This window comes from Bombina bombina, chromosome 2 (assembly GCF_027579735.1).
Source record: "Bombina bombina isolate aBomBom1 chromosome 2, aBomBom1.pri, whole genome shotgun sequence".
NCBI classification, from domain to species: domain Eukaryota; kingdom Metazoa; phylum Chordata; class Amphibia; order Anura; family Bombinatoridae; genus Bombina; species Bombina bombina.
The window spans coordinates 640716035-640788123 of record NC_069500.1 but is presented as its reverse complement, the minus strand read 5'-3'; positions in this window follow the sequence as shown (position 1 = coordinate 640788123).

The window sequence follows — 72089 nt, the reverse complement described above, 5'->3', positions numbered from 1 at the left end:
CTAATATTCACATGTATGTGTCTTTCTGTTTTGAACATTGTAACAAACAGTTAAACAAAATGGGAGGTTTGGATCCTCCAATAGGAGGATACCATTCCATTTAAATGTCCTGCACAGCAGGTAGTTTTTAAGTTTATGACTACGGTCCCAGAGACTGAAACCGGTCAAACTTTTATTCCCATTTTTTAACTTTTATAAGGAGCACTCGTCTATCTTATGGAATCAAAATAAAGTTTGTCATTTTATTACACAGCTCTGGTGTCATTTTCTAGCTAAACACCAAGGAATAGACTTTTTCTTTTTTTGATTTTATATCGTTGAGTACTGGGACTCAATTCTGCCTTTTATTCCTATGGTTTATATTGGACTGCTGGCTTATACCATACCCCCAGTTTGGAGGGAGGAGCACCAGGGTTTGTGCAGCTAGCTACGAGACCTCTATACAAACTACCTAAGAACAGGCTGAGACGGCCCCCTATCTCCTGAGTAAGCGCTGCAGCTATCGCGAGAGATCTGAGGTGAGAAGCCGCGATCGGCGGCACTAACTACGGAACGCAAGTATTGCAAGCCGTTCCTTGTCTTTACAACAGGAAGGAGGAACCGCGAACAGCGCTACTCACCAGAGGGACGCCAAGGATCCGGAGCAGCGGCGGTGAATTCAAGTACGGTACATGACATATCTCTTTCTACTTGTGGCTCTATTTTGATAGCTGATGGCAGCCTATAATGTGCTTATTTATGTGTGCTATGCTCAAGTTTGACACAGCTTTTCGCAAGTATTGCTACTGTTTCAATAAGGTGAACTAAGTTTAAGCACACATAGACTCTCATTTCACACTGCCAGCTATCCTTGAACTACACTAAGTTTGATAGTTTATCTTTATCTTCATACCGCTTGATGTCTGTCTACAGCGTTTTATAAAACTGAATTTGGTACTGGTTATAATTAGTCTCTTTTGGTCTCTATTGCTAGCTGCTGGTTGCATAGGTAACGACCCTGGTTATAGCTCCCAGCACCTCATTGAATTGTCTAAGAACTTTTGGTCCACTATTTTTTGCTTCTTCATTTATATGTGTAATTTCCCTGATGTGGATCCAATCTAATACTGGACTTTGGGGTACAGTTTAATAGCTGAATCAAGTAAATATTTCCATTAGCTTTTTGACACAGAGCTGTTAGTGTGTATCATTACCCATGACAGATATGGCTTGTAGTAATTCCTTTTATTCACTGAAAGACACAGATGATGACAATTTGGATTTATTGGAGTTAGCAGATGTCTTTGAACAAGATGTACCTAATACCCAACTTGGAGATTTTTTTATTGACATGGAATATTTGAAGATTAAAGAACAAAAATTAAAATGGGACAAATGGATTTTATCCAAATATCTCAATTTGAAAATGATCCCACGTGGCTTGAGAATCAATGAATTTCCCACTTATGATATTAAAGACACTATCTTCATAGACAAGTGGATTCAAGCCCTTACAGACTGTTCACTCAAATTAATTACACTCCTAATAGAGTATAAGGATATGCTGTTAAATGATGTAAAAATTAAGATTCTGGATTTGCAGGTTGAAATGAGTAAGTATCAACAGCATGAAAGTTATCCCAAATATGATGATATTCTATAGGAAACTATGTCTGAATCTAGAAAGCTGATCATTCAGACAAAACACTCTAAGTTTATTAGAGACCAGAAGGATTACAATAAGGGAGTAGTCTATATCTGGCGAAAACGTGAGAGAGATAGAGCATGGTCTAATAGGCAGAGTGTGAGCCAGAAAGATCAGATTACCAATAATAAAGAGAAAAATAAGAGACAAGGTAATTGGAGACAGAGAACACATGTGGCAGAAACTACAAAAAAAGGTGGTGTTCTCAGATACAGAGCCTGATTTAACAGAAGAGGATAGATTTGCCTCAAGTTTTGAGGCAGATGAGTATTCAAGCTCTGAACCTGAGGACAACAGTTTTTCACAAGCCCAGATGAGAGATGAGGGAGGAACAGTTGAGGTACAACCAATAAAGGGTATTTTAAAAGATCACCAGAGTAAAGGGGCAGTACCCAAAAGAGGCAGACGCATGGGGACGTGGTAGATCTCATTACCACATAGACACCAGGAGCCGACAGGGGCAGAATACTAATACTCCTGAAGCTCAGGTTTTTCACTGGGCCCCCAGACAACCACGGGGGGGGGGAGGGGGATTGTAGATATACCGCCACAAGAGTTGAGCAATCATTGCTACCCAGTGAGGGGCAACAGGAGTACCTTGAGACAGAAGTACCAATAAAGGAGACTACTGTAATTAATCTCTCCACATATGTACTAACACCAGTTGAGAATAAAGTGTTGAATTTTGGCCTGGGTTTTGTTCCCTCACAGGACTTTGATTTGTTTCAGACAATCTTAGATGTGAATAGACTCGTGAGGGATTTAACACTTAGAAAATGTTTCCCCAATACTGACATTAGGGATTCAGATGTACAACGACAGGCCAGTGTAATCAATCAAGATAATATGACATTTCAGGATGTCTGTACCTTGACTGATTTGGAGGATCTCTCTTATGATAATGAGGTCACTAAAAACTATGAAATTGAAACTGTGAGGATGAGGTCCAGGTCTAATTTCTACCCTATTCAGGCTAGAGGGAAGAGCCTAGAAGTATTCCACAAAAGAGTGGTAGAGGATTTGACTGAATTATCCAAACAAGAACATAAAAGTCCCTCTAACCTAACTAGGAAAAGAAAGAGAGGCAATAACATCACTCCAAAACAATGAGAGTATAGTGATAAGGCAGTCGGATAAGGGGGGGAGTGTGGTGGTACTGGACAGGAGTATGTATGAGGGCGAAGCCCACAGGCAACTCAGAGATCCAGAGGCATACACTCCCCTAAATAAAGATCCAACTATGAACTATCAAACATTACTCAGGGACCTTCTGGATGATGGTTTGGAGATGGGCATTTTAGATAAAAGAACATATGATTGTTTGATGGTGGAAAATCCAGTGATGCCCATCTTCCACCATCTCCCGAAGGTCCACAAGAGCCTTGATGATGTTAGGGGTCGCCCTATAGTGGCAGGTATCGGCTCCTTGACAGAACCACTATCTAGGTGGGTCGATCAATTCTTACAGCCTCTGGTAAAAAAACTACCCAGCTATTTGAGAGATACAACACACACTCTATCCATAATGGAGGAAGTGGTGTGGGAGGAGGGATATAGTTGGTTGACCATAGATGTGGTCTCCCTATATTCCTCCATACCTCATGAGTTTGGGCTGGAGGCTGTCAGATTCTACCTTAAAAGATATACAGGTCTTATTGACGAACATCAAGAGTATATATTAAGGGTCATTGAATTTCTCTTAAAGTACAACTTTTTTAAGTTTGCTAATGATTTCTATCTCCAATAGCGTGGAACCGTGATGGGGGCAAAATTTGCCCCATCCTACGCCAATATTTTTATGGGGTGGTGGGAGCGGTTCCACGCCTTTGGAGATGGAAACACGTATTCCCGAAATGTCATTAGGTACATGAGATTCATTGATGACATCCTTATAATTTGGTCTGGAGGTCCAATACTAGCAAAAGATTTTGTGGAGTATCTAAACTTCAATTCTGTTGAGCTGAGGTTCACCTACGAATGGCACAAAACTAGTATTAACTACTTGGATGTCACATTGACCTCAGATTGTCTGAACAGAAGGGTTGTCTCCTCTCTCTTCCGTAAACCAATATCTGGAAATTCCATTTTACATGCCCAAAGTAATCATCCTGGGCATGTTTTTAAAGGAATAGCAAAGGGACAATTTTTGCGTGTGAAACGCAATTGTACCCTTGATGAGGATTTCAGGAGGAAGAGTGAGAAGCTTAAAGGGCCATAATACCCAAATGTTTAAACACTTGAAAGTGATGCAGTATAGCTGTAAAAAGCTGACTAGAAAATATCAACTGAACATCTCTATGTAAAAAAGAAAGATATTTTACCTCAAAAGTTCCTCAGTAGCCACCTCCCATTGTAAAGGATTTCTAAGCAGCATTTTAGTGTGTTTGTCCTGGGACATCTGAAGGGACTAGCATCGTGCACTCTCATATTATTTCACCAATCAGTTAAAGGAAGCTTACTATGAAATCTCATGAGAGTTAAGTCAAATCTCATGAGATCACAGTAAGAGTTCATGACCTCAGCACTGCTGATGCTGATTGGCTGCTGTTCATTTCTTCATTTTTAAAAAAAATTTTTACCTGCAGCTGGCTGCAGCTGAGTATAACTTTTTACACAGAACTTACTCTGCTGACCTGAGGAGATTGAGAGGTAAAATATCTTCCTTTTTTACATAGAGATGCTCAGGTGATATTTTCCTGTCAGCTTTTTACAGTTATACTGCATCAGTTTCAAGTGATTTAGCATATGAGTATTATGTCCCTTTAACAAAAGACTAAGAGCTAGAAATTACCCAAAGAAGGTTGTAAACAGAGCTTTCAGAGAAGTGCAAAAGATTGAGAGGAGTAATCTACTTGTACCAAGAAATAGAGAAGGCCTCACTGACAAACAGGGTGCCCATCAGAAGCCTCTATTCGTGACGGCGTACTCTAATCAATACTACCAAGTCTGCAATGTCATACGTAAGAACTTGTCAATCCTGAGAGGGGATAGACAATTGAGGAGTACCATAAGTGAAGGTTGCCAATTTGTCTATAAACGTAATATGACATTGGGCAACATTCTCTCTCCAAGCCTTCTAAGGACCAAACAGAGAGAGAGTTCATGGTTACACTTTAAAGGTACCTACAGGTGCGGCAAACGCTCCTGTAGGTCCTGTGAGTATATCCATGTCTCTAGAAATTTTGTTTCTGCAACTACTGGAGAAACATTTGAAACAAGGGGCTGCATTAAGTGTAAGAGCAAATACGTGGTCTATCTGGTTGAATGTGTCTCTTGTAATAGACAGTATGTTGGCAGAACTACGAGAGAGGTGGGCACAAGGGTAAAAGAACATCTGGCCCACATCAGTAAGGAAAGAGCAGTTTCTGCCCTGTCAAGACATTTTTTGGAGGAACATAATGGCGAAGTTGGCTCCTTCAGGTGGCAGGCTATTGAATTGATCCAAAAAACCTCTAGGGGGGGGATAAATTCCAGATTTTGGCACGACAAGAAATTTACTGGATACACAAATTGGGTAGCCTGCTGCCTGTTGGATTCAACTCCGAGTTCGACATTATAAATTATTGGAATAGGTGAAATTACTGGTCTTAATGTCTAAAACATTATATGGTCTAATATAACATTATCATCTTTGTAAACAGTACCAAGAATTGTACAATAGAACTATCTACCCCTTGGTTGCGCCCTTAAAATAACCAAGAATTGTACAATAGAACTATCTTACCCCTTGGTTGCGCCCTTAAAATAAAATAAAATAGATCATGATTAAGATGTTTATTATATAGTATAGTTTTATCTATGCCTGGTCCTTGATTTTAGGTGAATATTTAATCAATATCAGGAAGCATATAGATAAACTTGCTAATGGGCATATTCTATTAACTATAGATAGCCAAGTTGTAATCTGGTGCTGGGTTAACCATTTAGGTATATTTCTTAGATATGTGTATTTCTTGTATACATGGCAGTATTAATATATATGTAAGATGAAATCTACAAGAGAATAGATCATGTTTTGTATTTGGTTTTGCACAAGAAAAATGTTATGTTCTGCTTTAAACTTCTAATATTCACATGTATGTGTCTTTCTGTTTTGAACATTGTAACAAACAGTTAAACAAAATGGGAGGTTTGGATCCTCCAATAGGAGGATACCATTCCATTTAAATGTCCTGCACAGCAGGTAGTTTTTAATTTTATGACTACGGTCCCAGAGACCGAAACCGGTCAAACTTTTATTCCCATTTTTTAACTTTTATAAGGAGCACTCGTCTATCTTATGGAATCAAAATAAAGTTTTTCATTTTATTACACAGCTCTGGTGTCATTTTCTAGCTAAACACCAAGGAATAGACTTTTTCTTTTTTTGATTTTGTTTAAAAACTTAGAAGCTGTTACAAACTGCTATTTGTAACTGGCCCTTTAAATGGAAAATTGCCCTGCTTCCTTGGATTTTGGAGAAGCCTATTTGCCAGCCTCCTTCCTCATGACTATGGCCCCTGGAAGATTGTGCCCCTGAGAGTATATTAACTTTTATTGGGTGTGTATGGCCCTTTAAGAACCGTCTGGGGACATATTGTGACTTTGGTGAACAATGTCCCTTTAAGACTATGTCCCCAGACCTGTGAAATGACTTGTCCCTGGCTTTCTCCCACTTGGTTCATTTTCATTGTGTGCGATTAAGAGTTAATTTTGTTCAATTCTAAATACAAGTTTGCTGGGATCAGCTCTAATTAGGTTTAGTGATAAACCTTACCATTGTCTAATCAGACTGCTAGTGATAAGGTGGACTGCATTGTTTTATTTTGTGTAACTTGTTATCTGCTGAAGTAATGTTGTGGCCTGTCAAAGGGAGTGTCTCTCTATCTAATATCAAATGTGTGATGGGGGATTTTATGCCTCCCCCTGAGAGTGTCCTGTTTGCATGTAACCTCAATAAAAAGCAGGCTGTGTGCTCCAGCACATCAGACCTATTCTGAGCCTCTAACTTGCAGCTTTGACTCATGTTTGTAGGGTACAGCTTATATCACTACAGGGATTGCTGACTACGGTGCTGATGATTCTTTGGTGAGCCCTAGGAGCATCCTTTTCTACGGTCCGACTTCCAGCCAGCCTGGAGGCAACCGTAACATTTGGCGGCAGCGGTGGGATAGCGTCCTAGCGCAAGGAGCAGCACCCCAACAGCACTGGTATCGTAGGAAAGTTATTGAGGGCAACGCTAGCCACTGTGCAGCGTCCCTACCTACAGCAGCATGGAGCTGACAAGACACTGGTCAGAACCCTGTGAAGAGCACCTCAACCTGATCCGTCGCTATGAGGGCGCTGATTTCGTTCCAGAGGTAAAGAGGCGGCTAGTCCGATATGGTCCAGACCCTGCGCAGGAGGTAGTCAGTCGAATCATCCGAAAATTGGCTACTGAGAACGAAGTGCCACAAGCCTTTGAGCGCCAACTGTGGAGTTTGGGGGTATGGACACCTGCTCTCCAGCGAGAAAATGAGTTACAGGGGGCAGAGACAGTTGGTCCTGTCCCCCAGCAGCAGAGGAATATGCAGGGAATTGGGAGCCCAGACTCCATTCCCCAGCGGCAGGCTGAGTTACAGGGGGCAGAGACAGTTGGTCCTGTCCCCCAGCAGCAGAGTGAATTGCAGGGAATTGGGAGCCCAGACTTCATTCCCCAGCGGCAGGCTGAGTTACAGGGGGCAGAGATAGTTGGTCCTGTCCCCCAGCAGCAGAGGAATATGCAGGGAATTGGGAGCCCAGACTCCATTCCCCAGCGGCAGGCTGAGTTACAGGGGGCAGAGACAGTTGGTCCTGTCCCCCAGCAGCAGAGGAATATGCAGGGAATTGGGAGCCCAGACTCCATTCCCCAGCGGCAGGCTGAGTTACAGGGGGCAGTGAATTGTGAGGAGACTACTTTGCTGCTAATGTTTATTTGTGGGTGGGTTACGAGACTAACTTAGGCACTGACCGACAGAAGGTCAGGTGCCTGGTTAGTCTCCCTCCAAAAGGGGAGATATGTTACAAACTGCTATTTGTAACTGGCCCTTTAAATGGAAAATTGCCCTGCTTCCCTGGATTTTGGAGAAGCCTATTTGCCAGCCTCCTTCCTCATGACTATGGCCCCTGGAAGATTGTGCCCCTGAGAGTATATTAACTTTTATTGGGTGTGTATGGCCCTTTAAGAACCGTCTGGGGACATATTGTGACTTTGGTGAACAATGCCCCTTTAAGACTATGTCCCCAGACCTGTGAAATGACCCTGGCTTTCTCCCACTTGGTTCAGTTTCATTGTGTGCCATTAAGAGTTAATTTTGTTCAATTCTAAATACAAGTTTGCTGGGATCAGCTTTAATTAGGTTTAGTGATAAACCTTACCATTGTCTAATCAGACTGCTAGTGATAAGGTGGACTGCATTGTTTTATTGTGTGTAACTTGTTATCTGCTGAAGTAATGTTGTGGCCTGTCAAAGGGAGTGTCTCTCTATCTAATATCAAATGTGTGATGGGGGATTTTATGCCTCCCCCTGAGAGTGTCCTGTTTGCATGTAACCTCAATTAAAAGCAGGCTGTGTGCTCCAGCACATCAGACCTATTCTGAGCCTCTAACTTGCAGCTTTGACTGATGTTTGTAGGGTACAGCTTATATCACTACAGGAATTGCTGACTACGGTGCTGATGATTCTTTGGTGAGCGCTAGGAGCATCCTTTTCTACGGTCCAACTTCCAGACAGCCTGGAGGCAACCGTAACAGAAGTTGTCAGTTTGGCTCTGTTGAAAAGGTAGCTGAAAAGCCCACTGCAAGTGGCAAATAAGACACTCCCCCCCTCCCCCTTCTTTTGCATATGAAAAGACCCTTTACACAAACAGCAGCAAGCTGGAGAAGGTAGCTGACAGTATTCACAGAAAACTTTGGGGCTTGGTTAGGAGTCTGAAAATCAGAGCAATGTTATTTAAAAATAAGCAAAACCATACATTTATTTTTTTTAAAAACTTTATGGGCTATATAAATAGATCATCTACAAAACATTTATGCAAAGAAAAAATGAGTGTATAATGTCCCTTTAACAGCTTTGCTGTGGTGCTCTTTGCCTTCTCCTTCTGGCCAGGAGTGATATTCCCAACAGTAATTGATGATCCCATGGAATCACCATATCCGTAAAGAAAAATATTTATCAGGTAAGTATACATTTTGTTTTTAATATAGCAGATTATTCACTATAGAGACTGAGGGTTATTTATTGCCTATGCTGGCTATACACAGCTAATTTTGCTTTTATTTACTTATCATGACACTGTTAATGTTTTGCATGTCATTTATTTTATATATTTGTCTGTTAAGTACTGTTCAGCGCTCTTGGGCTTCTATTCATTGCAACTTTGAATTGCTTTCATAAAGGTGGTGAGAGTCCATGATCCATTACTCCTTGGAATTATACTCCCTGCCACTAGGAGGAGGCAAAGAGCCCGTAAAACCTCTCCCATCTTTCTGTAAACTAGCCTTCTCAGAAGATAGTTGAAGAAGGGAGATGCTCCAAGTTTTTGTGAGAAGGGTGCTCAGACCAATGTTGAGGCTGTTTGCCCTCAGAGCTACTGTTTGGACAGAGAGATCTCTTTGGAGTATGGGTAATGGTACAAGAACACTCTATGGGAGTTAATCACAGACCCGCCACAGGTGGCTTGGGGACCGGTCGCTAGCAGCCTCCTATTATACTCTTATATTTAGATCCTCTACTGTCACACGTACAGCACTGGAATGGATTTCTACTGGAAGCAGTTATTGCAGGTAAGTGTAGGGGTTTATTAGGTATATTTATGTAAGAACTGTAGGCACCTATTTAAGCCTGTATGCTATTAGTAGGTACTCAATTTTGGCTAGATCATAGCTTGGTGATTATTATATAAAGCATTTTTAAAAGGTTTGGGTATGTAGGTACCTTAATTCACACTATTTCTTTCATACAGGTGGTGAGAGTCCATGATCTATTACTCCTGGGAATTACTCTTCTTTACCACTAGGAGATTCCCAAACCCCAAGAGCTCTATAAAACACCTCCCACCTCACACATACCTCAGTCCTTACTTTGCCTCTGCTGGAGGTGGTTGAAGAATGAAGATGTGCATTTGATTCTTCAGAGAGTAATGTTTTCACTCTATATTGAGGCCCAGTATGTGGGGTATGGTTTATAATTCGTTTTTTTCACCTCATGGGAAATGTTTTAATAAACCCTCCATAATTGGTCACAAGAACTTGTCTTTTGCCTCCATGTATGCATCTACCACCTACTCCTATTCCATAACCTCTGCTAATATGTTTCCGTACTGGTTTAGCTGTCTGCTGCTTGTTTGCTAGTAAACAAGTTTCTATTGGTGAGTATAATTTTGTTAGCATTTATAAACTTGCTATGTTATGGGCACTTTTTAAGTTTGTATATCTATATTTGCTAATATATATGGGACAGATCCTTTACACTATTCCCTTGCTGTTTTTCATGCACTGTTGTTGTTGTTTTCTTTCATGTAATTGGCAAGAGTCCATGAGCTAGTGACGTATGGGATATACAATCCTACCAGGAGGGGCAAAGTTTCCCAAACCTCAAAATGCCTATAAATACACCCCTCACCACACCCACAATTCAGTTTTACAAACTTTGCCTCATATGGAGGTGGTGAAGTAAGTTTGTGCTAAGATTTCTACGTTGATATGCGCTTCTCAGCATTTTTTGAAGCCCGGTTCCTCTCAGAGTACAGTGAATGTCAGAGGGATGTGTAGGGAGTATCACCTATTGAATGCATTGGTTTTCCTCACGGGTATCTATTTCATAGGTTCTCTGTTATCGGTCGTAGAGATTCATCTCCTACCTCCCTTTTCAGATCGACGATATACTCTCATATTCCATTACCTCTACTGATAACGGTTTCAGTGCTGGTTTAGCTATCTGCTATATGTGGATGGGTGTCTTTTGGTAAGAATGTTTTCATTACTTAAGACAGTCTCAGCTATGGTTTGGCACTTTATGTATTTATATAAAGTTCTAAATATATGTATTGTACTTATATTTGTCATGATTCAGGTTTTCAGTATATTTCTCTTGTAAGGTGTATCCAGTCCACGGGTTCATCCATTACTTGTGGGATATTCTCCTTCCCAACAGGAAGTTGCAAGAGGACACCCACAGCAGAGCTGTCTATATAGCTCCTCCCCTAACCCCCACCTCCAGTCATTCTCTTGCAACTCTCGACAAGATAGGAAGTATCAAGAGATATGTGGTGACTTAGTGTAGTTTTACCTTCAATCAAGAGTTTATTTTTAAACGGTACCGGCGTTGTACTGTTTTTCTCTCAGTGGTTTGTAACTAAGGTCCATTGCTGTTCTCACACATAACTGAAGAGTATGGGAAAACTTCAGTTGGGGGAACGGCCTGCAGATTACCTGCTTTGAGGTATGTTCAGTATTTTTATTTCTAGAGAGATGATAAGTTCTAGAAAATGCTGACAGAGCCTTGTGTATTTGAGGTAAGCTAGATGCAGTGTTTTAACGACGACTGGGATCATGCTTACAAAACAGGGTAATATTTATGTTAATACTCATATTACTTAGGGTCAAAACGTTTACATGTTTCATAAATAGGACGTTTTTTTCTCTGAGGGAGATAAGTCTTTATTTAGGGCCTAGTTTTCCACATGGCTAGTCAGATACTCCTAGTAGTATTTTCTTAAGGCCAGTACATGGTGGGAGGGGCCTATTTCCGCGCTCTAGATGCGCAGTTTCCTTCAGACTGAGACATCCAGCTTCCCTAGAGGAGTCCTCTGGCATCTGAGGGCCACTATAGAGGGTTTATGTCTTCCCTAAATCGTATTTGAGGACAGGTAGGAGCCTCAGCAGAGCTGTGGCAAGGTGCTTAACTGTATTTTAACGGTGCTTGATGTTTTTTAAATCCGGTTTGGAGCCTAAGGGGTTAATCATCCATTTGCAAGTGGGTGCAATGTTGCTTTAGTCCCTTACACACACTGTAAAAATTTCAAAGACTTCACTATATTTTTACACTGTTTTGCAGTTTAAGTGCTAGTTTTTTTCTCTTAAAGGCACAGTAACGTTTTTATTTAATTGCTGTTTCACATTTATTAAAGTGTTTTCCAAGCTTGCTTGTCTCATTACTAGTCTGTTAAATATGTCTGACATAGAGGAAACTCCTTGTTCAATATGTTTGGAAGCCATTGTGGAACCCCCTCTTAGAATGTGTACCAAATGTACTGAAATTTCTATAAACTATAAAGACCATATTATGGCGCTTAAAGATTTATCTCCAGGGGATTCTCTGACTGAAAAAAAGGGAGATTATGCCATCTAGCTCTCCCCATGTGTCAGAACCTATAACTCCCGCTCAAGTGACACCAAGTACATCTACAAATTTTTATTCATCAAGGTTTTATTCTCCAGCCTCTTGCATGCATTGCCCCAGTCACTGCTGCAGCGGCTTTTTGGTTCGAGTCTCTTGAGGAGGCTCTACAGGTGGAGACCCCGTTAGATGAGATTTTAGACAGGATTAAAGCTCTTAAATTAGCTAATTCCTTTATCTCTGATGCCGTTTTTCATTTAACCAAGCTAATGGCTAAGAATTCAGGTTTTGCCATTCTGGCGCGTAGGGCGCTATGGCTTAAGTCCTGGTCAGCAGACGTTACTTCAAAGTCTAAGCTTCTTAACATCCCCTTCAAGGGACAGACCCTATTCGGGCCTGGTCTGAAGGAGATCATTTCTGATATTACTGGAGGAAAAGGTCACGCCCTTCTTCAGGATAGGTCCAATAAGTTAAGGACCAAACAGAATAATTTTCGTTCCTTTCGAAACTTCAAGAGTGGCGCAGCTTCAGCTTCCTCTAATGCAAAACAAGAGGGAAATTTCGCCCAGTCCAAACCAGTCTGGAGACCTAACCAGGCTTGGAACAAAGGGAAGCAGGCCAAAAAAACTGCTGCTGCCTCTAAGACAGCATGAAGGAGTAGCCCCCGATCCGGGACCGGATCTAGTAGGGGGCAGACTTTCTCTCTTCGCTCAGGCTTGGGCAAGAGACGTCCAGGATCCCTGGGCACTATAGATTGTTTCCAAGGGATATTTTCTGGAATTCAAAGGTTCATCTCCAAAGGGGAGATTTCACCTCTCACAACTATCTGCAAACCAGATAAAGAGAGAGGCATTCTTACGTTGTGTTCAAGACCTACTGGTTATGGGAGTGATCCACCCAGTTCCAAGGGAGGAACAGGGGCAGGGTTTCTATTCAAACCTGTTTATAGTTCCCAAAAAAGAGGGAACGTTCAGACCAATCTTGGATCTCAAGATCCTAAACAAATTTCTCAGGGTCCCATCTTTCAAGATGGAGACAATCCGAACCATCCTCCCTATGATCCAGGAGGGTCAATATAAGACTACCGTGGACTTAAAGGATGCTTATCTCCACATTCCGATTCACAGAGATCATCATCAGTTCCTCAGGTTTGCCTTCCTAGACAGGCATTACCAGTTTGTGGCTCTTCCCTTCGGATTAGCCATGGCGCCAAGAATCTTTACGAAGGTTCTAGGGTCTCTACTGGCGGTTCTAAGGCCACGGGGCATAGCGGTGGCTCCTTACCTAGACGACATCCTGATCCAGGCGTCGACTTCTCAAATCGCCAAGTCCCATACGGACATTGTTCTGGCCTTTCTGAGGTCTCACGGGTGGAAGGTGAACAGAGAAAAGAATTCACTCTCCCCCCTCACAAGAGTTTCCTTCCTTGGAACTCTGATAGATTCAGTAGAAATTAAAAAAAATTCTGAGAGGTCAGGATATCAAAGCTTCTAACTTCTTGCCGTGTTCTTCATTCCACTTCTCGGCCGTCAGTGGCTCAGTGTATGGAAATGATCGGCCTAATGGTAGCGGCAATGGACATAGTTCTGTTTGCCCGCCTACATCTCAGACCACTGCTACTTTGCATGCTCAATCAGTGGGATGGGGACTACACAGATTTGTCTCCTCTGTTAAATCTGGATCAAGAGACCAGGGATTCTCTTCTCTGGTGGTTATCTCGGGTCCATCTGTTTCCGCAGGCCAGAGTGGACTATAGTGACGACAGATGCCAGCCTTCTGGGCTGGGGCGCAGTCTGGAATTCCCTGAAGGCTCAGGGTTCGTGGACTCAGGAGGCCCTCCTTCCGATAAACATTCTGGAGCTAAGAGCGATATTCAATGCTCTTCAGGCTTGGCCTCAACTAGCTGCGGTCAGATTAATCAGATTTCAGTCGGACAATATCACGACTGTAGCTTATATCAACCATCAGGGGGGAACAAGGAGTCCCCTGGCAATGATGGAGGTTTCCAAGATAATTCTTTGGGCAGAGGTTCACTCTTGCCATCTCTCAGCTATCAATATCCCAGGAGTAGAGAACTGGGAGGCGGACTTTCTAAGTCGGCAGACTTTTCATCCGGGGCAGTGGGAGCTCCATCCGGAGGTATTTGCCCAGCTGATTCAACTATGGGGCAAACCAGAACTGGATCTGATGGCGTCTCGTCAGAACGCCAAGCTTCCTCGTTACTGGTCCAGGTCAAGGGATCCCCAGGCAGCGCTGATAGATGCTCTAGCAGTGCCCTGGTCCTTCAGCCTGGCTTATGTGTTTCCACCATTTCCCTTCCTCCCTCGTCTGATTTGCCAAGATCAAGCAGGAGAGAGCTTCGGTGATTTTGATAGCACCTGCGTGGCCACGGAGGACTTGGTATGCAGATCTGGTGGACATGTCATCCTTTCCACCATGGACTCTGCCGCTGAGGCAGGACCTTCTACTCCAAGGTCCATTCAATCATCCAAATCTAATTTCTCTGCGTCTGACTGCTTGGAGATTGAACGCTTGATTTTATCAAAACGTGGTTTCTCCGAGTCGGTCATTGATACCTTGATTTAGGCTCGAAAGCCTGTCACCAGGAAAATATATCATAAGATATCGTGTAAATATCTTCATTGGTGTGAATCCAAGGGTTACTAGTGGAGTAAGGTCAGGATTCCTAGGATATTATTTTTTCTCCAAGAAGGATTGGAAAAGGGATTATCGGCTAGTTCCTTAAAGGGACAGATTTCTGCTCTGTCTATTCTTTTGCACAAGCGTCTGGCTGATGTTCCAGACGTTCAGGTGTTTTGTCAGGCTTTGGTTAGAATCAGGCCTGTGTTTAAACCTGTTGCTCCGCCATGGAGTTTAAATTTAGTTCTTCAAGGGGTTCCGTTTGAACCTTTGCATTCCATACATATCAAGCTTTTGTCTTGGAAAGTTCTGTTCCTAGTAGCTATCTCTTCGGCTCGAAGAGTTTCAGAGTTATCTGCCTTACAGTGTAATTCCCCTTATCTGATCTTCCATGCAGATTAAGGTAGTTTTGCGTACCAAACCTGGGTTTCTTCCTAAGGTGGTATCTAATAAGAATATCAATCAGGAAATTGTTGTTCCGTCACTGTGTCCTAATCCTTCTTCAAAGAAGGAACGTCTGTTACACAATCTTGACGTGGTTCATGCTTTAAAGTTATATTTGCAAGCTACTAAGGATTTTCGTCAAACATCTGCATTGTTTGTTGTCTATTCTGGAAAGAGGAGAGGCCAAAAGGCTTCGGCAACTTCTCTTTCTTTTTGGTTGAGAAGCATAATCCGTTTATCTTATGAGACTGCTGGCCAGCAGCCTCCTGAAAGAATTACAGCTCATTCTACTAGAGCGGTAGCTTCCACATGGGCTTTTAAACATGAGGCCTCTGTTGAACAGATTTGTAAGGTGGCGACTTGGTCTTCGCTTCATACTTTTTCTAAATTCTACAAATTTGATACTTTTGCTTCCTCTGAGGCTATTTTTGGGAGAAAGGTCTTACAGGCAGTGGTGCCTTCCGTTTAAGTTCCTGCCTTGTCCCTCCCTTCATCCGTGTCCTAAAGCTTTGGTATTGGTATCCCACAAGTAATGGATGAACCCGTGGACTGGATACACCTTACAAGAGAAAACAAAATTTATGCTTACCTGATAAATTTCTTTCTCTTGTGGAGTATCCAGTCCACGGCCCGCCCTGTCACTTTAAGGCAGGTGTTTTTATTTTTAAAACTACAGTCACCACTGCACCCTATAGTTTCTCCTTTTTCTTGTCTTCGGTCGAATGACTGGAGGTGGGGGTTAGGGGAGGAGCTATATAGACAGCTCTGCTGTGGGTGTCCTCTTGCAACTTCCTGTTGGGAAGGAGAATATCCCACAAGTATTGGATGAACCCGTGGACTGGATACACCACAAGAGAAAGAAATTTATCAGGTAAGCATAAATTTTGTTTTCCTTTTGCAGACTGTCAGATTTCATATTTGGGAAATTTATTTCTTACCTGGGGTATAGTCTCTTTTTCAAATTGACTGTCTTTCTTCTACTAGATACGATGAGTCCACGGATTCATCCTTACTTGTGGCAAAGAGCACCACAGCTGAGCTGTCTATATAGCTCCTCCCTTGATTCCAACCCCCAGTCATTCTCTTTGCCAATACTAAGTAATAAGAAGAGGTAAAGTGAAAGAGGTGATAAAATTGGTGCCCTATCTGGACGATATTTTGATTCAGCCGTCAACTTACCAGCTAGCCAAATCTCACACGGTCGTCGTGTTGGCTTTTCTAAGCACTCACGGGTGGAAGGTGAAAATGCAAAAGAGTTCACTAGTTCCACTGACAAGAGTCCCATTCCTAGGAACTCTGTCTCGGTAGACATGAACATTTTTCTGACGGAGGTCAGAAAGTTAAAGATCCTAACTTCTTGCCGAGCACTTCATTCCATTCCTCAGCCATCAGTGGCGCAGTGTATGGAGGTCATTGGGTTAATGGTAGCGGCAATGGACATAGTTCCGTTTGCTCGCTTACATCTCAGACCACTGCAGCTGTGCATGCTCAGACAGTGGAATGGGGATTATGCGGATTTATCTCCTCGGATAAATCTGGATCCAGAGACCACAGGCCAGCATGGGTCATAGTGACGACTGACGCCAGCCTCTTGGGCTGGGGTGCGGTCTGGAATTCCCTGAAGGCTCAGGGTGTTTGGACTCAGTTGGAGTCCCTATTACCAATCAATATTCTGGAACTGAGATCAATATTCAACGCGCTCCAAGCGTGGCCTCAGTTGGCTTTGGCCAAATTCATAAGATTCCAGTCGGACAATATCACGACTGTAGCATATATCAATCATCAAGGGGGAACAAAGAGTTCTCTAGCGATGACATAGGTTTCCAAAATAATTTCATGGGCAGAGACTCACTCTTGCCATCTATCAGCAATCTATATCCCAGGAGTAGAGAACTGGGAAGTGGATTTTCTAAGTCGTCAGACTTTTCATCCGGTGGAGTGGGAGCTCCATCCGGAGGTGTTTGCGGAATTGATCCGTCAATGGGGCACACCGGAATTGGATCTGATGGCATCTCGTCAGAATGCCAAACGTCCTTATTATGGGTCCAGATCAAGGGATCCCCAAGAAGTACTGATAGATGCTCTAGCAGTACCTTGGTCGTTCAACCTGGCTTATGTGTTTCCTCCTTTTCCTCTCCTACCTCGTCTGATTGCCAGAATCAAACAGGAGAGGGCTTCGGTAATCTTGATAGCGCCTGCGTGGCCACGCAGGACTTGGTATGCAGACCTGGTGGAAATGTCATCTCTGCCATCGTGGAAACTGCCACTGAGACAGGACCTTCTAATTCAAGGTCCGTTCCAACATCCAAATCTAATTTCTTTCATGTAATTAGCAAGAGTCCATGAGCTAGTGACGTATGGGATATACATTCCTACCAGGAGGGGCAAAGTTTCCCAAACCTTAAAATGCCTATAAATACACCCCTCACCACACCCACAATTCAGTTTTACAAACTTTGCCTCCGATGGAGGTAGTGAAGTAAGTTTGTGCTAGATTCTACGTTGATATGCGCTCCGCAGCAAGTTGGAGCCCGGTTTTCCTCTCAGCGTGCAGTGAATGTCAGAGGGATGTGAGGAGAGTATTGCCTATTTGAATGCAGTGATCTCCTTCTACGGAGTCTATTTCATAGGTTCTCTGTTATCGGTCGTAGAGATTCATCTCTTACCTCCCTTTTCAGATCGACGATATACTCTTATATATACCATTACCTCTGCTGATTCTCGTTTCAGTACTGGTTTGGCTTTCTACAAACATGTAGATGAGTGTCCTGGGGTAAGTAAATCTTATTTTCTGTGACACTCTAAGCTATGGTTGGGCACTTTGTTTATAAAGTTCTAAATATATGTATTCAAACATTTATTTGCCTTGACTCAGAATGTTCAACATTCCTTATTTTTCAGACAGTCAGTTTCATATTTGGGATAAATGCATTTGTTTCAATCATTTTTTCTTACCTTAAAAAATTTGACTTTTTCCCCTGTGGGCTGTTAGGCTCGCGGGGGCAGAAAATGCTTCATTTTATTGCGTCATTCTTGGCGCGGACTTTTTTGGCGCAAATTTTTTTTCTGTTTCCGGCGTCATACGTGTCGCCGGAAGTTGCGTCATTTTTTTTACCTTTTTTTGCGTCAAAAATGTCGGTGTTCCGGATGTGGCGTCATTTTTGGCGCCAAAAGCATTTAGGCGCCAAATAATGTGGGCGTCTTTTTTGGCGCTAAAAAATATGGGCGTCATTTTTGTCTCCACATTATTTAAGTCTCATTATTTATTGCTTCTGGTTGCTAGAAGCTTGTTCACTGGCATTTTTTTCCCATTCCTGAAACTGTCATTTAAGGAATTTGATCAATTTTGCTTTATATGTTGTTTTTTTCTTTTACATATTGCAAGATGTTCCACGTTGCAACTGAGTCAGAAGATACTTCAGGAAAATCACTGCCCAGTGCTGGAGCTACCAAGCTAAGTGTATCTGCTATAAACTTTGGTATCTGTTTCTCCAGCTGTTGTTTGTATTGCATGTCATGTCAAACTTATTAATGCAGATAAAATTTCCTTTAGTACTGTTACATTACCTGTTGCTGTTCCGTCAACATCTAATTTTCAGAGTGTTCCTGATAACATAAGAGATTTTATTTTTTAAATCCATTAAGAAGGCTATGTCTGTTATTTCTCCTTCTAGTATACATAAAAGTCTTTTAAAACTTCTCTTTTTTCAGATGAATTTTTAAATGAACATCATCATTCTGATACTGATAATGTTTCTTCTGGTTCAGAGGTTTCTGTCTCAGAGGTTGATGCTGATAAATCTTTGTATTTGTTCAAGATGGAATTTATTCGTTCTTTACTTAAAGAAGTATTATTTGCATTACAAATAGAGGATTCTGGTCCTCTTGATACTAAATGTAAACGTTTAAATAAGGTTTTTAAATCTCCTGTAGTTATTCCAGAAGTGTTTAATCTCCCTGATGCTATTTCTGAAGTAATTTCCAGGGAATGGAATAATTTGGGTAATTTATTTACTCCTTCTAGACGTTTAAGCAATTATATCCTGTGCCATATGACAGATTAGAGTTTTTTGGGACAAAAATCCCTAAGGTTATGGGGCTGTCTCTACTCCTGCTAATGTACTACTATTCCTACGGCAGATAGTACTTCATTTAAGGATCCTTTAGATAGGAAAATTGAATCCTTTCTAAGAAAAGCTTACTTATGTTCAGGTAATCTTCTTAGACCTGCTATATTTTTAGCGGATGTTGCTGCAGCTTCAACTTTTTGGTTAGAAGTTTTAGCGCAACAAGTAACAGATCATAATTTTATAGCATTATTATTATTCTATAACATGCTAATAATTTTATTGGTGATACCATCTTTTGATATCATTAGAGTTGATGTCAGGTATATGTCTCTAGCTATTTTAGCTAGAAAAGCTTTATGGATTAAACTTGGAATGCTGATATGTCTTCTAAGTCAACTTTGCTTTCCCTTTCTTTCCAGGGTAAATAATCATTTTCGTTCCTTTCCTCACAACAAGGAACAAAAGCCTGATCCTTCATCCTCAGGAGCGGTATCAGTTTGGAAACTATTTCCAGTTTGGAATATATCCAAGCCTTATAGAAACCTATAGCCAGCTCCTAAGTACCTATGAAGGTGCTGCCCTTATTCCAGCTCAGCTGGTATGGGGCAGATTACGTTTTTTTCAAAGAAATTTCGATCAATTCCGTTCTCAATCTCTGGTTTCAGAACATTGTTTCAGAAAGGTACAGAATTGGCTTCAAGTTAAGGCCTCCTACTAAGAGATTTTTTTCTTTCCCGTGTCCCAGTTAACACAGCAAGGTTCAGCATTTCTGAAATGTGTTTCAGATCTAGAGTTGGCTGGAGTAATTATGCCAGTTCCAGTTCTGGAACAGGGGCTGGGGTTTTATTTTATCTCTTCATTGTACCAAAGAAGGTCAATTCCTTCAAACCAGTTCCGGATCTATCTTTATTGAATCGTTATGTTAGGATACCAACATTCAAGATGGTTACTGTAGGACTATCCTGCCTTTTGTTTAGCAAGGGCATTATATGTCTACAATAGATTTACAGGATGTGTATCTGCATATTCCGATTCATCCAGATCACTTTTAGTGTCTGAGATTCTCTTTTTAGACAAGCATTACCAGTTTTGTGGCTCTACCGTTTGGCCTAGCCTCAGTTCCAAGAATTTTTTTCAAAGGTTCTCGGTGCCCTTCTTTCTGTAATCAGAGAACAGGGTTTTGGTATTTCCTTATTTGGACGATATCTTGGTACTTGCTCAGTCTTCTCATTTTCGAAGAATCTCATACGAATCGACTTGTGTTGTTTCTTCAAGTTCATGGTTGGAGGATCAATTTACCAATCAGTTCATTGATTCCTCAGACAAGGGTAACCTTTTTAGGTTTCTAGTTAGATTCAGTGTCTATGACTGTCCTTGTCAGACAAGAGAAGTTTAACATTGATATCAGCTTGTCAAAACCTTCAGTCACAATCATTCCCTTTGGTAGCCTTATGCATGGAAATGTTAGGTCTTAGGACTGCCGCATCAGATGCGATCTCCTTTGCTCGTTTTCACATGCGACCTCTTCAGCTCTGTATGCTGAACCAATGGTGCAGGGATTACTCAAAGATATCTCAATTAATATCTTTAAACCGATTTTTACGACACTCTCTGACATGGTGGACAGATCACCATCATTTAGTTCGGGGGGCTTCTTTGTTCTTCCGACCTGGACTATAATCTCAACAGATGCAAGTCTTACAGGTTGGGGAGCTGTGTGGGGGTATCTGACGGCACAAGGGGTTTGGGAATCTCAGGAGGTGAGATTTCCGATCAATATTTTGGAACTCCGTGCAATTTTCAGAGCTCTTCAGTCTTGGCCTCTTCTGAAGAGAGAGTTGTTCATTTGTTTTCAGATAGACAATGTCACAACTGTGGCATACATCAATCATCAAGGAGGGACTCACAGTCCTCTGGCTATGAAAGAAGTATCTCGAATTTTGGTTTGGGCGGAATCCAGCTCCTGTCTAATCTCTGCGGTTCATATCCCAGGTATGGACAATTGGAAAGGGGATTATCTCAGTCGCCAAACGTTGCACTTGGGCGAATGGTCTCTTCACCCAGAGGTATTTCCTCAGATTGTTCAAATGTGGGAACTCCCAGAAATAGATCTGATGGCTTCTCATCTACACAAGAAACTTCCCTGGTATCTGTCCGGATCCCGGGATCCTCGGGCGGAGGCAGTGGATGCATTTTTTCACTTCCTTGGAAGTATCATCCTGCCTATATCTTTCCGCCTCTAGTTTTTCTTCCAAGAGTAATCTCCAAGATTCTGAGGAATGCTAGTTTGTTCTGCTGGTAGCTCCGGCATGGCCTCACAGGTTTTGGTATGCGGATCTGGTCCGGATGGCCTCTTGCCAACCGTGGACTCTTCCGTTAAGACCAGACCTTCTGTCGCAAGGTCCTTTTTTCCATCAGGATCTGAAATCCTTAAATTTAAAGGTATGGAGATTGAACGCTTGATTCTGGGTCAAAGAGGTTTCTCTGACTCTGTGATTAATACTATGTTACAGGCGAGTAAATCTGTATCTAGAGAGATATATTATAGAGTCTGGAAGACTTATATTTCTTGGTGTCTTTCTCATCTTTTTTTGGCATTCTTTTAGAATACCGAGAATTTTACAGTTTCTTCAGGATGGTTTAGATAAGGGTTTGTCCGCAAGTTCCTTGAAAGGTCAAATCTCTGCTCTTTCTGTTCTTTTTCATAGAAAGATTGCTATTCTTCCTGATATTCATTGTTTTGTACAAGCTTTGGTTCGTATAAAACCTGTCATTAAGTCAATTTCTCCTCTTTGGAGTTTGAATTTGGTTCTGGGGGCTCTTCAAGTTCCTCCGTTTGAACCTATGCATTCATTGGACATTAAATTACTTTCTTGGAAAGTTTTGTTCCTTTTGGCAATCTCTTCTGCCAGAAGAGTTTCTGAATTATCTGCTCTTTCTTGTGAGTCTCCTTTTCTGATTTTTCATCAGGATAAGGCGGTGTTGCGAACTTCTTTTGAATTTTTACCTAAAGTTGTGAATTCCAACAACATTAGTAGAGAAATTGTGGTTCCTTCATTATGTCCTAATCCTAAGAATTCTAAGGAGAAATCGTTGCATTCTTTGGATGTTGTTAGAGCTTTGAAATATTATGTTGAAGCTACTAAATCTTTCCGAAAGACTTCTAGTCTATTTGTTATCTTTTCCGGTTCTAGAAAAGGCCAGAAAGCTTCTGCCATTTCTTTGGCATCTTGGTTGAAATCTTTAATTCATCTTGCCTATGTTGAGTCGGGTAAAACTCCGCCTCAGAGGATTACAGCTCATTCTACTAGGTCAGTTTCTACTTCCTGGGCGTTTAGGAATGAAGCTTCGGTTGATCAGATTTGCAAAGCAGCAACTTGGTCCTCTTTGCATACTTTTACTAAATTCTACCATTTTGATGTATTTTCTTCTTCTGAAGCAGTTTTTGGTAGAAAAGTACTTCAGGCAGCGGTTTCAGTTTGAATCTTCTGCTTATGTTTTTCATTAAACTTTATTTTGGGTGTGGATTATTTTCAGCAGGAATTGGCTGTCTTTATTTTATCCCTCCCTCTCTAGTGACTCTTGTGTGGAAAGATCCACATCTTGGGTAGTCATTATCCCATACGTCACTAGCTCATGGACTCTTGCTAATTACATGAAAGAAAACATAATTTATGTAAGAACTTACCTGATAAATTCATTTCTTTCATATTAGCAAGAGTCCATGAGGCCCGCCCTTTTTTGTGGTGGTTATGATTTTTTTGTATAAAGCACAATTATTCCAATTCCTTATTTTATATGCTTTCGCACTTTTTTCTTATCACCCCACTTCTTGGCTATTCGTTAAACTGAATTGTGGGTGTGGTGAGGGGTGTATTTATAGGCATTTTAAGGTTTGGGAAACTTTTCCCCTCCTGGTAGGAATGTATATCCCATACGTCACTAGCTCATGGACTCTTGCTAATATGAAAGAAATGAATTTATCAGGTAAGTTCTTACATAAATTATGTTTTCTCTGCAACTGACTGCCTGGAGATTGAACGCTTGATTTTATCTAAGCGGGGATTTTCTGAGACGGTCATTGATACCTTGATTCAGGCTCGAAAGCCTGTCACTATGAAAATTTACCATAAGATATGGTGTAAGTATCTTTATTGGTGCGAATCCAAGGGCTACTCATGGAGTAGGATTAGGATTCCTAGGATTTTGTCCTTTCTCCAAGAAGGATTGGAGAAGGGATTGTCGGCTAGTTCCTTAAAGGGACAAATTTCTGCTTTGTCAATTTTACTACACAAGCGTCTGGTCCCAGACGTTCAGTCTTTTTGTCAGGCTTTAGTTAGAATCAAGCCTGTGTTTAAACCTGTTGCTCCGCCATGGAGTTTGAATTTAGTTCTAAATGTGCTTCAAGGGTTTCCGTTTGAACCCATGCATTCCATAGATATTAAGCTGTTATCTTGGAAAGTTTCGTTTTTAGTTGCTATCTCTTCGGCTTGAAGAGTTTCTGAGCTTTCTGCGTTACAATGTGACTCGCCTTATCTTATATTCCATTCTGATAAGGTGGTTTTGCGTACTGAACCTGGATTTCTTCCTAAGGTTGTTTCAAATAAGAATATTAATCAGGAAATTGTTGTTCCTTCTCTGTGTCCTAATCCTCCTAAGAAGGAGCATCTGTTACATAACTTGGACGTGGTTCGTGCCTTGAAGTTTTACTTACAAGCGACTAAGGATTTCCGTCAAACATCTTCCCTATTTGTTGTTTATTCTGGAAAGCGCAGGGGTCAAAAAGCTACGGCTACCTCTCTTTCTTTTTGGCTGAAAAGCATCATCCGTTTGGCATACGAGACTGCTGGACAGCAGCCTCCTGAAAAAATTACAGCTCATTCTACTAGAGCGGTGGCTTCCACATGGATTATTAAAAACAATGCTTCTGTTGAACAGATTTGTAAGGCTGCGACTTGGTCCTCCCTTCATACCTTTTCCAAATTTGATACTTTTGCTTCTTCTGAGTCTATTTTTGGGAGAAAAGTTCTTCAAGTAGTGGTGCCTTCCGTTTAGGTATCTGTCTTGTCCCTCCCGTTCATCCGTGTCCTGTTGCTTTGGTATTGTATCCCACAAGTAAGGATGAATCCGTGGACTCGTCGTATCTAGTAGAAGAAAAGGAAATTTATGCTTACCTGATTGATTTCTTCTACGATACGACGAGTCCACGGCCCTCCCTGTCATATTAGACAGATTATATTTTTGTTTTTCTAAACTTCAGTCACCTCTGCACCTTTTTAGTTTCTCCTTTTTCTTCCTATACCTTTGGTCGAATGACTGGGGGGTGGAGTCAAGGGAGGAGCTATATAGACAGCTCTGCTGTGGTGCTTTTTGCCACTTCCTGTTAGCAGGAGGATAATTTCTCCAACATAGGTATGTCCGGTCCACGGCGTCATCCTTACTTGTGGGATATTCTCTTCCCCAACAGGAAATGGCAAAGAGCCCAGCAAAGCTGGTCACATGAACCCTCCTAGGCTCCGCCTACCCCAGTCATTCTCTTTGCCGTTGTACAGGCAACATCTCCACGGAGATGGCTTAGAGTTTTTTAGTGTTTAACTGTAGTTTTTATTATTCAATCAAGAGTTTGTTATTTTAAAATAGTGCTGGTATGTACTATTTACTCTGAAACAGAAAAGAGATGAAGATTTCTGTTTGTATGAGGAAAATGATTTTAGCAACCGTTACTAAAATCCATGGCTGTTCCACACAGGACTGTTGAGAGGAATTGACTTCAGTTGGGGGAACAGTGAGCAGTCTTTTGCTGCTTGAGGTATGACACATTCTAACAAGACGATGTAATGCTGGAAGCTGTCATTTTCCCTATGGGATCCGGTAAGCCATTTTTATTCAGACAGTAAATAAGGGCTTCACAAGGGCTTATTAAGACTGTAGACATTTTCTGGGCTAAATCGATCATAGATTTATTATCGAGTTTGGAAGACATATTTCATGGTGTTCTTCTCATAAATTCTCCTGGCATTCTTTTTGAATTCCTTGAATTCTACAATTTCTTCAGGATGGTTTGGATAAAGGTTTGTCTGCAAGTTCCTTGAAAGGACAAATCTCTGCTCTTTCTGTTTTATTCCACAGGAAAATTGCTAAACTTCCTGATATGCATTGTTTTGTACAGGCTTTGGTTCGTATCAAGCCTGTCATTAAATCAATCTCTCCTCCTTGGAGTATTAATTTGGTTTTGAAGGCTTTGCAGGCTCCTTCATTTGAGCCTATGTGTTCTTTGGACATTAAACTACTTTCCTGGAAAGTGTTGTTCCTTTTGGCCATCTCTTCTGCTAGAGTTTCTGAATTATCCGCTCTCTTGTGAATCTCCTTTTCTGATTTCTTCTACTAGATATGACGAGTCCACGGATTCATCCTTCCTTGTGGGATATTATCCTCCTGCTAATAGGAAGTGGCAAAGAGCACCACAGCAGAGCTGTATATATAGCTCCTCCCTTCTCTCCACCCCCAGTCATTCTCTTTGCCTATACTAGTAATAGGAAGAGGTAAAGTGAAAGAGGTGATAAAATTATAGTTTTTATTTTCTTCAAGCAAGACTTTTTTATTTTAAATGGTACCGGTGAGTACTATTTTTCCTCAGGCAGCAGATGGAAGAAGATTTCTGCCTGTAGGTTGATGATCTTAGCAGTTGTCACTAAGATCCAGATGAGTTCCCACAGAATAGCTGAGGAGTACTAGAGAAGCTTCAGTGTGGGGAACGTTTCATGCTACAAGCATTGAGGTATGTTCAGTCATTTTTTTCTGGAGAGACTGTGATATTTCAGAACAGGCTGACATAGTTCCCATGAGCAAACAGTCCAAAGTCCAGCACCCTTAAATGCCCAATGCTCGCTGCAGGGTTCCTGCAAACCCCCAAACAGATACAAACAAAAGATGCAGCAGCATAAGTTTATCACCAATTTATTATGGCACAAAAAAGTCCACAACGTTTCGGGGCGTTACCCCTTAATCATGTGAATACATAATGGCACTTGAATCTGTCCTTAAATACCTATACACAGGTGTAATCAAATAGTAATTAACAACTTGCTAGTAAATTACAACACCTCAGTAATGTTACACCCTCTAGTGGTTATTTCATGTCATTGCAACATTAAATTTACAAATTTTCATTATCCTTCAACAAATGATACAAAAAAGAACAAAGTGCACAAAAATCACTTAAAAACAGAATTAAAATCATGGAAAGCAGATATTGTCATAGTTCCCATGAGGGAAGGGGTAAGCAGTAATCCTATAAATAAGAAGGGGCATTACTGGAGACCTGTGTATGAATTATGCATATTGTTTTTTTGCACAAACGTTTTTATGTTCACGATTACTGAGCATTGTACTGGAGGGTTTTCACATGGCTCTATTTGTTATTTGGGATGCGAAAAACCCACATGGCTAGTTCTTATATTGCTTCATAGCGTTTTTTTTAGGCTGAGAGACGTTGCATATGATGGGTGGGGCCTAATTTTCGCGCCTCAGATGCGCAGTTGATCTTCATAAGAAGGCAGCAAACTTCAGCTTCGGTTGGGCCCAAACTGAGACATAGGCTAACGGAGTCATAGTGAGACTTGTCAGACCCCTGAGGGCAGGTAGGCGCTACAGCAGAGCTGTGGCGAGGTGCAGGGGGTTGTTAATCTATTTTTTATAACGTTGTAGAGGGTTAATTTGTCCCTTACTTGTGGTGCAATCTTAGGCTACAATATAAGAAAGATATAGGCTACAATTGTGAGCGTTAAAGCATTTTAAAGCAGATTTGGAAAAATTGTGTGCTTTTTTACTTCTTAAAGGCGCAGTATCGTTTTTCAAAATTGGTGTTTTTTTCAATAAATAAAGTGTTTTCAAGTCTTTTTGTGGTTATTACTAGCCTGTTCAACATGTCTGACATTGAGGAAAGTCAATGCTCTATGTGTTTAGAAGCCATTGTGAAACCCCCACTTACATTGTGTCCCTCATGTAGTGAAAGGGCCTTACATTGCAAAGAACATATTTTAGGTGATAAAAGTATGTCGAAGGATGATTCTCAGTCTGAAGAAAATCAGGTTATGCCATCCAATTCTCCCCAAGTGTCACAACCTTTAACGCCCACTCAAGCGACGCCAAGTACTTCTAGTGCGTCTAATTCTTTTACTCTGCAAGATATGGCTGCAGTTATGTCTACTACCTTTACAGAGGTATTATCTAAACTGCCAGGTTTACAAGGTAAGCGCTGTAGGTCCGGTATTAAGGTAAATGTTGAGCCCTCTGATGCTTTATTGGCCATTTCCGATGTACCCTCACAGTGTTCTGATTTGGAGGTCGGGGAATTGCTGTCTGAGGGAGAGCTTTCAGATTCAGGAAATGCATTACCTCAGACAGATTCGGACGTAATGTCCTTTAAATTTAAGCTTGAACACCTCCGCCTGTTACTCTGGGAGGTTTTAGCGACTCTGGATGATTGTGACCCTATTGTAATACCACCAGAGAAATTGTGTAAGATGGATAAATATCTAGAGGTATCTACTGATGTTTTTCCAGTCCGTAAAAGAATTTCGGACATTGTTACTAAGGAATGGGTTAGACCAGGCATTCCGTTCTCTCCTCCTCCTTTTAAGAAAATGTTTCCCATATCTGACACCATTTGGGATTCTTGGCAAACAGTCCCTAAGGTGGAGGGAGCTATTTCTACCCTAGCTAAGCATACAACTATACCTATTGAGGACAGTTGTTCTTTCAAAGATCCTATGGATAAAAAATTAGAGGGTCTTCTAAAGAAATTGTTTATTCATCAGGGTTTTCTTCTACAACCTATAGCGTGCATTGTTCCAGTTACTACTGCAGCAGCTTTTTGGTTCGAGGCTCTAAAAGAGTCTCTTAAGGTTGAGACCCCATTAGATGATATTTTGGATAGAATTAAGGCTCTCAAGCTAGCTAATTCTTTTATTACCGATGCCGCTTTTCAAATGGCTAAATTAGCGGCGAAAAATGCAGGTTTTGCCATTTTAGCGCGTATAGCGTTATGGCTTAAATCTTGGTCTGCTGATGTGTCATCAAAATCTAAGCTTTTAGCTATTCCTTTTAAGGGTAAGACCCTATTCGGGCTTGAACTGAAGGAAATCATTTCTGACATTACTGGAGGTAAAGGTCATGCCCTGCCTCAGGATAAGACTGTTAAGATTCTTATCCTGAGGCAGGGCATGACCTTTACCTCCAGTAATTTCTTTCGATACTTTAAAGGAGGACCCTCTACTTCCTCTTCCGGCACAAAGCACGAGGGGAATTTTGTGCAATCCAAGTCAGTCTGGAGAACTAACCAGGCCTGGAATAAAGGTAAACAAGCCAAGAAGCCCGCTGCTGCTTCCATGACAGCATGAAGGGGCATCCCCCGATACAGGACCGGATTTAGTAGGGGGCAGACTTTCTTCGCTCAGGCATGGGCAAGGGATGTTCAGGATCCCTGGGCATTAGAAATTGTGACCCAGGGGGGTATCAGCTGGAATTCAAGGATTTTCTCCCAAGAGGGAGATTTCATCTTTCACGTTTGTCTGTAGACCAGACAAAAAGAGGCGTTCTTACACTGTGTAAAAGACCTCTTTACCATGGGTGTAATTTGTCCAGTTCCAAAACTGAAACAGGGACAGGGGTTTTACTCAAATCTATTTGTGGTTCCCAAAAAAGAGGGAACCTTCAGACCGATTTTAGATCTTAAATGCCTAAACACATTTCTCAGAGTCCCATCGTTCAAGATGGAGACTATACGAACAATTTTACCAATGATCCAGGCGGGTCAATATATGACCACCGTGGACCTGAAGGATGCGTATCTTCACATTCCTATCCACAAGGATCATCATCAGTTTTAAGGTTCGCCTTTCTGGACGAACACTATCAGTTTGTGGCCCTTTCCTTCGGGTTGGCCACAGCTCCCAGAATCTTCACAAAAGTGCTAAGGTCCCTTCTGGCGGTTCTCAGGCCGCGGGGCATAGCAGTGGCGCCCTATCTGGACGATATTTTGATCCAGGCGTCAACTTATCATCTGACCAAATCTCACACGGACATCCTGTTGGCATTTCTAAGAACTCACGGTTGGAAAGTGAATATAGAAAAGAGTTCACTAGTTCCATTCTTGGGACCTCTGATAGACTCGGTAGACATGAAAATATTTCTGACAGAGGTCAGAAAGTCAAAGATTCTAAATACTTGCCGAGCACTTCAGTCCATTCCTCGGCCATCAGTGGCTCAGTGTATGGAGGTCATTGGATTAATAGTAGCGGCAATGGACATCGTTCCGTTTGCTCGCTTTCATCTCAGACCACTGCAGCTGTGCATGCTCAGACAGTGGAATGGGGATTATGCAAATTTATCTCCTCAGATAAATCTGGATCAAGAGACCAGAGACTCTCTTCTTTGGTGGTTGTCACAGGATCATCTGTCCCAGGGAATGTGTTTCCGCAGGCCAGCATGGGTAATAGTGACGACTGACGCCAGCCTCTTGGGCTGGGGTGCAGTCTAGAATTCCCTGAAAGGCTCAGGGTGTTTGGACTCAGGAGGAGTCTCTACTACCAATCAATATTCTGGAACTTAGAGCAATATTCAACGCGACTGTAGCATATATCAATCATCAAGGGGGAGCAAGGAGTTCTCTAGCGATGATAGAGGTTTCAAAGATAATCCGATGGGCGAAGGCTCACTCTTGCCATTTATCAGCAATCTGTATCCCAGGAGTAGAGAACTGGGAAGCGGATTTTCTAAGTCGTTAGACTTTTCATCCGGGGGAGTGGGAACTCCACCCAGAGGTGTTTGCATCATTGATTCATCAATGGGTCACACCGGATTGGATCTGATGGCATCTCGTTAGAATGCCAAACTTCCTTGTTACGGGTCTAGGTCAAGGGATCCCCAAGCTGTACTGATAGATGCTCTAGCAGTACCCTGGTCGTTCAACCTGGCTTATGTGTTTCCACCATTTACTCTCCTGCTTCGGGTGATTGCAAGAATCAAACAGGAGAGTGCTTCGGTAATCCTAATAGCTACATGGCCACGCAGGACTTGGTATGCGTATCTAGTGGACATGTCCTCTCTGCCACCATGGAAACTTCCGTTGAGACAGGACCTTCTCATTCAAGGTTCGTTCCAACATCCAAATCTAAATTCTCTGCAGTTGACTGCCTGGAGATTGAATGCTTGATCTTATCTAAGCAGGGTTTCTCTGAGTCGGTCATTGATACTTTGATTCAGGCTCGCAAGCCTGTCACTAGAAAGATTTACCATAAGATATGGCATAAATATCTTTATTGGTGCGAATCCAAGGGCTACTCATGGAGTAGGGTTAGGATTCCTAGGATTTTGTCCTTTCTCCAAGAAGGATTGGAGAAGGATTATCAGCTAGTTCCTTGAAGGGACAAATTTCTGCTTTGTCAATTCTACTACACAAGCGTCTGGTGGATGTCCTAGACGTTCAGTCTTTTTGTCAGGCTTTAATCAGAATCAAGCCTGTATTTAAACCTATTTCTCCGCCATGGAGTTTGAATTTAATTCTCAATGTTCTTCAAGGGGTTCCGTTTGAACCTATGCATTCCATAGATATTAAGCTTTTATCTTGAAAAGTTTTGTTTTTAGCTCTTCTGCTCAAAGAGTTTCTGAGCTTTCTGCGTTAGTGTGATTCGCCTTATCTTATATTCCATTCACATGGGCTTTTAAAAAACGAAGCTTCTGTTGAACAGATTTGTAAGGCTGCGACTTGGTCCTCCCTTCATACTTTTTACAAATTTTACAAATTTGATACTTTTGCTTCTTCTGAGGCTATTTTTGGGAGAAAAGTTCTTCAAGCAGTGGTGCCTTCCGTTTAGGTATCTGTCTTGTCCCTCCCGTTCATCCGTGTCCTGTATGCTTTTGTATCCCACAAGTAAGGATGAATCCGTGGACTCGTTGTATCTAGTAGAAGAAAAGGAAATTTATGCTTACCTGATAAATTGATTTCTTCTACGATACGACAAGTCCACGGCCCTCCCTGTCATTTTAGACAGATTATATTTTTGTTTTCAAAACTTCAGTCACCTCTGCACCTTTTAGCTTTTCTTTTCTCTTCCTATACCTTCGGTCGAATGACTGGGGGTGGAGAGAAGGGAGGAACTATATATACAGCTCTGCTGTGGTGCTCTTTGCCACTTCCTGTTAGGAGGATAATATCCCACAAGTAAGGATGAATCCGTGGACTCGTCATATCGTAGAAGAAATCAGGTAAGCATAAATTTCCTTTTTTCATCAGGATAAGGCAGTTTCTCCAACATAGGTGTGTCCGGTCCACGGCGTCATCCTTACTTGTGGGATATTCTCTTCCCCAACAGGAAATGGCAAAGAGCCCAGCAAAGCTGGTCACATGATCCCTCCTAGGCTCCGCCTACCCCAGTCATTCTCTTTGCCGTTGTACAGGCAACATCTCCACGGAGATGGCTTAGAGTTTTTTAGTGTTTAACTGTAGTTTTTCATTATTCAATCAAGAGTTTGTTATTTTCAAATAGTGCTGGTACGTACTATTTACTCAGAAACAGAAAGGAGATGAAGAATTCTGTTTGTATGAGGAAAATGATTTTAGCAACCGTAACTAAAATCCATGGCTGTTCCACACAGGACTGTTGAGAGCAATTAACTTCAGTTGGGGGAACAGTTTGCAGTCCTTTGCTGCTTGAGGTATGACACATTCTAACAAGACGATGTAATGCTGGAAGCTGTCATTTTCCCTATGGGATCCGGTAAGCCATGTTTATTACGATTGTAAATAAGGGCTTCACAAGGGCTTATTTAGACTGTAGACCTTTTTTGGGCTAAATCGATTGATATTAACACTTATTTAGCCTTGAGGAATCATTTATTCTGGGTATTTTGATATAATAATATCGGCAGGCACTGTTTTAGACACCTTATTCTTTAGGGGCTTTCCCAAAGCATAGGCAGAGTCTCATTTTCGCGCCGGTGTTGCGCACTTGTTTTTGAGAGGCATGGCATGCAGTCGCATGTGAGAGGAGCTCTGATACTTATAAAAGACTTCTGAAGGCGTCATTTGGTATCGTATTCCCCTTTGGGTTTGGTTGGGTCTCAGCAAAGCAGATACCAGGGACTGTAAAGGGGTTAAAGCTTAAAACGGCTCCGGTTCCGTTATTTTAAGGGTTAAAGCTTCCAAAATTGGTGTGCAATATTTTCAAGGCTTTAAGACACTGTGGTGAAAGTTTGGTGAATTTTGAACAATTCCTTCATGTTTTTTCGCAATTGCAGTAATAAAGTGTGTTCAGTTTAAAATTTAAAGTGACAGTAACGGTTTTATTTCAAAACGTTTTTTGTACTTTCTTATCAAGTTTATGCCTGTTTAACATGTCTGAACTACCAGATAGACTGTGTTCTGAATGTGGGGAAGCCAGAATTCCTATTCATTTAAATAAATGTGATTTATGTGATAATGACAATGATGCCCAAGATGATTCCTCAAGTGAGGGGAGTAAGCATGGTACTGCATCATTCCCTCCTTCGTCTACACGAGTCTTGCCCACTCAGGAGGCCCCTAGTACATCTAGCGCGCCAATACTCCTTACTATGCAACAATTAACGGCTGTAATGGATAATTCTGTCAAAAACATTTTAGCCAAAATGAACCCTTGTCAGCGTAAGCGTGGATGCTCTGTTTTAGTTACTGAAGAGCATGACGACGCTGATATTAATATCTCTGAAGGGCCCCTAACCCAATCTGAGGGGGCCAGGGAGGTTTTGTCTGAGGGAGAAATTACTGATTTAGGGAATATTTCTCAGCAGGCTGAATCTGATGTGATTACTTTTAAATTTAAATTGGAACATCTCCGCATTTTGCTTAAGGAGGTATTATCCACTCTGGATGATTGTGAAAATTTGGTCATCCCAGAGAAACTATGTAAAATGGACAAGTTCCTAGAGGTGCCGGGGCTCCCAGAAGCTTTTCCTATACCCAAGCGGGTGGCGGACATTGTTAATAAAGAATGGGAAAGGCCCGGTATTCCTTTCGTCCCTCCCCCCATATTTAAAAAATTGTTTCCTATGGTCGACCCCAGAAAGGACTTATGGCAGTCAGTCCCCAAGGTCGAGGGAGCGGTTTCTACTTTAAACAAACGCACCACTATTCCCATAGAGGATAGTTGTGCTTTCAAAGATCCTATGGATAAAAAATTAGAAGGTTTGCTTAAAAAGATGTTTGTTCAGCAGGGTTACCTTCTACAACCCATTTCATGCATTGTCCCTGTCACTACAGCCGCATATTTCTGGTTTGATGAACTGATTAAGGTGCTCGATAGTGACTCTCCTCCTTATGAGGAGATTATGGACAGAGTCAATGCTCTCAAATTGGCTAATTCTTTCACTCTAGACGCCTCTTTGCAATTGGCTAAGTTAGCGGCTAAGAATTCTGGGTTTGCTATTGTGGCGCGCAGAGCGCTTTGGTTGAAATCTTGGTCGGCTGATGCGTCTTCCAAGAACAAGCTACTAAACATTCCTTTCAAGGGGAAAACGCTGTTTGGTCCTGACTTGAAAGAGATTATCTCTGATATCACTGGGGGTAAGGGCCATGCCCTTCCTCAGGATCGGCCTTTCAAGGCAAAAAATAGACCTAATTTTCGTCCCTTTCGTAAAAACGGACCAGCCCAAGGTGCTACGTCCTCTAAGCAAGAGGGTAATACTTCTCAGGCCAAGCCAGCTTGGAGACCAATGCAAGGCTGGAACAAGGGAAAGCAGGCCAAGAAACCTGCCACTGCTACCAAGACAGCATGAAATATTGGCCCCCGATCCGGGACCGGATCTGGTGGGGGGCAGACTCTCTCTCTTCGCTCAGGCTTGGGCAAGAGATGTTCTGGATCCTTGGGCGCTAGAAATAGTCTCCCAGGGTTATCTTCTGGAATTCAAGGGACTTCCCCCAAGGGGGAGGTTCCACAGGTCTCAGTTGTCTTCAGACCACATAAAAAGACAGGCGTTCTTACATTGTGTAGAAGACCTGTTAAAAATGGGAGTGATTCATCCTGTTCCATTGAGAGAACAAGGGATGGGGTTCTACTCCAATCTGTTCATAGTTCCCAAAAAAGAGGGAACGTTCAGACCAATCCTAGATCTCAAGATCTTAAACAAATTTCTCAAGGTCCCATCGTTCAAGATGGAAACCATTCGAACTATCCTTCCTTCCATCCAGGAAGGTCAATTCATGTCCACGGTGGATTTAAAGGATGCGTATCTACATATTCCTATCCACAAGGAACATCATCGGTTCCTAAGGTTTGCATTCCTAGACAAACATTACCAGTTCGTGGCGCTTCCTTTCGGATTAGCCACTGCTCCAAGGATTTTCACAAAGGTACTAGGGTCCCTTCTAGCGGTGCTAAGACCAAGGGGCATTGCAGTAGTACCTTACCTGGACGACATTCTGATTCAAGCGTCGTCCCTCCCTCGAGCAAAGGCTCACACGGACATCGTCCTGGCCTTTCTCAGATCTCACGGCTGGAAAGTGAACGTGGAAAAGAGTTCTCTATCCCCGTCAACAAGGGTTCCCTTCTTGGGAACAATTATAGACTCCTCAGAAATGAGGATTTTTCTAACAGAGGCCAGAAAGACAAAACTTCTGGACTCTTGTCGAATTCTTCATTCCGTTCCTCTTCCTTCCGTAGCTCAGTGCATGGAAGTGATCGGGTTGATGGTAGCGGCAATGGACATAGTTCCTTTTGCGCGCATTCATCTAAGACCATTACAACTGTGCATGCTCAGTCAGTGGAATGGGGACTATACAGACTTGTCTCCAAAGATACAAGTAAATCAGAGGACCAGAGACTCACTCCGTTGGTGGCTGTCCCTGGACAACCTGTCACGAGGGATGACATTCCGCAGACCAGAGTGGGTCATTGTCACGACCGACGCCAGTCTGATGGGCTGGGGCGCGGTCTGGGGATCCCTGAAAGCTCAGGGTCTTTGGTCTCGGGAAGAATCTCTTCTACCGATAAATATTCTGGAACTGAGAGCGATATTCAATGCTCTCAAGGCTTGGCCTCAGCTAGCGAGGACCAAGTTCATACGGTTTCAATCAGACAACATGACGACTGTTGCGTACATCAACCATCAGGGGGGAACAAGGAGTTCCCTAGCGATGGAAGAAGTGACCAAGATCATTCTATGGGCGGAGTCTCACTCCTGCCACCTGTCTGCTATCCACATCCCGGGAGTGGAAAATTGGGAAGCGGATTTTCTGAGTCGTCAGACATTGCATCCGGGGGAGTGGGAACTCCATCCGGAAATCTTTGCCCAAGTCACTCAACTATGGGGCATTCCAGACATGGATCTGATGGCCTCTCGTCAGAACTTCAAAGTTCCTTGCTACGGGTCCAGATCCAGGGATCCCAAGGCGGCTCTAGTGGATGCACTAGTAGCACCTTGGACCTTCAAACTAGCTTATGTGTTCCCGCCGTTTCCTCTCATCCCCAGGCTGGTAGCCAGGATCAATCAGGAGAGGGCGTCGGTGATCTTGATAGCTCCTGCGTGGCCACGCAGGACTTGGTATGCAGATCTGGTGAATATGTCATCGGCTCCACCTTGGAAGCTACCTTTGAGACGAGACCTTCTTGTTCAGGGTCCGTTCGAACATCCGAATCTGGTTTCACTCCAGCTGACTGCTTGGAGATTGAACGCTTGATTTTATCGAAGCGAGGTTTCTCAGATTCTGTTATCGATACTCTTGTTCAGGCCAGAAAGCCTGTAACTAGAAAGATTTACCACAAAATTTGGAAAAAATATATCTGTTGGTGTGAATCTAAAGGATTCCCTTGGGACAAGGTTAAGATTCCTAGGATTCTATCCTTCCTTCAAGAAGGATTGGAAAAAGGATTATCGGCAAGTTCCCTGAAGGGACAGATTTCTGCCTTGTCGGTGTTACTTCACAAAAAACTGGCAGCTGTGCCAGATGTTCAAGCCTTTGTTCAGGCTCTGGTTAGAATCAAGCCTGTTTACAAACCTTTGACTCCTCCTTGGAGTCTCAATTTAGTTCTTTCAGTTCTTCAGGGGGTTCCGTTTGAACCCTTACATTCCGTTGATATTAAGTTATTATCTTGGAAAGTTTTGTTTTTAGTTGCAATTTCTTCTGCTAGAAGAGTTTCAGAATTATCTGCTCTGCAGTGTTCTCCTCCTTATCTGGTGTTCCATGCAGATAAGGTGGTTTTACGTACTAAACCTGGTTTTCTTCCAAAAGTTGTTTCTAACAAAAACATTAACCAGGAGATTATCGTACCTTCTCTGTGTCCGAAACCAGTTTCAAAGAAGGAACGCTTGTTGCACAATTTGGATGTTGTTCGCGCTCTAAAATTCTATTTAGATGCTACAAAGGATTTTAGACAAACATCTTCCTTGTTTGTTGTTTATTCAGGTAAAAGGAGAGGTCAAAAAGCAACTTCTACCTCTCTCTCTTTTTGGATTAAAAGCATCATCAGATTGGCTTACGAGACTGCCGGACGGCAGCCTCCCGAAAGAATCACAGCTCATTCCACTAGGGCTGTGGCTTCCACATGGGCCTTCAAGAACGAGGCTTCTGTTGATCAGATATGTAGGGCAGCGACTTGGTCTTCACTGCACACTTTTACCAAATTTTACAAGTTTGATACTTTTGCTTCTTCTGAGGCTATTTTTGGGAGAAAGGTTTTGCAAGCCGTGGTGCCTTCCATTTAGGTGACCTGATTTGCTCCCTCCCTTCATCCGTGTCCTAAAGCTTTGGTATTGGTTCCCACAAGTAAGGATGACGCCGTGGACCGGACACACCTATGTTGGAGAAAACAGAATTTATGTTTACCTGATAAATTTCTTTCTCCAACGGTGTGTCCGGTCCACGGCCCGCCCTGGTTTTTTAATCAGGTCTGATAATTTATTTTCTTTAACTACAGTCACCACGGTACCATATGGTTTCTCCTATGCTATTATTCCTCCTTAACGTCGGTCGAATGACTGGGGTAGGCGGAGCCTAGGAGGGATCATGTGACCAGCTTTGCTGGGCTCTTTGCCATTTCCTGTTGGGGAAGAGAATATCCCACAAGTAAGGATGACGCCGTGGACCGGACACACCGTTGGAGAAAGAAATTTATCAGGTAAACATAAATTCTGTTTTTGCGGACTTCATATAAATTCTTACCTAAGGTTGTGAATTCTAACAACATTAATAGAGAAATTGTTGTCCCTTCTTTGTGTCCTAATCCTAAGAATTCTTTGGAGAGATCTTTACTTTCTTTGGATGTGGTAAGAGCTCTGAAATATTATGTTGAAGCCACTAAAGATTTCAGGAAGACTTCTAGTCTATTCGTTTTCTTTTCTGTTTCCAGGAAAGGTCAGAAGGCTTCTGCCATTTCTTTGTCATCGTGGTTAAAGCTTTTGATTCATCAAGCTTATTTGGAGTCGGGTAAAGCCCCACCTCAGAGAATTACAGCTCATTCTACTAGATCAGTTTCCACTTCTTGAGCTTTTAAGAATGAAGCTACGGTTGATCAGATTTGCAAAGCAGCATCTTGGTCTTCTTTGCATACATTTACTAAATTCTACCATTTTGATGTGTTTGCTTCTTCGAAAGCAGTTTTTGGTAGGAAAGTTCTTCGGGCAGCTTTTTCAGTTTGATTCTTCTGCTTATGATTAAAGTTTTTATTTTTTGAGAATAAACTTATATTTGTGTTGTGGATTTATTTTCTTCTACAAGATACGACAAGTCCACGGATTTCATCCTTGTGGGATATTATCCTCCTGCTAACAGGAAGTGGCAAAGAGCACCACAGCAGAGCTGTATATATAGCTCCTCCCTTCCCCTCCACCCCCAGTCATTCTCTTTGCCTGTGTTTGTATTAGGAAGAGGTAAAGTGAGGTGTTAGTGTTAGTTTCTTCAATCAAGAAGTTTTTTTATTTTAAATGGTACCGGTGAGTACTGTTTTCCTCAGGGGGATATGGAAGAAGATTTCTGCCCTGAGGTTTATGATCTTAGCAGCTGTAACTAAGATCCATGTTGGTTACCACAGATCTGAAGGTAATACAGGAGACATCTTCAGTGTGGAGACCGGTTCATGCTACAAGCAGCATTGACCAATGTGCAGCCCTTTATTCTGAGACCTGGTATATCAGAAAATGGCTGACAATGTATTCCCTGTTTGGGAAGGGGTAAGCAGTAGACCTGTCAGCAAGGGGGGGTGTTACTGAAACCTATACATTATTTTATTTTCTTCAGTTGACATTTTTTGGGCAAGGAGTTTTATAATGACAGATGAAATATTCTTTATAAAGGACACTGGGAGATATGTTGTACGGTTGGTTGTTATACATTATGACCGTAGTGTATATTAGGGGTAAAACATTTCCACATGGCGTGTATCGTAACCGCTCCTCCATGCGGTTGTTTGGGCCTACTCGGTCATCGGTCCTGATGGGCGGGGCTTATTTTCGCACGCTCAGACGCGCTCTGTATTCTGGCTAGGAAGCAGCAGGCATTAGCTCCAGTGGAGTTTAAGCAGAGTTTTTTCTTCTCCGGATTGTTGTTGAGTCTTCTCGAAGTACCCTGAGGTGCAGAGGGTATTTTTTGCTGACTATATTATAAAAGGCTATAAATACATTTTAGAAGTTAATCCTTCCCCTAATACTTGGGGTGCAATAATTTTTGGAAACCTTATTTAGGATTGTGTTAATTTCGGTAGTAAATTAACGATTTACAGCACTTTTGAAAAAATTGTTCACTTTTTATTTTTTAAAGAGACAGTACACGTTTTCTGAGAATTGTTTAAAGCATTTAATAAAGTGTTTAAACGACTATTGTTTGTTTTTACTAGTCTGTTCAGCATGTCTGACATTGAGGAATCTCAGTGTTCTATGTGTTTAGATGCCATTGTGGAACCCCCTCTTGTACTGAAAGGGCCTTACATTGTAAAGAGCATATTCTAAGTAAAGATAGTGTGTCTAAGGATGATTCTCAGTCTGAAAAGAATCAGGATATGCCATCCACTTCTCCCCAAGTGTCACAACCTTTAACGCCCACACAAGCGACGCCAAGTACTTCTAGTGCGTCTAATTCTTTTACTCTGAAGGAGATGGCTGCAGTTATGTCAACTACCCTTACTGAGGTATTATCTAAATTACCAGTGTTACAGGGTAAACGCAGTAGGTCAGGTATTAATGTGCATGCTGAATCCTCTGATGCTTTATTGGCTATTTCCGATGTACCCTCACAGTGTTCTGAGTTGGGGGTCAGGGAATTGCTGTCTGAGGGAGAAATTTCAGATTCAGGAAATGTATTATCTCAGACAGATTCGGACGTAATATCCTTTAAATTTAAGCTTGAACACCTCTGCCTGTTACTTCGAGAGGTTTTAGCGACTCTGGGTGATTGTGATACCACCAGAGAAATTGTGTAAGATGAACAAATATCTAGAGGTGCCTACTTACACTAATGTTTTTCCAGTTCCTAAGCGAATTTCGGAAATTGTTAAAAAGGAATGGGATAGACCAGGTATACCGTTCTCTCCCCCTCCTAATTTTAAGAAAATGTTTCCTATTTCAGACACCTTTTTGGACTCTTGGCAGGCGGTCCCTAAGGTGGAGGGAGCTATTTCTACCCTGGCTAAGCGTACAACTATTCCTATTGAGGACAGTTGTGCTTTCAAAGACCCTATGGATAAAAAATTAGATGGTCTTCTAAAGAAATTATTTATTCATCAGGGTTTCCTTTTACAACCTACGGATTGCATTGTTCCAGTAACTACCGCAGCAGCCTTTTGGTTTGAGGCCCTAGAAGAGTCTCTGAAGGTTGAGACTCCCTTAGATGACGTCTTAGATAGAATTAAGCCTCTCAAGCTGGCTAATTCTTTTATTACTGATGCCGCTTTTCAAATTGCTAAACTAGCGGCGAAAAATGCAGGATTTGCCATTCTAGCGCATAGAGCACTATGGCTCAAATCTTGGTTTGCTGATGTGTCATCAAAATCTAAGCTGCTAGCTATTCCTTTTAAAGGTAAAACTTTATTCGGGCCGGAATTGAAGGAAATAATTTCTGACATTACTGGAGGTAAAGGTCATGCCCTACCTCAGGATAAGTCTGCTAAGATGAGGGGTAAACAAAATAATTTTCGTTCCTTTCGAAACTTTAAAGGAGGACCCTCGGTTTCCTCTTCCTCCACAAAGCAGGAAGGGAATTTTATTCAATCCAAGTCAGTCTGGAGACCCAACCAGGCTTGGAATAAAGGTAAACAATCCAAGAAGCCCGCTGCTGCTATAAAGACAGCATGAAGGGGCGGCCCCCGATCCGGGACCGGATCTAGTAGGGGGCAGACTTTCTTTCTTTGCTCAGGCTTGGGCAAGAGATGTTCAGGACCCCTGGGCGCTGGAAATAGTGACCCACGGGTATCAACTGGAATTCAAGGATTTTCTCCCAAGAGGGAGGTTTCATCTTTCTTTCATGTAATTAGCAAGAGTCCATGAGCTAGTGACGTATGGGATATACATTCCTACCAGGAGGGGCAAAGTTTCCCAAACCTCAAAATGCCTATAAATACACCCCTCACCACACCCACAATTCAGTTTTACAAACTTTGCCTCCGATGGAGGTGGTGAAGTAAGTTTGTGCTAGATTCTACGTTGATATGCGCTCCGCAGCAAGTTGGAGCCCGGTTTTCCTCTCAGCGTGCAGTGAATGTCAGAGGGATGTGAGGAGAGTATTACCTATTTGAATGCAGTGATCTCCTTCTACGGGGTCTATTTCATAGGTTCTCTGTTATCGGTCGTAGAGATTCATCTCTTACCTCCCTTTTCAGATCGACGATATACTCTTATATATACCATTACCTCTGCTGATTCTCGTTTCAGTACTGGTTTGGCTATCTGCTATATGTAGATGAGTGTCCTGGGGTAAGTAAGTCTTATTTTCTGTGACACTCCAAGCTATGGTTGGGCACTTTGTTTATAAAGTTCTAAATATATGTATTCAAACATTTATTTGCCTTGACTCAGAATGTTCAACTTTCCATATTTTCAGACAGTCAGTTTCATATTTGGGATAATGCATTTTAATTTAACATTTTTCTTACCTTAAAATTTGACTTTTTCCCTGTGGGCTGTTAGGCTCGCGGGGGCTGAAAATGCTTCATTTTATTGCGTCATTCTTGGCGCGGACTTTTTTGGCGCAAAAATTCTATTTCCGTTTCCGCCGTCATACGTGTCGCCGGAAGTTGCGTCATTTTTTGACGTTATTTTGCGCCAAAAATGTCGGCGTTCCGGATATGGCGTCATTTTTGGCGCCAAAAAGCATTTAGGCGCCAAATAATGTGGGCGTCTTATTTGGCGCGAAAAAATATGGGCGTCGCTTTTGTCTCCACATTATTTAAGTCTCATTTTTTATTGCTTCTGGTTGCTAGAAGCTTGTTCTTTGGCATTTTTTCCCATTCCTGAAACTGTCATTTAAGGAATTTGATCAATTTTGCTTTATATATATATGTTGTTTTTTCTCTTACATATTGCAAAATGTCTCACGTTGCATCTGAGTCAGAAGATACTACAGGAAAATCGCTGTCAAGTGCTGAATCTACCAAAGCTAAGTGTATCTGCTGTAAACTTTTGGTAGCTATTCCTCCAGCTGTTGTTTGTATTGATTGTCATGACAAACTTGTTAAAGCAGATAATATTTCCTTTAGTAAAGTACCATTGCCTGTTGCAGTTCCTTCAACATCTAAGGTGCAGAATGTTCCTGATAATATAAGAGATTTTGTTTCTGAATCCATAAAGAAGGCTATGTCTGTTATTTCTCCTTCTAGTAAACGTAAAAAATCTTTTAAAACTTCTCTCCCTACAGATGAATTTTTAAATGAACATCATCATTCTGATTCTGATGATTCCTCTGGTTCAGAGGATTCTGTCTCAGAGGTTGATGCTGATAAATCTTTATATTTATTTAAAATGGAATTTATTCGTTCTTTACTTAAAGAAGTACTAATTGCTTTAGAAATAGAGGATTCTGGTCCTCTTGATACTAATTCTAAACGTTTAGATAAGGTATTTAAAGCTCCTGTGGTTATTCCAGAAGTTTTTCCTGTTCCTAATGCTATTTCTGCAGTAATTTCCAAAGAATGGGATAATTTGGGTAATTCATTTACTCCTTCTAAACGTTTTAAGCAATTATATCCTGTGCCGTCTGACAGATTAGAGTTTTGGGACAAGATCCCTAAAGTTGATGGGGCTATTTCTACCCTTGCTAAACGTACTACTATTCCTACGTCAGATGGTACTTCGTTTAAGGATCCTCTAGATAGGAAAATTGAATCCTTTCTAAGAAAAGCTTATCTGTGTTCAGGTAATCTTCTTAGACCTGCTATATCTTTGGCTGATGTTGCTGCAGCTTCAACTTTTTGGTTAGAAACTTTAGCGCAACAAGTAACACATCGTGATTCTCATGATATTATTATTCTTCTTCAGCATGCTAATAATTTTATCTGTGATGCCATTTTTGATATTATCAGAGTTGATGTCAGGTTTATGTCTCTAGCTATTTTAGCTAGAAGAGCTTTATGGCTTAAAACTTGGAATGCTGATATGGCTTCTAAATCAACTTTACTTTCCATTTCTTTCCAGGGTAACAAATTATTTGGTTCTCAGTTGGATTCCATTATTTCAACTGTTACTGGTGGGAAAGGAACTTTTTTACCACAGGATAAAAAATCTAAAGGTAAAAACAGGGCTAATAATCGTTTTCGTTCCTTTCGTTTCAACAAAGAACAAAAGCCTGATCCTTCATCCTCAGGAGCAGTTTCAGTTTGGAGACCATCTCCAGTCTGGAATAAATCCAAGCCAGCTAGAAAGGCAAAGCCTGCTTCTAAGTCCACATGAAGGTGCGGCCCTCATTCCAGCTCAGCTGGTAGGGGGCAGGTTACGTTTTTTCAAGGAAATTTGGATCAATTCTGTTCACAATCTTTGGATTCAGAGCATTGTTTCAGAAGGGTACAGAATTGGTTTCAAGTTGAGACCTCCTGCAAAGAGATTTTTTCTTTCCCGTGTCCCAGTAAATCCAGTAAAAGCTCAAGCATTTCTGAAATGTGTTTCAGATCTAGAGTTGACTGGAGTAATTATGCCAGTTCCAGTTCCGGAACAGGGGATGGGGTTTTATTCAAATCTCTTCATTGTACCAAAGAAGGAGAATTCTTTCAGACCAGTTCTGGATCTAAAAATATTGAATCGTTATGTAAGGATACCAACGTTCAAGATGGTAACTGTAAGGACTATCTTACCTTTTGTTCAGCAAGGGAATTATATGTCCACAATAGATTTACAGGATGCATATCTGCATATTCCGATTCATCCAGATCATTATCAGTTCCTGAGATTCTCGTTTCTGGACAAGCATTACCAATTTGTGGCTCTGCCGTTTGGCCTAGCTACAGCTCCAAGAATTTTTACAAAGGTTCTCGGTGCCCTGCTGTCTGTAATCAGAGAACAGGGTATTGTGGTATTTCCTTATTTGGACGATATCTTGGTACTTGCTCAGTCTTTACATTTAGCAGAATCTCATACGAATCGACTTGTGTTGTTTCTTCAAGATCATGGTTGGAGGATCAATTTACCAAAAAGTTCTTTGATTCCTCAGACAAGGGTAACTTTTCTGGGTTTCCAGATGGATTCAGTGTCCATGACTCTGTCTTTAACAGACAAGAGACGTCTAAAGTTGATTGCAGCTTGTCGAAACCTTCAGTCACAATCATTCCCTTCGGTAGCCTTATGCATGGAAATTCTAGGTCTTATGACTGCTGCATCGGACGCGATCCCCTTTGCTCGTTTTCACATGCGACCTCTTCAGCTCTGTATGCTGAAGCAATGGTGCAAGGATTACACGAAGATATCTCAATTAATATCTTTAAAACCGATTGTTCGACACTCTCTAACATGGTGGACAGATCACCATCGTTTAATTCAGGGGGCTTCTTTTGTGCTTCCGACTTGGACTGTAATTTCAACAGATGCAAGTCTCACAGGTTGGGGAGCTGTGTGGGGATCTCTGACGGCACAAGGAGTTTGGGAATCTCAGGAGGTGAGATTACCGATCAATATTTTGGAACTCCGTGCAATTTTCAGAGCTCTTCAGTTTTGGCCTCTTCTGAAGAGAGAATCGTTCATTTGTTTTCAGACAGACAATGTCACAACTGTGGCATACATCAATCATCAAGGAGGGACTCACAGTCCTCTGGCTATGAAAGAAGTATCTCGAATTTTGGTTTGGGCGGAATCCAGCTCCTGTCTAATCTCTGCGGTTCATATCCCAGGTGTAGACAATTGGGAAGCGGATTATCTCAGTCGCCAAACGTTGCATCCGGGCGAATGGTCTCTTCACCCAGAGGTATTTCTTCAGATTGTTCAAATGTGGGAACTTCCAGAAATAGATCTGATGGCGTCCCATCTAAACAAGAAACTTCCCAGGTATCTGTCCAGATCCCGGGATCCTCAGGCGGAGGCAGTGGATGCATTATCTCTTCCTTGGAAGTATCATCCTGCCTATATCTTTCCGCCTCTAGTTCTTCTTCCAAGAGTAATCTCCAAGATTCTGAAGGAATGCTCGTTTGTTCTGCTGGTAGCTCCGCCATGGCCTCACAGGTTTTGGTATGCGGATCTTGTCCGGATGGCCTCTTGCCAACCGTGGACTCTTCCGTTAAGACCAGACCTTCTGTCACAAGGTCCTTTTTTCCATCAGGATCTGAAATCCTTAAATTTAAAGGTATGGAGATTGAACGCTTGATTCTTGGTCAAAGAGGTTTCTCTGACTCTGTGATTAATACTATGTTACAGGCTCGTAAATCTGTATCTCGAGAGATATATTATAGAGTCTGGAAGACTTATATTTCTTGGTGTCTTTCTCATCATTTTTCCTGGCATTCTTTTAGAATACCGAGAATTTTACAGTTTCTTCAGGATGGTTTAGATAAGGGTTTGTCCGCAAGTTCTTTGAAAGGACAAATCTCTGCTCTTTCTGTTCTTTTTCACAGAAAGATTGCTATTCTTCCTGATATTCATTGTTTTGTACAAGCTTTGGTTCGTATAAAACCTGTCATTAAGTCAATTTCTCCTCCTTGGAGTTTGAATTTGGTTCTGGGAGCTCTTCAAGCTCCTCCGTTTGAACCTATGCATTCATTGGACATTAAATTACTTTCTTGGAAAGTTTTGTTCCTTTTGGCCATCTCTTCTGCCAGAAGAGTTTCTGAATTATCTGCTCTTTCTTGTGAGTCTCCTTTTCTGATTTTTCATCAGGATAAGGCGGTGTTGCGAACTTCTTTTGAATTTTTACCTAAAGTTGTGAATTCCAACAACATTAGTAGAGAAATTGTGGTTCCTTCATTATGTCCTAATCCTAAGAATTCTAAGGAGAAATCGCTGCATTCTTTGGATGTTGTTAGAGCTTTGAAATATTATGTTGAAGCTACGAAATCTTTTCGTAAGACTTCTAGTCTATTTGTTATCTTTTCCGGTTCTAGAAAAGGCCAGAAAGCTTCTGCCATTTCTTTGGCATCTTGGTTGAAATCTTTAATTCATCTTGCCTATGTTGAGTCGGGTAAAACTCCGCCTCAGAGAATTACAGCTCATTCTACTAGGTCAGTTTCTACTTCCTGGGCGTTTAGGAATGAAGCTTCGGTTGACCAGATCTGCAAAGCAGCAACTTGGTCCTCTTTGCATACTTTTACTAAATTCTACCATTTTGATGTATTTTCTTCTTCTGAAGCAGTTTTTGGTAGAAAAGTACTTCAGGCAGCGGTTTCAGTTTGAATCTTCTGCTTATGTTTTTCGTTAAACTTTATTTTGGGTGTGGATTATTTTCAGCAGGAATTGGCTGTCTTTATTTTATCCCTCCCTCTCTGTCTTGGGTAGTCATTATCCCATACGTCACTAGCTCATGGACTCTTGCTAATTACATGAAAGAAAACATAATTTATGTAAGAACTTACCTGATAAATTCATTTCTTTCATATTAGCAAGAGTCCATGAGGCCCGCCCTTTTTTTGTGGTGGTTATGATTTTGTATAAAGCACAATTATTCCAATTCCTTATTTTATATGCTTTCGCACTTTTTTATCACCCCACTTCTTGGCTATTCGTTAAACTGAATTGTGGGTGTGGTGAGGGGTGTATTTATAGGCATTTTGAGGTTTGGGAAACTTTGCCCCTCCTGGTAGGAATGTATATCCCATACGTCACTAGCTCATGGACTCTTGCTAATATGAAAGAAATGAATTTATCAGGTAAGTTCTTACATAAATTATGTTTTCAAGATTATCTGTAGACCAGATAAAAAGAGAGGCGTTCTTACGCTGTGTAAAAGACCTCTCTACCATGGGAGTAATTTGTCCTGTTCCAAAATCGGAACAGGGACAGGGGTTTTACTCAAATCTTTTTGTGGTTCCCAAAAAAGAGGGAACTTTCAGACCCATTTTAGATCTCGTCTAAACAAGTTTCTCAGAGTCCCATTGTTCAAGATGAAGACTATACGAACTATCTTACCAATGATCCAGGAGGGTCAATATATGACTACTGTGGACTTGAAGGATGATTACCTTCATATTCCTATCCACAAGGATAATCGTTAGTTTCTAAGGTTTGCCTTCCTGGACAAACATTATCAGTTCATGGCTCTTCCCTTCGGGTTGGCCACAGCACCCAAAATTTTCACAAAGGTTCTAGGGTCTCTTCTGGTGGTTCTCAGACCGGGAGGCATAGCAGTGGCGCCTTATCTGGACGATATTCTGATCCAGGCGTCAACTTATCAACTGACAAAATCTCACACGGACACAGTGTTGTCTTTCCTGAGAACTCACGATTGGAAGGTGAACATAGAGAAGAGTTCCCTAGCTCCACAGACAAGGGTCCATTTCTTGGGAACTCTGATAGACTCGGTAGACATGAAAATATTTCTGACGGAGATCAGAAAATCAAAGATTCTAAATACTTGCCGAGCACTTCAGTCCATTCCTCGGCCATCAGTGGCTCAGTGTATGGAGGTAATTGGATTAATGGTAGCGGCAATGGACATCATTCCGTTTGCTCGCTTTCATCTCAGGCCACTGCAGCTGTGCATGCTCGGACAGTGGAATGGGGATTATGTGGATTTATCTCCTCAGATAAATCTAGATCAAGAGACCAGAGACTCTCTACTTTGGTGGTTGTCGCCGGATCATCTGTCCCAGGGGACTTGTTTCTGCAGAGCCTCGTGGGTGATAGTGACAACGGACACCAGCCTTCTGAGCTGGGGTGCAGTCTGGAATTCCCTGAAGGCTCAGGGTGTTTGGACTCAGGTGGAGTCTCTACTTCCAATCATTATTCTGGAACTGAGAGCAATATTCAAAGCGCTTCAGGCGTGGCCTTGGTTGGCTTCGTATCAGATTCCAGCATCACGACTGTGGCATATATCAATCATCAGGGGGGAACAAGGAGTTCCTTAGCGATTGATAGAAGTATCCAAGATAATCTGATGGGTGGAGGCCCACTCTTGTCATCTGTCAGCAATCTACATCCCAGGAGTAGAGAACTGGGAAGCGGATTTTCTAAGTCAACAGACTTTTCATCCGGGGGAGTGGGAACTTCATCCGGAGGTGTTTGCCTCACTGATTCTCCGATGGGGCAGACCGGAATTGGATCTGATGGCATCTCAACAGAATGACAAGCTTCCAAGATACGGATCCAGGTCGAGGGATCCTCAGGCCGAACTGATAGATGCCTTGGCAGTGCCTTGGTTGTTCAGCCTAGCTTATGTGTTTCCACCATTTCCTCTCCTTCCACGCGTGATTGCTCGAATCAAACAGGAGAGAGCTTCAGTAATCCTGATAGCGCCTGCGTGGCCACGCAGGACTTGGTATGCGGATCTAGTGGACATGTCCTCTCTGCCACCGTGGAAGCTTCCTTTGAGACAGGACCTTCTCATTCAAGGTCCTTTCCAACATCCAAATCTAATTTCTCTGCAGCTGACTGCGTGGAGATTGAACGCTTGATTTTAGCTAAGCGAGGATTCTCTGATTCGGTCATCAATACTTTGATACAGGCTTGTAAGCCTGTCACTAGAAAGATCTATCATAAGAAATGGCGTAAATATCTTTATTGGTGTGAATCCAAGGGTTACTCATGAAGTAAAGTTAGGATTCTGTCTTTTCTCCAAGAAGGATTGGAGAAAGGGTTATCAGCAAGTTCTTTAAAGGGACAAATTTCAGCTTTGTCAATTTTTGTCAGGCTCTATCTAGAATTAAGCCTGTGTTTAGACCAATTACTCCTCCCTGGAGGTTAAATTTAGTTCTTCGAGTTCTTTAAGGGGTTCTGTTTGAACCTATGCATTCAATAGATATTATATTGTTATCTTGAAAAGTTCTGTTTTTGGTTGCTATTTCTTCTGCTTGAAGAGTTTCTGAGCTTTCAGCGTTACAGTGTGATTCGCCTTATCTCATATTTCATTCTGATAAGGTGGTTTTACGTACCAAACCTGGTTTTCTACCTAAGGTTGTTTCAAATAAGAATATTAATCTGGAAATTGTTGTTCCTTCCTTGTGTCCTAATCCTTCTTCTGTTACATAACCTGGATGTGGTCCGTGCCTTAAAGTTCTACTTACAGGCAACTAAGGATTTCCGTCAATTATCTTCATTATTCATTGATTATTCTGGAAAGCGCAGGGGTCAGAAAGCTACGGCTACCTCTCTTTCTTTTTGGCTGAGAAGTATCATTCGCCTGGCATATGAGACTGCTGGACAGCAGCTTCCTGAAAGAATTACGGCTCATTCTACTAGGGCTGTGGCTTCCACATGGGCCTTTAAAAACGATGCATCTGTTGAACAGATTTGTAAGGCTGCGACTTGGTCGTCCCTTCATACTTTTTCCAAATTTTCCAAATTTTATACTTTTGCTTCTTCTGAGGCTGTTTTGGGGAGAAAAGTTCTTCAAGCAGTGGTGCCTTCCGTTTAGGTCTCTGTCTTGTCCCTCCCTTTCATCCGTGTCCTGTTGCTTTGATATTGTATCCCACAAGTAAGGATGAAATCCGTGGACTCGTCGTATCTTGTAGAAGAAAAGGAAATTTATGCTTACCTGATAAATTGATTTCTTCTACGATACGACAAGTCCACGGATTCATCCTTTACTTGTGGGAGATTATCCTCCTGCTAACAGGAAGTGGCAAAGAGCACCACAGCAGAGCTGTCTATATAGCTCCTCCCTTGACTCCACCCCCCAGTCATTCTCTTTGCCTATACTAAGTAATTGGAAGGGTAGAGTGAAAGAGGTGATAAAATGATAGTTTTTATTTTCTTCAAGCAAGACTTTATTTTAAATGGTACCGGTGAGTGCTATTTTTTCCCAGGCAGCAGATGGATGAAGATTTCTGGATGGAGACTGATGATCTTAGCAGTTGTCACTATGATCCAGAGTAGTTCCCACAAAATGGCTGAGGAGTACTTAAGAAACCAGTGTGAGGAACGTTTTTCATGCTACAAGCATTGAGGTATGTTAAGTCATTTTTTTCTGGAGAGACTGTGTTATTTCAGAACTGGCTGACAGTATTCCCATAAGGGAAGGGGTAAGTAGTAATCCTACATGTGAAATAGAAGGGTATTACTGGGACCTGTATGTTTTGGGCTGAAAAAATGGTTGACACTGATGACATAATGTTTGTTGGGCAAACGATTTTATGTTTGGAGGGCAATTAACGTTTTTTTGTGTGAAGCAAACGTTTTTATTTTTGATGTCAATGGAGGGTGCACATGGCTTTCTTTTAGACCTGGGTATATGGAAACCCACATGGCTAGGTTCTAGACCGCTTTATAGCGTTTTTTGCAAGGCAGTGAGACATCGATGTAGATGGGTGGGGCCTAATTTCGTGCCTCAGTTGCGCATTTGAATTCCCCATGCAAGCAGCAAGCTCCAGCTCTGGTGGGCCTCAAAGGAAAGATTTGGCCTAATCGAAGTGTTAGAGTGATTTTACAGACCCCTGAGGGCAGGTAGGCGCCACAGCAGAGCTGTGGCGAGGTGCAGGGGGTTATTTGGTTAATTTCATGACGTTTTTTGAACAACGTTTTTGTCCATTAAGGGTTAAGCATTCCTTTTCTTGTGGTGCAATCTTAGCTGGCAAGATAAGACACATATATACTAAAATTGGGATAATTTTATAATTTTAGAGCAGTTTTGGAAAAATTGTATGCTTTTTTTCTCTTAAAGGCGCTGTACCGTTTTTCAGATTGTTATTTTTTTTCACTAATAAAGTGTTTTCAAGCCTGTTATTGGTCATTACTAGCCTGTTTAACATGTCTGACATTGAGGAAAGCCAATGTTCCATGTGTTTAGAAGCCATTGTGGAACCCCCACTTCAAATGTGTCCCTCATGTATTAAAATGGCCTTACATTGCAAAGAACATATTTTAGCTGATAAAAGTGTCTCAGGTTGATTCTCAGTCAGAAGAGAATCAGGTTATGCCATCTACTTCTCCCAACCTTTAACGCCCGCCCAAGCGACGCCAAGTACTTCTAGTGCGTCTAATTCTTTCACCCTGCAAGATATGGCTGCAGTTATGTCTACTACCCTTACAGAGGTATTATCTAAACTGCCAGGTTTACAGGGTAAGAGCAGCAGGTCAGGTATTAGAGTAAATGCTGAGCCCTCTGATGCTTTATTGGCCATCTCCGATGTACCCTCACAGTGTTCTGATTTGGGGGTGGGGGGAATTGCTGTCTGAGGGAGAGCTTTCTGATTCAGGAAAGATGTTCCCTCAAACAGATTCGGATATGACGGCCTTTAAGTTTTAGCTTGAACACCTCTGCTTGTTACTCAGGGAGGTTTTAGCGACTCTGGATGATTGTGACCCTATTGTCATCCCACCAGAGAAATTGTGTAAAATGGATAAATATCTAGAGGTCCCTACTTACACTAATGTTTTTCCAGTGCCTAGAAGAATTTCGGACATTGTTACTAAGGAATGGGATAGACCAGGCATTCCGTTCTCTCCCCCTCCTACTTTTAAGAAAATGTTTCCCATATCTGACACCATTCGGGATTCGTGGCAGATGGTCCCTAAGGTGGAGGGAGCTATTTCTACCCTGGCTAAGCGTACAACTATACCTATTGAGGACAGTTGTGCTTTTAAAGATCCTACGGATAAAAAATTAGAGGGTCTTCTAAAGAAATTGTTTATTCATCAGGGTTTTCTTCTACAACCTATAGCGTGCATTGTTCCAGTAACTACTGCAGCAGCTTTTTGGTTTGAGGCTCTAGAGGAGTCTCTTAAGGTTGAGACCACATTAGATGATATTTTGGATAGAATTAAGGCTCTCAAGCTAGCTAATTCTTTTATTACAGATGCCGCTTTCCAAATGGCTAAATTAGCGGCAAAGAATGCAGGCTTTGCCATTTTAGCGCGTAGAGCGTTATGTCTTAAGTCTTGGTCTGCTGATGTGTCATCTAAATCCAAGCTTTTAGCTATTCCCTTTAAGGGTAAGACCCTATTCGAGCCTGAACTAAAGGAGATCATTTCCGACATTACTGGAGGTAAAGGTCATGCCCTTCCTCAGGACAAGACGGTTAAAATGAGGACCAAACAGAATGATTTTCGTTCCTCTCAAAACTTTAAAGATGGTCCCTCTACTTCCTCCTCAGTCACCAAGCAGGAGGGGAACTTTGCACAATCCAAGTAGGTCTGGAGACCTAACCAGACCTGGAATAAAGGTAAACAGGCCAAGAAGCCCGCTGCTGCTACCAAGACAGCATGAAGGGGCAGCCCCCGATCCGGGACCGGATCTAGTAGGGGGCAGACTTTCTCTCTTAGTAGTTTTTCTGCTGATGTGGTTTTCTCTGACTCATAGGATCCTATTTCAGAGACTGATTTTGATAAATCAAACTTTCAATTCAATGTATTAGTTCTTTATTGAGGAAATATGGTTTACTTTGAGTATTAAGGAATCTAGTCCTCTTGATAACAAGAATAGCAAATGTTTGAATTCTTTTTTTCTAGGTTTTAAAAGCTATATCCTTTACCTATGGCTAATTTTAGTGTTTTTAGGTAAAAGTCCCTAAACGTGGGGCTATTTCTTCTCTCAAATCCTATAGAAGATATTTCTTCTTTTAAAGATCTTTTAGATAGGAAATTTGTTTCCTATCTTAAGAGAAGCAAATTTACATATTAGATATATTTTTAACCTGCCATTTCTATGGCTAATGTTGCTGCTGTTTCAACTTTTTTGGTTGGACAGTTAATCAGATCTTGATTTGTCTAAGCATTGTTCTTTTACTTCAACATGCTATTCATTTAATTTATGATGCTATATTTCATGTCATTTTATGTCATTTTAACTGATAGTAAATCTTGTTTTTAGCCATTTTTACTAGAAAAGTTTTATGGCTTAAATTTCTGATAGGGTGTTTATATTTAGATTACTGTCTTATTATTTTAGGATAGTAATTTTTTCATACTTTCTTTTGGATTTTATTATCTCTTTTACTGGGGGAAAGGGAGTGTTTTCTGCCCCAAGTTAAAAAAAAAACTAAGGGTAATTTTTAAACTCCCAATTGTTTTTTCATTCCCTTAAGGCCCCTGACGTTTTTTTCTTTTCAATTCATTCAGACCACTATTGTTTTCTGAGATTCTCTTTTGTAGATAAGCATTACCAATTTGTTGCTCGTCCTTTTGGGCTAGCGGCAGCTCAAAGATTCTATTCAAAGATTCTTAGTGCCCTTCTATCTGTATTCATAGAGCAGGGTATTGCGGTGTTTCCTTATTTGGATGATATTTGGTACTAGCTTTAATCTTTTCATTTGTCAGAATCTCATTTGAAACAACTAGTGTGATTTCCTCAAGACATGGTTGGAGGATCAATTTACAATAGTGTTTCTTGAATCCTTAGACAAGGGTCACCTTTTTAGGTTTCCAGATAAGATTTAGTGTCTGATTCTTTCTCTGATAGAGACAAATTAAGTTAATTTTAGTTTGTCTAAATCTTCAGTCTCTATTTTTTCCTTCAGTGGTTATGTGCATCAAAGTTTTTGGTCTCATGACTGCAGCATCAGGTGCCATCCTTTTTGCTCGATTTCGTTTTGGACCTCTAAAGCTTTGCATGTTGCACCATAGGTGCAGGTTTTATTTTCATTTATTACAACTGATATACTTAAATCTCAACACTTTTTTCTCTCTGATTTGGTGGTTGGACCTATCACCTTATTGTTCAGGGGGCCTCATTTGTTCGTCCTACCTGGACTGTATTCTCAACAGATGAAAGTTTTTCAGGTGGGGTAGCTGTCTAAGAGTCTCTGACAGCACTAGGGGGTTGGAAACCTCAGGATGCGAGGTTACCAATCAATATTTTAGAACTCCATGCTATTTTCAGGGCTCTTCAGGCGTGGCTTCTTTTGAAGGTTAACTTTTACATTTGTTTTTTAAACAGACAATATCACAATAGTGGCATTTGTCAATCATCAAGGAGGGACTCGCAGTCCTTTAGTTGTGGAGGAAGTATCTTGTATACTTTCTTGGACAGAATCCAACTCTTGTCTAATTTCTGCGATTCATATCTCAGGTGTAGACAATTGGGAAGGGGATTATCACAGCCATCAGACTTTATATCTGGGGGAGTGCTCTCTATCCCGATGTGTTTTTTTCTTCTTGTACAGATGTGGGGTCTTCCAGAAATAGATGTGATTGTCTCTCGTCTAAACAAGAAATTTTCCATTTTCCTTTACAGGTCCAAGGATCCTCGGGCGGAGATGGTGGATGCTCTAGCAGTTCTTTGGTTTTTACCAACCTGCTTACATTTTTTCCACCTCCTTTTTTTTCCCCAAGGGTGATCTTTAAGATCATAATGGAACAATTTTTATGTGTTTCTGATAGCTCCAGCTTGGTCTCTCAGGTTTTGGTATGCGGACCTTGTCAGGATGTTCAGTTCCCAGCCTTGGCCACTTCTTTAAGGCCAGACCTTCTATTTCAGGGGCCGTTTTTTCAATAGCATCTCAAATTTCTAAATTTGAAGGTTTGGAAATTGAACACTTAAAGGGACAGTAAAGTCAAAACTAAACTTTCATGATTCAGATAGGGCATGCAATTTTAAACAACTTTCCAATTTACTTTTATCATCAAATTTGCTTTGTTCCCTTGGTGGTATTTTTGAAAAGCTAAACCTAGCTAGGCTCAAACTGATTTCTAAACAGTTGAAAACCGCCTCCTAGCTCAGATCAGAGCATTTTGAAAGTTTTTCACAGTTAGACTGTGCTAGTTCACATGTGTCATATAGATAACATTGTGCTCACTCCCATGAAGTTATTTAGGAGTCTTCACTGATTGACTACACTGCATGTCTGTCAAAGGCACTTAGATAAGGAGGCTGTCTGCAAAGGCTTAGATACAAGGTAATCACAGAGGTAAAAAGTATATTAATATAACTATGTTGGTTATGCAAAAACGGGGAATGGGTAATAAAGGGATTATCTATCTTTTTAAATAAGAAACATTTTGGTGTAGACTGTCCCTTTAAGTGTTTAGTCATAGATGTTTCTCTGACTCAGTTATTAGCACTATGATACAGGCTCGTAAGTCTGTTTCTAGGAGATTTTATTTTCGGGTTTGAAAAACCTATATTTCATGATGTTAAACTCATGATTATTCTTGGCATTCTTTTAGAATTCCTAGGATTTTAGTTTTTTTCAGGATGGTTTGGATTAACGTTTTGTCTGCAAATACTTTGAAAGGACACATTTCTGCTCTTTCTGTCTTATTTCATAGAAAGATTGCTTAACTTCCTGATATTCTCTATTTTTTTCAGGCTTTGATTCATATTAAACCTGTTTTTAAATCTATTTCTTCTCCTTGGAGTCTCAATTTTGGTTTTGAAGATTTTTCAGGCTCCTCCTTTCGAGTCTATGTATTCTCTGGGCATTAATTACTTTCTTGGATTTTTCCATCAAGATAAAGCTGTTTTTCATTTACATTTTTGCCTATAGTTGTGAATTCTAACAACATCTTTAAGGAAATTGTTCTTCCTTCTTTGTGTCCTAATTTTAACAATAGTCTTGTAGGGTCTTTACATTATTTGGATGTGGTAAGAGGTTTGAAATATTATGTTGAGGCTACTTAAGATTTCAGAAGGACTTCTAGTCTTTTTGTCTCCAGGGAAGGTCAGAAAGTCTGTTTTCTCCAACATAGGTGTGTCCGGTCCACGGCGTCATCCTTACTTGTGGGATATTCTCTTCCCCAACAGGAAATGGCAAAGAGCCCAGCAAAGCTGGTCACATGATCCCTCCTAGGCTCCGCCTACCCCAGTCATTCTCTTTGCCGTTGTACAGGCAACATCTCCACGGAGATGGCTTAGAGTTTTTTAGTGTTTAACTGTAGTTTTTATTATTCAATCAAGAGTTTGTTATTTTAAAATAGTGCTGGTATGTACTATTTACTCAGAAACAGAAAAGAGATGAAGATTTCTGTTTGTATGAGGAAAATGATTTTAGCAACCGTTACTAAAATCCATGGCTGTTCCACACAGGACTGTTGAGAGGAATTAACTTCAGTTGGGGGAACAGTGAGCAGTCTCTTGCTGCTTGAGGTATGACACATTCTAACAAGACGATGTAATGCTGGAAGCTGTCATTTTCCCTATGGGATCCGGTAAGCCATGTTTATTAAGATTGTAAATAAGGGCTTCACAAGGGCTTATTAAGACTGTAGACTTTTTCTGGGCTAAATCGATTCATTATTAACACATATTTAGCCTTGAGGAATCATTTAATCTGGGTATTTTGATAAGTTTATATCGGCAGGCACTTTTTTAGACACCTTTCTCTTTAGGGGCTTTCCCAAATCATAGGCAGAGCCTCATTTTCGCGCCAGTGTTGCGCACTTGTTTTTGAGAGGCATGACATGCAGTCGCATGTGTGAGGAGCTCTGATACATAGAAAAGACTTTCTGAAGGCGTCATTTGGTATCGTATTCCCCTTTGGGCTTGGTTGGGTCTCAGCAAAGCAGACACCAGGGACTGTAAAGGGGTTAAAGTTAAGAACGGCTCCGGTTCCGTTATTTTAAGGGTTAAAGCTTCCAAATTTGGGGTGCAATACTTTTAAGGCTTTAAGACACTGTGGTGAAATTTTGGTGAATTTTGAACAATTCCTTCATATTTTTTCGCAATTGCAGTAATAAAGTGTGTTCAGTTTAAAATTTAAAAGGCATTCTTACGTTGTGTAGAAGACCTGTTAAAAATGGGAGTGATTCATCCTGTTCCATTAGGAGAACAAGGGATGGGGTTCTACTCCAATCTGTTCATAGTTCCCAAAAAAGAGGGAACGTTCAGACCAATCTTAGATCTCAAGATCTTAAACAAGTTTCTCAAGGTTCCATCGTTCAAAATGGAAACCATTCGAACAATTCTTCCTTCCATCCAGGAAGGTCAATTCATGACCACGGTGGATTTAAAGGATGCGTATCTACATATTCCTATCCACAAGGAACATCTTCGGTTCCTAAGGTTCGCATTCCTGGACAAGCATTACCAGTTCGTGGCGCTTCCTTTCGGATTAGCCACTGCTCCAAGGATTTTCACAAAGGTACTAGGGTCCCTTCTAGCTGTGCTAAGACCAAGGGGCATTGCTGTAGTACCTTACTTGGACGACATTCTGATTCAAGCGTCGTCCCTTCCTCAAGCAAAGGCTCACACGGACATTGTCCTGGCCTTTCTCAGATCTCACGGATGGAAAGTGAACGTGGAAAAGAGTTCTCTATCTCCGTCAACAAGGGTTCCCTTCTTGGGGACAATAATAGACTCCTTAGAAATGAGGATTTTTCTGACAGAGGCCAGAAAAACAAAACTTCTAGACTCTTGTCGGATACTTCATTCCGTTCCTCTTCCTTCCATAGCGCAGTGCATGGAAGTGATAGGTTTGATGGTAGCGGCAATGGACATAGTTCCTTTTGCGCGCATTCATCTAAGACCATTACAACTGTGCATGCTCAGTCAGTGGAATGGGGACTATACAAACTTGTCTCCGAGGATACAAGTAAATCAGAGGACCAGAGACTCACTCCGTTGGTGGCTGTCCCTGGACAACCTGTCACAAGGGATGACCTTCCGCAGACCAGAGTGGGTCATTGTCACGACCGACGCCAGTCTGATGGGCTGGGGCGCGGTCTGGGGATCCCTGAAAGCTCAGGGTCTTTGGTCTCGGGAAGAATCTCTTCTACCGATAAATATTCTGGAACTGAGAGCGATATTCAATGCTCTCAAGGCTTGGCCTCAGCTAGCGAGGGCCAAGTTCATACGGTTTCAATCAGACAACATGACAACTGTTGCGTACATCAACCATCAGGGGGGAACAAGGAGTTCCCTGGCGATGGAAGAAGTGACCAAAATCATTCTATGGGCGGAGTCTCACTCCTGCCACCTGTCTGCTATCCACATCCCAGGAGTGGAAAATTGGGAAGCGGATTTTCTGAGTCGTCAGACATTGCATCCGGGGGAGTGGGAACTCCATCCGGAAATCTTTGCCCAAGTCACTCAACTGTGGGGCATTCCAGACATGGATCTGATGGCCTCTCGTCAGAACTTCAAAGTTCCTTGCTACGGGTCCAGATCCAGGGATCCCAAGGCGGCTCTAGTGGATGCACTAGTAGCACCTTGGACCTTCAAACTAGCTTATGTATTCCCGCCGTTTCCTCTCATCCCCAGGCTGGTAGCCAGGATCAATCAGGAAAGGGCGTCGGTGATCTTGATAGCTCCTGCGTGGCCACGCAGGACTTGGTATGCAGATCTGGTGAATATGTCATCGGCTCCACCATGGAAGCTACCTTTGAGACGAGACCTTCTTGTTCAAGGTCCGTTCGAACATCCGAATCTGGTCTCACTCCAACTGACTGCTTGGAGATTGAACGCTTGATCTTATCAAAGCGAGGGTTCTCAGATTCTGTCATTGATACTCTTGTTCAGGCCAGAAAGCCTGTAACTAGAAAGATTTACCACAAAATATGGAAAAAATATATCTGTTGGTGTGAATCTAAAGGATTCCCTTGGGACAAGGTAAAAATTCCTAAGATTCTATCCTTTCTTCAAGAAGGTTTGGAGAAAGGATTATCTGCAAGTTCCTTGAAGGGACAGATTTCTGCCTTGTCTGTGTTACTTCACAAAAAGCTGGCAGCTGTGCCAGATGTTCAAGCCTTTGTTCAGGCTCTGGTTAGAATCAAGCCTGTTTACAAACCTTTGACTCCTCCTTGGAGTCTCAATTTAGTTCTTTCAGTTCTTCAGGGGGTTCCGTTTGAACCCTTACATTCCGTTGATATTAAGTTATTATCTTGGAAAGTTTTGTTTTTGGTTGCAATTTCTTCTGCTAGAAGAGTTTCAGAATTATCTGCTCTGCAGTGTTCTCCTCCTTATCTGGTGTTCCATGCAGATAAGGTGGTTTTACGTACTAAACCTGGTTTTCTTCCAAAAGTTGTTTCTAACAAAAACATTAACCAGGAGATTATCGTACCTTCTCTGTGTCCGAAACCAGTTTCGAAGAAGGAACGTTTGTTGCACAATTTGGATGTTGTTCGCGCTCTAAAATTCTATTTAGATGCTACAAAGGATTTTAGACAAACATCTTCCTTGTTTGTTGTTTATTCCGGTAAAAGGAGAGGTCTAAAAGCAACTTCTACCTCTCTCTCTTTTTGGATTAAAAGCATCATCAGATTGGCTTACGAGACTGCCGGACGGCAGCCTCCCGAAAGAATCACAGCTCATTCCACTAGGGCTGTGGCTTCCACATGGGCCTTCAAGAACGAGGCTTCTGTTGATCAGATATGTAGGGCAGCGACTTGGTCTTCACTGCACACTTTTACCAAATTTTACAAGTTTGATACTTTTGCTTCTTCTGAGGCTATTTTTGGGAGAAAGGTTTTGCAAGCCGTGGTGCCTTCCATCTAGGTGACCTGATTTGCTCCCTCCCATCATCCATGTCCTAAAGCTTTGGTATTGGTTCCCACAAGTAAGGATGACGCCGTGGACCGGACACACCTATGTTGGAGAAAACAGAATTTATGTTTACCTGATAAATTACTTTCTCCAACGGTGTGTCCGGTCCACGGCCCGCCCTGGTTTTTTAATCAGGTCTGATAATTTATTTTCTTTAACTACAGTCACCACGGTTTCATATGGTTTCTCCTATGCAAATATTCCTCCTTAACGTCGGTCGAATGACTGGGGTAGGCGGAGCCTAGGAGGGATCATGTGACCAGCTTTGCTGGGCTCTTTGCCATTTCCTGTTGGGGAAGAGAATATCCCACAAGTAAGGATGACGCCGTGGACCGGACACACCGTTGGAGAAAGTAATTTATCAGGTAAACATAAATTCTGTTATTTCTCTGTTTTTTGGTTCAGTCTTTCGATCCACAAAGCTTAGAGAATTACAGCTCATTCTACTAGATTAGTTGCCACTTCATGGGCTCTCAAGAACGAAGTTTCAGTTGATCAACTTAGCAAAGCAGCAACTTGGTCAGCTTTGCATACTTTTTCATTTTACCATTTTTTATGTGTTTGCTTCTTCTGAAGCAGCCTTTGGTAGGAAGGTTTTCAGGCAGTTCTCTCAGCTTGGTTCTCATGCCTTTGATTTGAGTGATTTGAAATATTTAAGAAAACTTAATTATTTGGGATTTAATTTCTCAGCAGAAATAGCTGTTTTTATTTTTATCCCTCCCTCCCTCCCTCCCTCCCTCCCTCTCTAGTGACTTGTGGACTTCCACATCTTGGGTATTATATCCCACGTGCCACTAGCTCATGGGCTCTTGCTACTTACATGAAAGAAAACATAATTTATGTAAGAACTTACCTGATATATTAATTTCTTTCATAGTGGCAAGAGTCCATGAGACCCCCACCCTATTTTTTGTGGTTATGATTTTTTTGTATAAAGCACATTATTTTTTCCAGTTCCTCTTTTTTGTATGCTTTTTACTCCTTTTTTACACCTCATTGCTTGGCTATAAGTTAAACTGAAGTATGAGTGAGGTGGGAGGTGTATTTATAGACATTTTGAGGTTTGGGAAACTTTGCCCCCTCCAGGTAGGTCACTACGTCACTAGGTCATGGACTCTTGCCACTATGAAAGAAATGAATTTATCAGGTAAGTTCTTACATAAATTATGTGGGGGGGGGGTTTTAATCAGGATCTAAAATCTCTAAACTTGATGACTTGGAGATTGAACACACAGTTTAAGGCAGAGAGGTTTTTCTGATTCTGTCATTGATACTTTAGTTCAGGCCCATAAACCTGTGACAAAGAAAATGTATCATAAGGTTTGGAAGGCTTTTATTTCCTGGTGTATGGAACATGGGTAGGGTTGCCCACCTATCCCTTAAAATACAGAACACTTAGAAGTTACACATGCTGCAGGGTGTGCAGGGAGGAATATGAATAATGCTGTCCAGAAACACAATACATGTTCCTCCCTGCACACCCTGCAGCATGTGTAACTCATAAGTGTCCAGGTAAACATGGCTGGGGTGGGTTCAGTTGGCACTCTTAGAATTCCTAGAATTCTTCAATTTCTTCAGGATGCTTTGGATAAAGGTTTATTCGCTAGTACCTTAAAGTGTCCGATTTCTGCCTCTGTCTTGTTTCACAAGAAAATAAAATGTCCTGATATTCAGAATGTTGTTCAGGCCATAGACAGGAATAAGCCTGTGATTAAAACAATTTCTCCTCCTTGGAGTCCTAATTTTGTTTTAGGAGTTTTGCAGATTTCTCCTTTTGAAACTATGCATGATTTGAATATTTAGCTTTTGTCCTGGAAGGTTTTGTTTCTTTTTGCTTTTCGTCTGCTAAAACAGTTTCTTAACTGTATGCTCTTTGTTGTGAGCCTCCTTATTTTATTTTTCCTCAGGATAAGGCAGTTTTGAGAACCAAGTTTGACTTTTTTACCTAAGGTGTTTTCTTCTGATAACATCAATTGTGAGATTGTTGTTCCTTCTTTTTGTCCTAATCCAAAGAAGTCTAAGGAGAGGCTTCTCCATAATTTGGAAGTGGTCAGAGGTTTGAAATACTATTTTCATGCTAAGGATTTTAGACAATCATCTAGCTTGTTTGTTCATTTTTCTTGTTCTAGGAAGGGTCAGAAGGCTACTGCTGTTTCTTTGGCCTCTTGGTTGAAGCTTTTGATTCATAAGGCTTACTTGGAGGTGGGTCAGTCTCCTCCTTAACAGATTACTGCCCATTCTACCAGATCATTTGCTACTTCTTGGGTCTTTTAAGAATGAGGTCTCAGTTGATTAAATTTGTAAGGCAGGTAGCTTTTGTAGGAAAGTCATACAGGTAAAAAGATTTGTGAGAGCTGAGACTTAAGCTGATGTTAGACTTGCCAACCTCACTAACTGCACTTCTCACAACTTGTGCAGTTAAAAGAGGGATTTTTGAAAAACAAACAAAGAATGGAGGTGGCGCCTACGGCCGTCTAACAGTGTATGGCAATCACTAATTAAGTATAGATAACTATATAAAAGACTTTTTTTTTTTAAACTTTTTTATAAAATAGTTTTATAAAAAACTGTTAGGACAAAAAAAAAATAAAGCACATGCAAATTGCTATACTGAAGAAATATGTTCACGTTTATTAGATCAAAAAAAAAATTTTAAACTTGTATAAAACAATCATTCATTGCAAACTTGATAATAAAAATATCTCCAAATATGATAACACCGGTGTTAAACTAAAAAGTTAAAAAATAATGTCTAAAATTGCTTCCAAATTAGTGTATACTAAATCACATCTTATCACATTCAATAATAAAGCTAATACAGTTTTAATCAGTTAAAACTCTAAAATAGTAAAGTAATAAAGTAGACCTCTCTGGATCACTCTGATAAACTAATATGCAAATAAGCAATATCCAGTTGTATTTTTACAGATGGCTGGTAATTTATGCAACAATATAATGATCACTAAAGGGTTAAACAAAGTCTTTGATTGTAAGCCGGTTCTTGTAATTCATATATCGACCACAATGGTAATAATCCTTATTTCTTTCATGTAATTAGCAAGAGTCCATGAGCTAGTGACGTATGGGATATACATTCCTACCAGGAGGGGCAAAGTTTCCCAAACCTCAAAATGCCTATAAATACACCCCTCACCACACCCACAATTCAGTTTTACAAACTTTGCCTCCCGTGGAGGTGGTGAAGTAAGTTTGTGCTAGATTCTTCGTTGATATGCGCTTCGCAGCAGGCTGGAGCCCGGTTTTCCTCTGAGTGCAGTGAATGTCAGAGGGATGTGAAGAGAGTATTGCCTATTTGAATACCATGGTCTCCTTCTACGGGATCTATTTCATAGGTTCTCTGTTATCGGTCGTAGAGATTTCTTCTTCTACCTCCCTTTTCAGATCGACGATATGCTCTAATATACCATTACCTCTACTGATTCTCGTTTCAGTACTGGTTTGGCTATCTACTATATGTAGATGAGTGTCTTGGGGTAAGTAAGTTCTTATTTTATTATGACACTCTTAAGCTATGGTTGGGCACTTTATTTATAAAGTTCTAAATATATGTGTTTAAACTTATATTTGCCATGATTCAGGGTAATCAGTATTCCTTATTTTAGACAGTCAGTTTCATTATTTGGGATAATGCATATGAATGATTATTTTTTTCTTACCTTAAGTTTTTTCAATTTACTTTTTTCCCTGTGGGCTGTTAGGCTCGCGGGGGCTGAAAATGCTTCAATTTATTGCGTCATTTTTGGCGCAAACATTTTGTCATTTCCGGCGCCCTAATTGACGACGGAAGTTGTGTGTTCAGACATTTTTTTTGCGCCAAAAATGAGGGCGTTATTTTTTTCTGAGTCACCGGATGTGGCGTCATACTTAGCGCCAAAAAATATAGGCGTTGTACTTAGCGCCAATAATGTGGGCGTCATTTTTGGCGCCAAAAATGTGGGCATCATTCTTGTCTCCACCTTTTTTTCACATTATTTCAGTCTCATTTTTCATTGCTTCTGGTTGCTAGAGGCTTGTTCATTGGCATTTTTTCCCATTCCTGAAACTGTCATTTAAGGAATTTGATAATTTTGCTTTATATGTTGTTTTTTCTATTACATATTGCAAGATGTCTCAACTTGACCCTGGATCAGAATCTACTTCTGGAAAGACGCTGCCTGATGCTGGTTCTACCAAAGTTAAGTGCATTTGTTGTAAACTTGTGGTAACTGTTCCTCCGGCTGTAGTTTGTGATGAATGTCATGATAAACTTGCTAATGCAGATAGTATTTCCATTAGTAATAATCCATTACCTGTTGTTGTTCCCTCAACATCTAATGTTCAGGATGTTCCTGTTAATGTAAAAGAATGTAAAAATCTAGTAGGAAGGCTATGTCTGTTATTCCTCCTTCCAGTAAACGTAAAAGGTCTTTTAAAACTTCTCATATTTCATATGAATTTTTAAGTGACCGTCATCATTCTGACTTGTCTGTTTCTGATGAGGATTTATCTGGTTCAGAAGATTCTGTCTCAGATATTGACACTGATAAATCTTCATATTTATTTAAAATGGAATTTATTCGTTCTTTACTCAAAGAAGTATTAATCGCATTAGATATGGAGGAGTCTAGTCCTCTTGATACTAAATCTACTAAGCGTGTGGATAAAGTCTAGAGCCCCAAAGGAGGGATCAAGACTAAAAGAGTGCACTTAGGGAGCACTCCCAACCCTGATTGTGATGATAGTAAACTCACTTTCAGGACCAGAAACTAGGTATTCAAGTGGATTTAATTAAAACATAACTTTTATTTGAAAAATAATTGTATAAAATCAATGTGAGTGTGTATGCACTTTAAAAACACATAGGAACTGGGTCGCAAATATTGGTTAATACTAAGTTCTGTAACCTGATTATATAGATATTATGGGCCCCTTTAAAAAGGGAATTCACCCCTATATTGGGGGTTGTATTTTATCTCAGTGTAACAGAAATAGTGACTAAGGGGTTAATTAAATGGATATAAAGATTTTATTGACAATAATAGTATTATCTAAGGTCAATGCAGTATGACTGATGTACGATTAAGGTAGGATGTACTATCACATACTATTAAGTGAAATGTATCCTGACATCTATTACCCCATATAGTGTCATGTACTGCGGGTAGATAAAGATGTATCAACTGGAGTTCATCTGCTGATTGTGTATTATACACTGTCTAACACTGTAGTTGGGATACCCTGGATTACATTTCAATGTGATTTTCAAATAAAAAGGAAAAGAGGCTCCTGTGTAATATTTATTACCTTATGTTGTAATTTATAGATATATTAGAACATAAGTTTATTAGCTTATTGCAGATGTATCTAATATATTGCACACTTATTTGTACACCGTGTCAGAATAGCGCTTTATTACCATATAAAGTAAGTAATGGTTGAGAATAAAATCCGTAGCTGATAAATTTAGGTTAATAATCTTAAACAGAATAGCTGCTCTGTATTTCAATTCACATCCATACGTTTGGAGGCAGAACTTGTTTTAATAAGTAATGCTATTATTTGTATGTTGCAAATACACTCTAGATCGCGCCTTATTTTGGCTTGTGATATTTGCAAATTTTTGGTAAACTGGAGGTTTCTCTTATACACAGATTAATGAGAGGGTTTTTTTTATATAGCATCTTATTTAAATATACACAGTTTGTGAATCGCTCAGTTAAGTCAGATTATCTTACCGAACTAGTAATAGCTTGCTATATGTGAAGTTAGCTTCTCCTCTGTACCAGTTAGATATTAATATAGTGGATTATGCGTGTTGTAACTGATAGTTATACATAACCGCTTTATTACCATATAGAGTGTATAATGATTAAAGTTAAATTCGTGGCTGGAAAATTTAGAACAATAATCAGAATTACTGCTCTGATATCTCAATTCACATCCGTGCGTGTAAGAGTAGAACTTCCTTTAGTAACTACTGTAATTACTATTATATTTAAAGCATACTGGGGGTTGCGCCTTATTTTGGCTTGTGATGTTTGCAAATCTTAGCGTAAGCAGGTTGTTTCTCTTTTTTTACACTGATAAATGCCAAAGATTTATGAGATGTCTTATTGGACATACAGAATTTGTGAACCTCTCGGTAAAGCTAGATTTGTTTTAATAACCTGGTAATAGCTGGCTATATGTGAACTTAGTTCCCCTCTTTACCAATTTGCTATTGGAGTAGTAAATTATACGTGTTGTGGCTAGTGATTATACCTGAGTTAGTGCTAGTTTTCTATACTGCTTGTACATATAGCATTTACACCACAAGTTCTCAATGTTAGCTATTCTCGCCGGCAACCACCCCTGACATGTGGCGGTGTTGCCAGGATACTCCTGTCTATAGAAGTTAATATTGTTCTATAGATCTTAGCAAGATTCAAAGTTACAAATCGTTTTTTTGCAATACATAATAATGGAAACAAAGAAAAAAAGCTGAGATAGTATCGGCGAAAAATGTCAGGGAGGGGTTTTGTTTAACAAACACCCCTATTTGTTGTTTTTAAGAACATAGGAACTTGTGTATATACAAACAATTAGTCTAATCCTGAATTAAGTTAATACAATATAAGTTACTTGAATAGAGCAACAATATATTGACTGTAGTGTCAAAAAGTATATTGATAGCCACGCCAAACGGCAGGGGTGGCTACTGGGGGCAGTTATTATTTAAATTACCAGTACAATAACCTCATAGACTTAACTGACTATTACCTATGCCAAAATAAGGCATTTATCAAGATCTGTCTCATAAGTCTATATGAAGGGAAATAGTTATTTATAATAGCTTGCTACAAAACGTATAACCTGTGTTTCCATTATTAAGTATTGCAAAAAAACGATTTGTAACTTTGAATCTTGCTAAGATCTATAGAACAATATTAACTTCTATAGACAGGAGTATCCTGGCAACACCGCCACATGTCAGGGGTGGTTGTCGGCGAAAATAGCTATCATTGAGAACTTGTGGTGTAAATGCTATATGTACAAGCAGTATAGAAAACTAGCACTAACTCAGGTATAATCACTAGCCACAACACGTATAATTTACTACTCCAATAGCAAATTGGTAAAGAGGGGAACTAAGTTCACATATAGCCAGCTATTACCAGGTTATTAAAACAAATCTAGCTTTACCGAGAGGTTCACAAATTCTGTATGTCCAATAAGACATCTCATAAATCTTTGGCATTTATCAGTGTAAAAAAAGAGAAACAACCTGCTTACGCTAAGATTTGCAAACATCACAAGCCAAAATAAGGCGCAACCCCCAGTATGCTTGAAATATAATAGTAATTACAGTAGTTACTAAAGGAAGTTCTACTCTTACACGCACGGATGTGAATTGAGATATCAGAGCAGTAATTCTGATTATTGTTCTAAATTTTCCAGCCACGAATTTAACTTTAATCATTATACACTCTATATGGTAATAAAGCGGTTATGTATAACTATCAGTTACAACACGCATAATCCACTATATTAATATCTAACTGGTACAGAGGAGAAGCTAACTTCACATATAGCAAGCTATTACTAGTTCGGTAAGATAATCTGACTTTACCGAGCGATTCACAAACTGTGTATATTTAAATAAGATGCTATATAAAAAACCCCTCTCATTAATCTGTGTATAAGAGAAACCTCCAGTTTACCAAAAATTTGCAAATATCACAAGCCAAAATAAGGCGCAATCTAGAGTGTATTTGCAACATACAAATAATAGCATTACTTATTAAAACAAGTTCTGCCTCCAAACGTACGGATGTGAATGGAAATACAGAGCAGCTATTCTGTTTAAGATTATTAACCTAAATTTATCAGCTACGGATTTTATTCTCAACCATTACTTACTTTATATGGTAATAAAGCGCTATTCTGACACGGTGTACAAATAAGTGTGCAATATATTAGATACATCTGCAATAAGCTGATAAACTTATGTTCTAATATACCTATAAATTACAACATAAGGTAATAAATATTACACAGGAGCCTCTTTTCCTTTTTATTTGAAAATCACATTGAAAGGTAATCCAGGGTATCCCAACTACAGTGTTAGACAGTGTATAATACACAATCAGCAGATGAACTCCAGTTGATACATCTTTATCTACCCGCAGTACATGACACTATATGGGGTAATAGATGCCAGGATACATTTCACTTAATAGTATGTGATAGTACATCCTACCTTAATCGTACATCAGTCATACTGCATTGACCTTAGATAATACTATTATTGTCAATAAAATCTTTATATCCATTTAATTAACCCCTTAGTCACTATTTCTGTTACACTGAGATAAAATACAACCCCCAATATAGGGGTGAATTCCCTTTTTAAAGGGGCCCATAATATCTATATAATCAGGTTACAGAACTTAGTATTAACCAATATTTGTGACCCAGTTCCTATGTGTTTTTAAAGTGCATACACACTCACATTGATTTTATACAATTATTTTTCAAATAAAAGTTATGTTTTAATTAAATCCACTTGAATACCTAGTTTCTGGTCCTGAAAGTGAGTTTACTATCATCACAATCAGGGTTGGGAGTGCTCCCTAAGTGCACTCTTTTAGTCTTGATCCCTCCTTTGGGGCTCTAGACTTTATCCACAAGTTGTTCTTGTGCACAAGCACCCCTGCTCATATACAAGACACATACACACACATATATATATATATATATATATATATGTGTGTGAATGCATTCGTGTATATGTGTATGTATATATGTAAGCATATATGCATATAAATATTGATATAATCCATTGATTTAATTGAGCAGCCCTGTACTAACAATATTTGTAGTGCTAGTGCCCCCCCTTCTTCGTACAGTAAATCTACTAAGCGTTTAAATTCGGTTTTCAAACCTCATATAGTTATTCCAGAAGTTTTTCCTGTCCCTGATGCTATCTCTGAAGTAATTTCTAGGGAATAGAATAATCTGGGTACTTCATTTACTCCTTCTCAAAGGTTTAAGAAATTGTACCCTGTGCCTTCTGATAGATTAGAGTTTTGGGAGAAAAACCCTAAAGTTGATGGGGCTATCTCTACTCTTGCTAAACGTACTACTATTCCTACGGCGGATAGTACTTCCTTTAAGGATCCTTTAGATAGGAAGCTTGAATCCTTTCTAAGGAGAGCTTATTTATGTTCAGGTAATCTTAGACCTGCTATTTCTTTGGCTGATGTTGCTGCTGCTTCCACTTTCTGGTTGGAGGCTTTAGCATAACAAGTGTCAGATCATAATACTCATAGCATTGTTAAACTTCTTCAACATGCTAATAACTTTATTTGTGATGCCATCATTGATGTCAGGTATATGTCTTTAGCTATTTTAGCTAGAAGAGCTTTATGGCTTAAAACTTGGAATGCAGATATGACTTCTAAGTCAACTTTGCTTTCTCTTTCTTTCCAAGGTAATAAATTATTTGGTTCTCAGTTGGATTCTATTATTTCAACTGTTACTGGGGGGAAGGTTGCCTCAGGACAAAAAATCTAAAGGTAAATACAGGGCTGCTAATCGTTTTCGTTCCTTTTGTCAGAATAAGGAACAAAAGCCTGACTCTTCCCCTAAAGGAACAGTTTCCGTTTGGAAACCTCCAGTCTGGAATAAATCCAAGCCTTTTAGAAAGTCAAAGCCAGCTCCCAAGTCCACATGAAGGTGCGACCCTCATTCCAGCACAGCTGGTAGGGGGCAGGTTACGATTTTTCAAAGATATTTGGATCAATTCGATTCACAGTCTTTGGATTCCGAACATTGTTTCACAAGGGTACAGAATAGGTTTCAAGGTAAGGCAGCCTGCGAGAAGATTTTTTCTCTCTCGCATTCCAATAAACCCAGTGAAGGCTCAGGCGTTTCTGAAATGTGTTTTAGATCTAGAGTTGACTGGGGTTTTACTCAAATCTATTCATTGTACCAAAGAAGGAGAATTCCTTCAGACCAGTTCTGGATCTAAAAATATTGAATCGTTATGTAAGGATACCAACATTCAAAATGGTAACTATAAGGACTATTCTGCCTTTTGTTCAGCAAGGGAATTATATGTCCACAATAGATTTACAGGATGCATATCTTCATATTACAATTCATCCAGATCACTATCAGTTTCTGAGATTCTCTTTTCTAGACAAGCATTACCAGTTTGTGGCCCTTCCGTTTGGCCTAGCAACAGCTCCAAGGATCTTTTCAAATGTTCTCGTGCCCTTCTCTCTGTAATCAGAGAACAGGGTATTGCGGTAATTCCTTATTTGGACGATATCTTGGTACTTGCTCAGTCTTCACAATCTCATACGAATCAACTTGTGTTGTTTCTTCAAAGACATGGTTGGAGGATCAATTTACCAAAGAGTTCCTTGATTCCTCAGACAAAGGTAACCTTTTTGGGTTTTCAAATAGATTCAGTGTCCATGACTTTGTCTCTAACAGAAAAGAGACGTCTGAAATTGGTTTCAGCCTGTCGAAACCTTCAGTCTCAATCATTCCCTTCGGTAGCTTTATGCATGGAAATTCTAGGTCTCATGACTGCTGCATTGGACACGATCCCCTTTGCTCGTTTTCATATGCGACCTCTTCAGCTTTGTATGCTGAACCAGTGGTGCAGGGATTATACAAAGATATCACAATTAATATCCTTAAATCTCAATGTATGACTCTCTCTGACGTGGTGGATAGATCACCATCGTTTAGTCCAAGGGGCTTCTTTTGTTCGTCCAACCTGGACTGTGATCTCAACAGATGCGAGTCTGTCAGGTTGGGGAGCTGTATGGGGATCTCTGGGGATCTCTGACAGCGCAGGGGGTTTGGGAATCTCAGGAGGCGAGATTACCAATCAACATTTTGCGATTTTCAGAGCTCTTCAGTTCTGGCCTCTTCTGAAGAGAGAATCGTTTATTTGTTTTCAGACAGACAATGTCACAACCGTGGCATATGTCAATCATTAAGGGGGGACTCACAGTCCTCAGGCTATGAAAGAAGTATCTTGGATACTTGTATGGGCGGAATCCAGCTCCTGTCTAATCTCTGCGGTTCACATCCCAGGTGTAGACAATTGGGAAGCGGATTATCTCAGTCGCCAGACGTTACATCCGGGCGAATGGTCTCTTCACCCAGAGGTATTTCTTCAGATTGTTCAAATCTGGGGACTTCCAGAAATAGATCTGATGGCCTCTCATCTAAACAAGAAACTTCCCAGGTATCTGTCCAGATCCAGGGATCCTCAGGCGGAGGCAGTGGACGCGTTGTCGCTTCCTTGGAATTATCATCCTGCCTATATCTTTCCGCCTCTAGTTCTTCTTCCAAAAGTGATTTCCAAAATTCTAATGGAACGTTCGTTTGTACTGCTGGAGGCTCCAGCATGGCCTCACAGGTTTTGGTATGCGGATCTCATTCGGATGGCCAGTTGCCAACCTTGGACTCTTCCGTTAAGACCAGACCTTCTATCTCAAGGCCCTTTTTTCCATCAGGATCTCAAATCATTAAATTTGAAGGTATGGAAATTGAACGCTTGATTCTTAGTCATAGAGGTTTCTCTGACTCAGTAATTAATACTATGTTACAGGCTCGTAAATTTGTGTCTAGGAAGATTTATTATATTATTGGAAGACTTACATTTCTTTGTGTTCTTCTCATAAATTCTCCTGGCATTCTTTTAGAATTCCTAGAATTTTACAGTTTCTTCAGGATGGTTTGGATAAAGGTTTGTCTGCAAGTTCCTTGAAAGGACAAATCTCTGCTCTTTCTGTTCTTTTTCACAGAAAGATTGCTAATCTTCCTGATATTCATTGTTTTGTACAGGCTTTGGTTCGTATCAAACCTGTCATTAAGTCAATCTCTCCTCTTTGGAGTCTTAATTTGGTTCTGAGGGCTTTACAAGCTTCTCCGTTTGAACCTATGCATTCTCTGGACATTAAATTACTTTCTTGGAAAGTTCTGTTCCTTTTGGCCATCTCTTCTGCTAGAAGAGTTTCTGAGTTATCTGCTCTTTCTTGTGAATCTCCTTTTCTGATTTTTCGTCAGGATAAGGCAGTGTTGCGGACTTCATTTAAATTTTTACCTAAGGTTGTGAATTCTAACAACATAAGTAGAGAAATTGTTGTTCCTTCATTGTGTCCTAATCCTAAGAATTCTCTGGAGAGATCTTTACATTCTTTGGATGTAGTAAGAGCTTTAAAATATTATGTTGAAGCTACTAAAGATTTTTGAAAGACTTCTAGTCTATTTGTTATCTTTTCTGGTTCTAGGAAAGGTCAGAAGGCTTCTGCCATTTCTTTGGCGTCTTGGTTAAAGTCTTTGATTCATCATGCTTATGTAGAGTCGGGTAAATCCCCGCCTCAAAGGATTACGGCTCATTCTACTAGGTCAGTTTCTACTTCCTGGGTTTTTAGGAATGAAGCTTCTGTTGATCAGATTTGCAAAGCAGCAACTTGGTCTTCTTTGCATACTTTTACTAAATTCTACCATTTTGATGTGTTTTCTTCTTCTGAAGCAGTTTTTGGTAGAAAAGTACTTCAGGCAGCTGTTTCTGTTTGATTCGTTTACTTATAATTTCAGTTTTTTTCATTATAAAGATTAAAACTTTTGATTTGGGTTGTGGATTATTTTTTCAGCGGAATTGGCTGTCTTTATTTTATCCCTCCCTCTCTAGTGACTCTTGCGTGGAAGATCCACATCTTGGGTATTCATTATCCCATACGTCACTAGCTCATGGACTCTTGCTAATTACATGAAAGAAAACATAATTTATGTAAGAACTTACCTGATAAATTCATTTCTTTCATATTAGCAAGAGTCCATGAGGCCCACCCTTTTTGTGGTGGTTATGATTTTTTTGTATAAAGCACAATTATTCCAATTCCTTA